The sequence below is a fragment of the Tamandua tetradactyla genome, chromosome 23 (genome assembly GCF_023851605.1).
Source record: "Tamandua tetradactyla isolate mTamTet1 chromosome 23, mTamTet1.pri, whole genome shotgun sequence".
Classification (NCBI taxonomy): domain Eukaryota; kingdom Metazoa; phylum Chordata; class Mammalia; order Pilosa; family Myrmecophagidae; genus Tamandua; species Tamandua tetradactyla.
Genome location: NC_135349.1, coordinates 54,267,704 through 54,335,541, shown reverse-complemented (window position 1 = coordinate 54,335,541; position 67,838 = coordinate 54,267,704). Strand labels below are relative to the sequence as shown.

The window sequence follows — 67,838 nt, the reverse complement described above, 5'->3', positions numbered from 1 at the left end:
ATACTGGAGCTGGACCCTACAGACATTTCTCCTTCGCTAGCCAACGCCATGTTAGGCTTTGCCAATAGAGGGCGACGGGAGGACACTGTAGGGCTAGAGCTGCAGACAGGGACTTGTGTTGCTTCCTCTTTGCTGCCTTCTACCAGGCCAGCAGGGGTAGCATTCGCCTCAGGAGACCCCCCCATCAGCAAGGCGGTTCCCGTGGCAGCCACCCCTCCCTGGAGACCTGAATTTCAGTCTTCAGTTTGATAGAAAAGTGGTTCCTGTAAATTTTTAAGTTCTCCCTTTCTTCCCTCTCCCTCAGCCCTAAGGGTACAAGTTGTTTCCTGCAGTTGCTACTTTTGTACCTTCTGGAAACCTTTTTATCCCTCTTAATGGTAGCCATCTTTTACAACCTAGTAGTTATTTATATTGAATTTCCCGTTTAAATTACTGATGAGATTTTGATCTCTTGACTAGAGTGACTGATATGATAGGGGAAATACTGTATACAGCCACAAACTGTAAATATCCTTGAAACAAACTAAATAAGATGCAAAACCTACATTACAAAATTACAAATACTGAAGTATTTAAAGAAGACTTAAGGAAATACATACTTCTGGTGAGAAAACTTACTATGGTATAAATGCCATTTCTCCCAATATTAAATTATAATTTAATAAAAATTTCTATTAAATTTCAAAGGTTTATGCTTTAGGATTAGATAAAAATTGTTCTGAAATTAATCAGGAAGAAATATGCTAGACTAGGGAAGAAAGTTTTAAATTTGGGAATCTGCACTATCAAAACTCATAAAACTAATAGAATGTAAAAATCAATGGACTATAAATGGAAATTCAGAAACAAATTCAAACAGGTAGAATCAACTCAAGAAAGTTTAGCACAAGAAACAGGAATTGAGAAAGGATGGAATGAAAGTTGTGAAACTGGCTAGCCATTTGGAGAAAATGTCAACTCTATATTACCTCTATTCCACCAAAATAAATTCCAGGTGAAATAATATTTACTTAAAAAAAAAAGAAAAAAAGGAAAGCCAGAGAGTTCCAAACAACAAAAACAGAAATTTAAAAACCCCAGTTGGTAGTGCAGAAAAAGCCTTTCTGCTTAGTCGGACTCCAAAGGAAGAAATTATGAGGAAAAAATGAGAGCTTTAACTAATAAATATTGAAAACCTCTGCATTCGAATAAAAAACAGATCCAAACACATTATAATACTCAAGGTAAACGACAATACAAGAAAGTAGTTGTAACATAACTCAAAGGGTAAATCAATGTATTTAACAAATACTTATAGAGCACTTACTCCGTGTCAGGCTGTGTCAACATGATCTTAACATACAAAAGTTAATACATTAAGAATACCCCAGTGGAAAAATCAGGTAATAACAACAGGTAATTCTCAAAGAAATAAACGCAGTTAGCCAATAAAAAAATGAAAATACATTCAGCTGTATAGAAATCAAAGGCATAACATTTATTTGTAATGACAGAAACCTCCTTTTGTACGGGGTGAGCAAGGTATAAAGCATTTAGCACCCTGCCTGGCATACAGGCGTGCTATAAATGGTATCTGCCGTGATTTAAAAGTGTACTAACCAGCTGAACTGGGCTAACTTTAACGTCTGTAAACGTCGATTGCTGGGAACAGAGGAAGGTAAATATTAGATTCTCAAATGGAGTTTAAAGTGTTACACTCTTTCTGGAAGATAGTTTTGAAATCGGTATCCAAAGTTGATTCAGCAATCCCCTTTATAGTTTGTCTCAAGGCAATTCCAAGCAATTGCACAAAGGTATATGTAGAAGTTTATCTGCAAACGATGAAAAACGGAAACAATCTAAATGATTAAAGCTCAGACACTGGTTAAAATCACGGAACCTCCATACCGTGGAATTCTAGGCACTTGCAAAACTTATTAATTATAAATTAAAGATATCCTGGATAGACTATTGAATTCACAAGACATTAACTGACTGATCCCAGATTTGTGGATTCACAGATACAGAACCGTAAGAACACTAAAATATGAATAGTGCTTCTTTTGGATGGTGCTGTTTGGAATGTTTTCATCTTTTTGGAATGTTTTCACCTCCATTCACTCAACAACTATTCACTGAGCACGTACCAGGAGCCAGGCACACTTCTAGGTGCTGGAGAGAGCCGTGAATCAAAGTGTGCCCGCATGGAGGTTACAGCGCAGCAGGGAGAGATCAACACTACCCAAATACACGATGACACGGAGCGAAGTGAGCAAGAAAAATAAGGCGGGCGAGAGGCATGGGGCAGGGAGCTGTTTAGAGAGAAATGGGGAAGGCCTCTTTGGGGCGTGACATTTGAGCGAGTGACTTAGTAGGTAACAAGAGAAATAGATACTTTTCTCGTTTCCCATACATTCCGATTTTCAACACTAAATATGTAATTAACGTCGCCAAGAAGAAAGCTCTTTCTGTTTCAAGAAACGAGCCGGGGCCCCAGATCTTCTCCGAGTCGAGGCGTGGACAAGAGTGGGAGCCGGTCCGGGACGGTAAGGCGACCACGAGCTTCCCGCCAGATCCCTCGCGGCCCCGAGACCCCCGCCGCCCCTCGGCTCGGCAGGCGAGGCTGCGGGTGGGGAGCAGAGCACCGGGCCCGGCAGAGTCAGCGGCCAGGCGTCCTGCTGGGCGACCCCGGCAGACGGCTCGAGGGGCCTGCGCTCCTCACCAGACGGCATTTCCGCGCGGTCGTCGTGGCGCAGCCGGAGGCTCGGGAGAGGGCGGGCCCCGATGCTGGAAGCGCGGCTCCCCGGGCCAAATCCCGCCGCTGGGGCGGACCCCTGGGCTCCCACCCACTCTTAGAAGCGGAAAGGGCGGCACAGCGCATGCATTCCGCTGAGCGGTGCTCCAGGCGCCGTCTCTGCTGGCCAGGCCGCGGCGACCGCTTCACGCCCCACACGGCCGAAGCCGAAGTGAGAACTGAAAAGCAAAGGGAGACCGAGGAGGACACAGCTTCCAGAGCCACACTGCTCCCGTCATCCCCGAGCAAGAGCGTGACGCGCTGCGCCGCTGCCTTTCGATTGGTCAGCTGTGGGAATTCTCTCCGTTCATTGGCCACTTGTCAGGGAGAAGGCAGGCTCAACTGACGAACGGCCTTCTGGGGACTGCAGTTCCAGAGCGCATGCGTCGAGGCGTTTCCCAGAGACCTCCGCGGGGACTTCCGGCGCTGGGAGTGACGTAGAACTGGGAGCCCCTGGGTGGCGGTGGGCGGTGAGTGTCCCGGGGGCGGGGACCGGCGACTCGGGCCGCGGCGCCCTGAGGCAGGACATCGGGTTTAATTTGGACGGAATTAGCGCCCCGAGGCAGAGACTGAGACCGCGGGCGGCGCGCACCACTAGCAGGTGCCAGGGGATCTCGGGTCACCTCCGCGCCCCTCGGCCCGCCGCCCACTGGGTCTCTCGGCAGAAACCCCTGCGAGACCGCCGCCCCCTCAGCTCCGCGCTGGCGAGGCTCCCAGGGTCAGAGCGCGGAGCACCGCGCGGGTCAGCGTCCTGCCAGCCGCGTTCTGCAGAACGATCCTGGTGAGTCTCCTTGTGCCTCTCCGAGTCACTGGAGGTTGAGAATGGCGTGCGCACCTCTCAGGGATGTTGCGAGGAGTAAATAGAGTGCTTAGTGGGTAGTGAAGAATTCCGGAAACAACCTGAATGTGTCACTAGAATGTTGATTAAGAAATTGGAGCATATCCATGTTGCTGATTCTCGTGGTGTCGCTAAAGAGACGTTACGCGAAACAAGCAAATAACCGAACAGTTTGTAAGATCTCGCTTACGTAAAAATACGCACAAAGCACAGTTTTTATAGGTACATTTCCTATAAATGCACAGGAAAAGGCCTGGAAGTTTATATGTCAAACGATAGCAGTTGGTCATAGGAGTGCAATTGCATTGTTGGAAGGACAGTGTTTTCTGTGTATTTCCATATTATTCAGATCTCCCTCTCTGTCTTATTACAATGATTTGCATTACTTATTTCGTTGAAACAACCACAGAACGCAAAGGAAATTCCTAATTATGTACCTTTAAGTATTACGAACAATAATCAGCAGAGCTAGCTATCAGTATGTGTCATATATTCAAATGTACCTGTGGATAAATGGTTTAGGATACCACCTGTGAGCCCTTTGCTGAGCCCCCGGGGCCAGAGGTATTTTGGAATTCAGAGGTTTTCAGATGTAGAAAACAATACACATGTACGTATGGCATACCAAAAACAAAAACATTATAAATACAGCCTGATGAAATTTCACAAGCTGAACAAACACGTTAATATTTCTTCTGCAAAACATGTAAACATTTCCATTAAGTTTGCCCCACTTAGTAAAATGAAGGTAGTGTTACATTATATATTAATTTATAATTTTGTTATAATGAAAGTCATAAATATGCTCTAATCAGGAAGTCAGTTGGTGCTACCTAGTGAGTTAAATTAGGTTTTGTAGTCAAACAAGTCAAATTTTAGATTTCAGAGCTGTGGATAAGGGTGTGTGACCACATTAGTAAGGCATGACAATAGAGCCTAACCAACTGAAGTACCTGGAGTCCCTGGAAGTACCTTCAGACTGGCATTTGTTCATATGTCCCACCCCCCACCCTCCATCCTGTCATTTTACTCTTTCCTCAGGAGTGTGTGCCTAGATGCTGGCCCGGCCACCACAAGGAAGTTCTCTGGGAGACTGAAGGGCAGGCCCTGGGGCTTAGGTTGAGGCTGACCAGCCCTGAGCCTTAGGGCAGGGGAATGGCAGCCCCCCTGGAGCCCCAGGACCAGGCCCCTGGCGAGAGAGAAGGGCTTCTGATTGTGAAGGTGGAAGATTCCTCCTGGGAGCAGGAATCTGCCCAGCAAGAGGACAGCTGGGATTCTGAGACCTGTCGCCAACGCTTTCGGCAGTTCTGCTACCGGAATGCAAGTGGGCCCCACGAGGCCTTCAGCCAGTTATGGGAGTTGTGCTGCCGCTGGCTGCGGCCCGAACTGCACTCCAAGGAGCAGATCCTAGAATTGCTGGTACTGGAGCAGTTCCTGAGTGTGTTGCCTGGGGGTGTCCAGGGCTGGGTTCAAGAACGGCGCCCAGGGAGTGGCGAGGAGGCCGTCGCCTTGGTGGAGGACCTGCAGAGGCAGCCAGTGAAAGCCTGGCAGGAGGTGAGGGGCCCTTCCCTCTCCCGGTGTGGGTGAGGGTGGAGGGCACATGGGCTGAAGAGAGGCAGCCATATCCATATGGACCTTCACAAGGTCCATAGGGGTTCAGCAGGGGGACACTTAGAACCAGCGGGAGAGTGTGTACAAGCTCAGTGTAGCACACAGGGACTTTTCTGAGGACACATCAAAAGTAAACCTGGTTTCCTTTTGATGGCTTTGGAGAGCAGCAGCAGCAGGACTAAGGAGGGCATATTACAGGGAGGCAGACTTCAGCCCCAACCTGGTTGTATTCATTCATGTTCTGTTCTATGCCAGATCTCAGGGGCACAGTGACATGTATGATCAGAGCACCAAAAGGGCATGGGAAGGTAGAACAGCCCCTGGGAACCTTGTTCTCTCGGGATGATGGGTCCCTGACCCTGGAAGCATCAGGGAAGGTGCTGAGTGAGTGGCTGGGGTGTGTGTGGGCTTCTTTGCCCTTGGCTGAAGGATTTTCCCTAACTCTCTCCCTTGTCAAGTGACTCTAGGATTCTGGCCTTGGGGGACTGATTCTTGTTTCATGATTGACCAGGGGTGGCCCTGGGCACACAGCACTGCCTGGGCACATATTGTGCTGTGGGCTTCACTGGGCCCTACACCCCAGTGTCCTGAGGGATGTGTCCTGTATCTCCTTCCCAGGGATTAAATTCTGTCTCTCCCATCTGGTCTCCATGCTGATGAGCATGTTGTGGTTCCTGCACAGGATGTGCCCTCAGAGGAGGTGGAACCCGAGGCTGCGGACCAGGGATCCCAGGCCAGGGGGTCTCCCCTGAAGGCAGGGCCTCGGAGTCGGCCACCTGTACCCCAGGAGCAGCCCAGCCTTGGTGGTGAGTAATGTCTCTTATTGAAGGCCTTAGCGGGGCTGGCCAGGAACCTGGCTTCCTCACAACCTTGCCCTGGGTAGTAGCCAGGGTATTGTGTCTCCGTGAAGCCCAGGCTCATGTATGTATGTGTGCTTGTGGGGTCAGTTCCGGGCCTGAGCTGGCCTGAGGTTCTGTTCTTTCCCTTCAGGGCAGCCCAACCCCCAGCTTCTTGCCCTTAAAGAGGGGAGCACCAGAGAGACGACAGACACCGGCTTTTCCTCTGGGGTCCACGTGAGTTACCAGCCCCTCTGCCCTCTCTGAGGCCCTTGGCATTGTTGAGTTCCTAAAATGGCCTTGCCTTCTCATCACGGAGTGTCCCACCCATCGTAGTCCTGCTTGTCCTGTCCATCCTGTCCCCGCCGAAAACCCCTTCCTGTGCCTGCCTGGGGAGTCCTGCATGTGGCAGCCCCGAGCCAGGTCTTCTCTCCTTCCAGGGACCTGTGACATTTGGAGACATTCCTTTCTATTTTTCCCGGGAAGAATGGGGGTCTCTGGACCCTGCTCAGAGGGGTCTCTTCTGGGACATTAAGCGGGAGAGCTCCCGGAACATTGTCCTCGGTAAGCAGTGCATGCAGCCAGCACCCTTGGGCCTTGTCTCCTCCAAGATGGGGCCTCAGCCTCTTTTGGGGTTCCCAGCAGCAGAGGGACCCAGCCTCGCTTCTGTCCCTGAGTGGGGACCCCGCCCCATCCTTAGCCTGCTGGAAAGTAGGCTTTCCTCTGTGTCCCTTGAAGCAGCCCCAAGTGGTTTCTGTTTCCCATGGCCAGTATGGTGGGGGCATGCCCTGTGCCTGCACTGCCCTGAGCACCTGTAAGTGCATTTCCTTGTTTAAAGCCAGTGCCGGGAAGTGTCATCCCCATTTTACAGACAGGGTACCTGGGATTTAGGGAGGACCCTGAAAGGACAGAGCTGGAACTTCAGGGCCATTGCTGCTGAGCTCAGGGGATGGTTCTGAGGGTTGACTCTGCCTGCCAGGACCAAGGGTACTGGCCATGAGAGCACCTACTGCTCGCACACGCCAGGTCCCTCTGCTGGCCAGAGCCCAAGCTCATGGGGTGCTTTCTGTTTCAGAATTTTCTTAGCCTGAATTCAGGGAGTGGGTTGTTGGAGCTGAGTGTGGGAACTGAAGCCAGGATTTGTCAGGCCCCTTGCCCGAGGTCGTATGATCAGTAGGTGTCTCTGTAGTTGTGAATGAGCCCAGATGGATTCCGTGATGCTTCGCTCCCTCTGCACTACTTCTCTGTGGGCATTTCACCCTCACCCCCATTTTGTAGACGAGGAAACTAAAGTCTGGGGCTGTCTGAGCCCAGAGCTGTCTGAAAGCCAGGGAGCATTCCCAAGTCCTTTTTCTTATTTGCCTATTTCTGGTTCCATAACCAAGTGGGACTGAAGAGGCCTCTCCGCTCCCTTGCAGGTTTGGGGCTCAAAAGCCAAAGTGAGAGATCCCAGCTGGAGGAGGCAGTGACAGCGTTCCCGGGCCAGGCTGGCAGCCATGTGACTGTGTCCTGGAGCCCTGAGGAGGCTGAGGCTTGGGAGAGTGAGAATCGGTCAGGGGTGCAGCTGGAGCAGGTGGGAGGGGCGCGTCGCGGGCGGCCACCCACACGCCGGAGGCAGTTCCGGGACCTGGCAGCAGAAAAGCCCCACAGCTGCGGGCAGTGTGGCAAGCGCTTCCGCTGGGGCTCCGACCTGGCCCGGCACCAGCGCACGCACACTGGCGAGAAGCCCCACAAGTGCCCTGAGTGCGAGAAGAGCTTCCGCAGCTCCTCGGACCTGGTGCGCCACCAGGGTGTGCACACAGGCGAGAAGCCCTTCTCCTGCTCTGAGTGTGGCAAGAGCTTCAGTCGCAGCGCCTACCTGGCCGACCACCAGCGCATCCACACGGGCGAGAAGCCCTTTGGCTGCAGTGACTGCGGCAAGAGCTTCTCGCTGCGCTCCTACCTGCTGGACCACCGGCGCGTGCACACGGGTGAGCGGCCCTTCGGCTGTGGCGAGTGCGACAAGAGCTTCAAGCAGCGCGCCCACCTCATCGCCCACCAGAGCCTGCATGCCAAGATGGCCCAGCCCGTGGGGTGAGCGGCCAACAGTGCGGCATAGAGGGTGGCCAGCAGCTGGCTTGGCAGGCTCTTCCCACAGTGCCTGGCAGCATCACATGGCTGATTCTCTTCCTGTCTGTGGCCATGTGCCTGGGGCTGCCCTGGGGAGCCCAGGACTCCACTCCTCAAACTTTTCTTGACTTGTTGGCACAGGACTTGCTGGCAACCCCTCCGACCTCATCCCCCTTCCCCACTGGTTTTCTGGAGGCCTAGCATGCTCCTCGCCTGTGGCTTTGGATGTGTGGGGAAATGCCAGGGGTGGCAGGAATGCCTGAGGGCTAAGACAGAGCCTGCGGGTCCCTATTCCAGGTCCCTTCAGCCCCACTTCGGCACTGTGGCTCTTTGTTCCCAGCCTTCTCAGGTGCCTCCATGGGCCAGGCCCTTTGCTCCTTCCAACCTGTGCCTTCCAGTGGGGTGGGGGGTGGCCTTGACCCCCAGGGGGCTTCAGGGCTTTGGGAGGGACAGTGATCCCACACCTGAGGGAGGATCTGGATCTAGGGGGCTGTTGTGGGGACCCCTGGCCTTTATCCCCCTCCCATTTCCAGGCCACTCCCACTCTGCCCTGTCGTGGAGACACTGAAGCTGCCTTCTCTTCCGTGGCAGACCTGCCCGGCTGAGCCTGAGCTCTCCCCACCCCAGCCGACCTGGCTAGGGTGACAGTGGCTCCGGGTACTTAGGCCAACCCTAGAGAGCAGGAACGGGGCCGGAGTGCGTTCTGCTCCTCACTCTTCCCAAGGGCTGGAAGTTACGCTGACACTAGCACTGGCTCAGCACTTGGCTGCTGGCGCCTTAAGCACTGCCACGTATGCAGTTTTGCACTGATGGACAAACCACCAAGCTCTCCCAAGGAGCTCCAGCAGCCAGCCTCAGAGGGGCTGCGGAGCATTTGAATAAATGTGGGAACTCCTCCCTTCAGGCTGCCCTGTTGTTTAGGTGGTGCTGGGGGAGGCCTGGGCTGGAACTCCTTCCCCTCCTGTCCTGGTGGCTCGTGATGCTTTCCAGTCGCCAGGTGGAGCCACATCCTAGGCTGCCAGGTCGGCTGGGCCCCAAAGGGTGGCCAGGGCATCTCATCTCCAGGCAGAAGATTGGGGAACTCAGTGGATTTGGGGCCTTTGGTCTTCAGTGGGCCCCTCCTGTTCTCCCCACTGGTCGGACAAAATGACCCTGGAAATGGCTGAAACTGGCCCCTGCCCTGAGAGGTCCGAGGCTGACTGATCAGAACAGGCCCTGCCCCACCCCTCCCCCCTCTTGGCCTTTGACTTGGATCTCTCCCCACCCAGGCTGGTGGGTACAGGTAGAAGCTGGTCACTATGCACCACTCTGCTTCCATCCTCACTCATCCCCGCTGATTTGCCTGGAGGTGGCCTCAGCGGGCTCCGGTAAGGGGAGGGGCTGGGCAGATGTGGGCTGTTCTTATCCCTTGGAGACATGCCTTGCGTACCAGCCTCTCTGTTGCGCACTTCCTCAGCCAGCCCTCACTTAGCACCCAGCATCCTGAGGTCATAGCGGTGGTCTCTGCTTTCAGCTGAGATTTCAGCTGGCCTGAGGTCCCAGAGGACAGTGGATCTGCAGGAATGCCCACCTTTGGGCACAGTGTTCCTTACTCCTCCCCTCCCAGGGCTTCACCCCCCACCCCCTCATGCTGGGCACTGCAAGTGGGTGTGTGGGGTGAGGGGGGCGGGGAGCAGGGCACTGGCAGCTGTTTCAGAAGGAAGCTGCTGAGGTGAAACAAGATCAGATGGGCACGTGGGCTGGAGCTAAAAATAGGATTGGGTGTGGGCTCTTGGCCCTGGCCATGGCACAGCGGGGCAGCCAGGAGCTGCCCACTGGAGCCAGGGAATGGGGTCAGGGCTGGGGCAGCAGGATACAGGATCTCGGGTTCCAGGGGAGGGGGCAGAGTCCAGCCTGGGTCATAAACACAGCTGATACGGCACAGCTCAGAGCGCAAGGGTTAGAGCCCACCGGGGGCCGGGACCAGCAGGTGAGCTCAGTGCCAGGAGGAAGCACTGGCCCTGCACCCATGGCCTTCCTGGTGGCTGGAGCCCTGAGGGTGGCCGCGCAGATGGCGGATGCCCGAGAGAGCCTGGGGAGAAAGGTAGTAGGAGGTATTGACTGACCCAGCCCATGCTGTCTCCTTGTTGAGCGCTGCCCTGCCCAGCTCTGGCCTTGCCTCTCCAGGGGAAGTACTGTGTGCTGGGTCCCAGGGTGGCCCTGACACTCAGCAGCCCGGGAGTGTCGGCCACGACAGTCACTGCTCTGGAGGGCGTGTTCTCAGCCCTGGGCTTTGAGAGCTGCTGGAGGAGGGAGGCCTCGGTCCCGGTGAGCCTCTGCCCACCCTCTGCCCGCCCCAGACTCAGGGCCCTGGGACCCAGACTCAGGCCTGCCCTTCGGTCTCGGCCCTAGGGCTTCCTTGAGGAGCTGGCGTGGTTCCGGGAGCAGGTGGACGCCCGCAGGGGCCCTGTAGGCTGTGCTGGGGTGGCCTTGGTGGCCCCCGAGGGGCAGCTGAGGCAGTCACAGCGGCTGGTCCAGGAGCTGAGCCGCTGCAGGGCCCTGTGGGGCCGCCCCAAGCTCTTTCTGCTGCTCTCGAGTGCTCCTGGGGGTAAGCAGAGGGACCCCCGGCTTCTGGGGCCAGGCAAAGGCCAGGTGGGGGTAGGCAGGCGACCTGGGTGTTTCCTGCACCTTCCTCCCAGCCAACATGCTGCCTTCTCCACCCAGCAGCCCTGGAGCCCGGAGCCCTCCTCACAGCCCTGGGTGAGCTCTGTGGCCGTTGTCCTCACTGGTCCTTGCTGCAGCTGCTGACAGAGGTGGGGGTCCGGAGAGGGCCCCGGGGAGGAGCCTGTGCCCTTTACCTCCCTGGCCCCGCTGTGCTATCAGCCTGTTACGTGGTCAGGCGCATTCGTCTGCCCCCGTCCCCATTAACTCTACAAACCATTATCTACACTCAGAGTCATCCACTCGTGCTCCTCAAAACACACCGAGGATCTCCCAAAGCCTCCAGCCTGCTTCCCGACACCACACCTTCACCCCGGCCCCCAGGCTGTCGCCTCCCCCCAACTCACCCAAAGGAGGCCCTGATGCTCCTGTTTCGTACTGCCCCTTTTCACAGCGCTCAGGCAGTGACTGTCCGCCCCTTTAGACCACAGCTCCCAGAGGCCGTGCTTTGATAGTGACTCAGGTTGGGACCCATCCCAAAGGCCTGGCTGGTGCACTGGGTTGCCTGGAGGTCAAGGGTGTGGCCTTTCTGGGGCTTGCGAAGCATCTGTGCCCCACCTGCTCCACAACACGCACGGTCCCGGTGCTGGCGGCCCCCTGCGCACTGAGGCTGGCCGCGCACGGGCTCGTCTGTGACCGTGACCCTCGACTGGAGCTCAGGTCTTGCCTCCCTGCCCTTCTGGCAAGTGACCACAAGGGGACCATTGTAGCTGTGAGCAGTGGCCTGGCTGCGCCCCCTCAAGCCAGGGCCTGGCCACCGGCCTGGGTTTGCCCCCACCCTCACCCACGCAGCCTCCTGACAGCCTGTGCCCCCACCCCACCCCAGGTTTTCGGCAGGGTGGCTGAGAAGCCTGCAGGGGGTACCTCCTGCCCAGTCCTTCGGAGCTCCTTGCGTGGGGAGCTGTGCCTGGGACAAGGCACACCCTGGGGACTCGAGGTGAGGGGGACACGAAGGGGCTCAGTCCTGGGAGAGGTTTGGGGAGATCCAGGGCTGGGGGACCAAGCCTCTCAGACCATTTTTGATGCCCCTTTACTCCTCTGTGTAGCCAGAACCCATCTTTAGGGCCCCATATGACCTGTCTGGGGCCAAGGCGGCCCTTCTGCTGGCTGTGATCCGGGACCGGCCTGGGGCCCAGCGTGACGTGGAGGCTCTAGAGTGCCTGTGCCAGGCCCTGGGCTTTGAGACCACCCTGAGGATAGACCCTGCAGCCCAGGTGTGGGGGAGCATGGGGCTTCAACGTACCCTGGAGGAAAGGCCGTCCAGAGGGATTTTCCAGGGCCTCTCATCCACCACATGCAAGAAGTTCACCCAGAAGTCTAGCCTCCATCCACCCTGCTGCAGGCTCACTTCCCTGCCTCTTGGCAGCCCAGATGGGACCTCACTTCCTGGGTTCCAGCTGTCTTCTGTGCAGGCATTTTCTTTACTTCCCAGCTCAAGACCCCAGCTGGATCCTCAGGCTTTACCTCCTAAGGTCTTGGTTTCCTTCCTGGACACCCATCACCCCACGGCCCTCTCCTTGCTCCTCTTGATGGACCCTACCCACTGGGACAAAGGAGAACTGGCTGCCTGAGGCGGCACTTGTCGGGCACCTCCAAGGAGGCAATGCCAGGCCTGGCGGCAGGGCAGTTAGAGAAGGGACTTCCTCACGGGCCTGTGGCTGGCAGGAGGTGGGAGGTAGGGTGGGCATGGGGGCTGGAGACGGCTGCCCAGCCCCGCGGAGGGCAGCCAAGGACTGGGGAGGCCCTGGGGCCAGCACTGGGGCCCTAGCTACAGTCTCTTCCCCGCTGCAGGCTTTCCGGGAGGAGCTGGCCCGGTTCCGGGAGCAGCTGGACAACCACAGGGGCCCCGTGAGCTGTGCGCTCGTGGCTCTGATGGCCCACGGTGGGCAGCGGGGGCAGCTGCTGGGGGCCGACGGGCAAGAGGTGCAGCCAGAGGCCCTGGTGCAGGAGCTGAGCCGCTGCCAGAGTCTGCGGGGCCACCCCAAGATCTTCCTGCTTCAGGCCTGCCGTGGGGGTGAGCGGGGCCTGGGTCTCCCCTCCAGCCTGTTCCCTCCTGCCCTGGCTTTTTTCCGTGACCTCCAGGAAGCCTGCGTGCCGGACCTCCCTGGCCCCCTCTTCCTTCCCTTCCTAGGCCCCAAGCACTTGAGCCCTTCCAAACGTTTCCAACTTGCCCTAGAGTCCTGGGGCAGGTTTGCACCTTGACCTCACTGTTTAAAGGGGCTCCGGATCCTGACAGGCCTCCTCCCTCCTTGCCCAGGGCACAGAGACCCCGGTGTGGGGCCCGCATCTCTCCCCTGGTTGCGGTCCTGGACGCGAGCACCTGCAGCCATCCCCTCGCACGCAGATGTCCTCCAGATCTTCACTGGAGCCCAGGGTGGGTTCTGCCGCCTCCTGGAGCTGGGCTCAGCTGGGGCTGGCTGGGGCGGGGGCTGCAGAGGAGGAACGCAGAGGGGCCTGTGGAGAGCATTTCCAACCCTCTGAGCTGGAATTCTGCTGCCACCTCTATCCCTCTTTACCAAGTTGTTGGGAAGGAAAAGCTTTCCTAAACTTCAAGGGCCTTTGGGAAGTGAGGGCTGCTTCTCCTCTTTGGGCCTCATAACAACCTTGGAATCAAGTTGGCAGGTAGGAGTGGGATGGGGGTGAAATAGATTTTCTGAGTTCACGCAGTCGGGAAGCAGCAGAACTGAGCTTCGAACTCCAATCTGTCTGTCTGCCTGCAGGCTTTCTGCTGCCTTGTGCTACCTGTGGACCAGAGTTGGGACTTACCCCTGCCCCTACAGGGGCTGGTGGAACCCCAAGGTGGGAGGCAAATAGGGTCGATGCACTCCTCTTGCAGGCAGCTCCTCCAGGGACCCCCTGCCAGGGGACTTGGACCAAGCAGATGTCCTAACAGTGTACTCAGCAGCCGAGGGTAAGGGACGGGTCATCTGGAAGCTGGTGGCCAAGCAGCGGCCAACTTCCTGGCTTACCACCTACAGTGGCTGTAGGGGCAGCCAGGTTTGAGGTCTTAGGATACAGGGATCACCAGCCTGGTTGCAGTTAAGCCATCTTCCTTCCACTGGCTTATTAGTTACCGTAATGACTGAAACTAATAAACAGCACGACTGAGTGCTGGCCTGCGGGGTGGGGGGGTGGGGGTGGGGCCTATACTGCATCTTCTGGGGATGTTCAGTTCCATAGGGCAGGAGGGCCTCACGGCCCAGCCCAGAAGGTGCACAGAAATGTCTAAGTACAGCCTTGGAAAATGCCGGGCACCAGCTTGCTCCATAGGGAAGAAGCCCATGCCCCTGCCCTGTTCCCTCTCCACCCCCACCCAGGGGTCCTGGCCTCTTGCCACCCTCACTTCCCTGGGGGTCTGCAAGGCACAGGGTGGAGGGCCCGAGTCTGAACCCACCCTGCACCCTGGCATAGGCTGTGTGGCCTACCGGGACGAGAAGGGCTCCGACTTCATCCAGGAGCTGGTGGAGGTCGTCAGAGCCCACCCCCAGGGTGACCTCCTGGAGCTGCTGACTGAGGTATGTGGGGCTGACGGTGGGAGACGCGGGAGCCCCGCGGGCGGAGGCCCGGGCACAAGCCGAGCGGTCCCCGCAGGTCAACAGGCGGGTGTGCGAGCTGGACGTGCTGGGCCCTGACAGCACCGAGCGCCGCAAGGCCTGCCTGGAGATCCGCAGTTCGCTGCGGCGCCGGCTCTGCCTGCAGGTCTGACGCCCTCGGCTCCGTGACGGCGGCCGGATCCCGCGGCCCTCGGCGTGTCCCCGTCTGCACACGGGGCGGGGCGGGGGCGCGGGCTTAGCCGCTGCAGTGAACTCGCCGCGCCACGCGTGCGAACAAGTGAGACGAGGGTACAGAGGAGCCTCCCAGCCTAGGCCCTGCGGGGCCGCGGCTCCTGGGGGTGTCCTGGGGGGAAGGGGTCCTGGGAAGGGGCGGCCCGGGGGCCACGACCCTCCGCTCGCGCGCCCCCCACCGCCACCAGGCGCGGGGTCATGGGGGTGCAGGATGCACAAGCGCTGCCTTCGAGGCGGTCCGAGCCCAGTTTGCGGCCCACAGACCCAGGAAGACGCCATCGCACGTTTCCCGGTGCAGGGAAGGGGGGGACACAGGGTCTGGGTGTGCTGCGAGGAGCCCCTGACCCAACGCGGGCGTGACAGACAGGGGCGTTTTCCCGGAGAGTGGGCGCCTCGGCCCCGCAGTGCCGGCGCGAGGGGAGGGGCGTCAATCCTCTGTGCGCATGCGCATTCAGGTACAGTGCGCAGGCGCGCCGAAAGGTCTTATGAGAAAAATTGGAACATTGGTGCTCGTAGGGCCGCGTGGCCTAATGGATAAGGCGTCTGATTCCGGATCAGAAGATTGAGGGTTCGAGTCCCTTCGTGGTCGCTGCTTCGCTTTTATTTTTTTCGCCCCCCTTTTCTCCATCCCTGTCAGAGCCCGGCCTGGGAATGGCCCAGGGCCGGTTACCGCTGGGGCGACTCCAATGCACCGCGGGGACCACGGCGGCCTGGCCTGCGCGGACCGCGGAGCCTGAAGCACCGACCCGGCTCCTCCCGCCTCTCTCTCGCTCGCGGGCCCCAGTATCCCGGGTCCCAGGGGCGCGGCCCGGGGAGGGTGTCGGGCCCGGAGCTCGTCTCCCCAGGGCGGCCACCCCGTCCTGCGCGCCCCGCTCCCGGACAGGCCCCGGTCGGGCGGCCCCGTGAGCAGAAGGGATAAAATCCTGCATGAAGTAGCTGGGACGTGCAGAGTCCTCCAGCCAGAAGGGGACTCGGGCCAGCGGGCTGGGCAGGTGGGACATTTTGAGCCCTCACTTCTCTGAATCGTCTCGCCTCGCTTTCTTTCTTCTCCTCCGGGACTCCCATAAAGCCCTGTTCACCTTTCTCCATCCTGTTTCTTTCTGCTCCTCCCACCACGATTTCATTGTCTTATTTTCAAGTTCTGTAATACTTTGTTCTGCCAGATCCATGGGAAAGGTTTGGTAATGGAGGGCGGCGCCGGTAGCACGTTGTGAATGCAGTTAACGCTATCGGATTCTATTAAAAGTGATTTAAATGAGAAATTGTATGGTGTATATATGTTCTCACAATAAAGAAAACAAAAAAAAATGCAAAAACAGAAAAAACTCCAACAGTGCTTTGCGGAGCAGAGGGAAACTAGGTGCCAGCTCTTTGGAGGGCAGTTTGGCGTGTTCTTTCACCCGTGCCCTTTGATCCATCAATTCCACTTTGAGGAACAGTTCCTGAAGATAAGCCCTCATGTGCTCAAGGACATTGGATACCCACCTGCGTATAGACGCAGAACTTGGAGCCCAATTAAATGGTCACGCACAGGGGGTGGCTCCATAAATTATAGCTCAGATGACGGGAACTGGGGCAGGTGAGGGGTTGGGAATATTGGGGGAGCAGGAAGTTGCCCCAAGGAGTCAAAGACCAGTGCATTTCATTTCTTACAAATTTAGACTGCTTGCAATGAGAACATACCCTTGGCTTAACTTCCCACCGGGAAACAATGGTTCCTAACCTGGTGAAACGGACCGTCTTCAGGGTATTCCGTAAACGGAATGATCAGGAAGCACAGAGAGCCCCTGGGGTTGAGAAGGAGGACTCAACACCTGGGGTCACTTTCTCCTTTACCTTGGGAATCTTTTGTGGTTTGCTGAGAAGGACCCCTAATAAGGAAAACATCTGCGCCGACCCACCATCCCGAGACTCAGTCTCAGGCTCTGCCCACCGAACTAGCCGGGTTTATGCCAAATTTTCTCTGAAGGATCACTTGGAAGCGACGTAAAGCCCTGAGGTTCTGCTAAAGAAGGTGGGGCCCCCAACTCAGGACAGAGGTCGGTGCTCTGCTCAAGGGTGCGGCCCTTGCAGCCGGGCCCTCCCTTCCCCTAAACGAGAAGTGTGTCCTCGGCCAACGAGGCAAGCAAAACACCGGCCGTCCAACATTTGGGAGGTCCGTCCGCACCTCGCGCAGTCCCTTCGTGGTCTCTAAGAGGGGACAGGAGGGAGCCGAGCCTAGCACCAACGCGGCGAGCACGTGCGGGCACTTTTGTGAGGATAATGACGCGGGCCCCACGTGCGCCCCGGTGGCCTAATGGATAAGGCATTGGCCTCCTAAGCCAGGGATTGTGGGTTCGAGTCCCACCCGGGGTACGGTGTGGTCAGTTTTAGACGATGCCAAATGAAAGTAGAAAAAAGAGGAAATTAAGGCGCTTTTAGAAAGTGATCATCGAGTTTGTTTTCAAGTTAAGGAGCACGTCTTCAGCTTTCAAACAGGGCTTCATCGGCTGTTTTTAAAAGCCATCCTCTCTCTTTTTATTTGAGAAACTAAGTTTATGTTTATTATTATTATTACTATTATCACAAGTATAATTATGATAAACAGATACACTTTTGATACATAAACATATATTTCTGTGTGTACAGCACATAAATAATACACATTCCAGGCCTGAACAAATTTTTTTTTCAAACTGTCGTGAAATACAGTTTGTCACAGACTTTAAAATCAAACCGGGCATTGTGACCGCGGCTCAGTGGCAGAATTCGCGCCTGCTGTGCCGTACACCCGGGTTCGATTCTCGGTGCCCGCCCATGCAACAAACAAGACTGCACTGTGTACAACTGTAACATAGAGTAACATAGAGCTCGAATTATAAAATATACATAAGCACACATAGAGAATATATCTAGCTTCTTTACATCTATAAATGATGTGAAACAGATGAAATATTTGCTTTTAAATACCATTTAAAGCATGTATTCTTGAAAGACATGTTGATTTGAAAATGGTAAGTAATATTTTCCAGATTCAAAATTGTTAGATGTCCTAATACTGCCTCTTGAAAAAACTGGCAAGTGGCAACCCAGTGCAATAGGAAGTCAGATTCAAGGGTAGTATAAAAGTGCTGATTTTCCATGGTCACTATGAATTTAATGCTATTTTAAAAATGCTACTTAGATTTTTTTCTACACTGGCTACAATCTAAGATATTAAAGTTTTAAAGCACATTGAAAGCTTTAATGAGGATACAAAGTTGTATTTCCCATTAAAAGAAAAGAAATAGTTCCGTGAGTCTCTTCTGTAGACCAGAAGGCCATGAACAGTCATTTTTTTGGGGGGGGCGGACTCTGAACATCTGATTTTAATTTTTTAAAATTAATTTAAAATTTAAAAAAATACCAAAAAACACCAAACAAATGCAAACGTTCTTAACTTTTGATCGTTCTGTTCTACATATATAATCAGTAATTCACAATATCATCACATAGTTGCATATTCATCATCATGATAATTTCTTGGGACATTTGCATCTATTCAGAAAAAGAAATAAAAAGAAAACAGAAAAAAATTCATACATACCATACCCCTTACCCCTCACTTTCATTGATCACTAGCATTTCAATTTAAATTTATTTTAACATTTTCCCCCTATTATTCATCTTTATTCCATATATTTTACTTGTCTGTTGATAAGGTAGATAAAAGGAGCATCAGACAAAAGGTTCTCACAATCACACAGTCACACTCTGAAAGCTATATCATTATACTATCATCTTCAAGAACATGGCTACTGGAACACAGCTCTACATTTTCAGGCAGTTCCCTCCAGCCTCTCCATTACATCTTGACTAATAAGGTGATATCTATTTAATGCGTAAGAATAACCTCCAGGATAATCTCTAGACTCTGTTTGGAATCTCTCAGCCATTGACACTTTATTTTGTCTCCCTTTTGGTCGAGAAGGTTTTCTCAGTCCCTTGATGCTGAATCTCATCTCATTCCAGGATTTCTGTCCCACGTTGCCAGGAAGGTCCACACCCCTGGAAGTCATGTCCCATGTAAACAGGGGGAGGGTGGTGAGATTGCTTGTTGTGTTGGCTGGAGAAAGAGGCCACATCTGAGCAACAAAAGAGATGAACAGTCATTTTGAAATGGGGTCATAGTTAAAACTCAGCACAATGTAAATTTTAAAATCTTAAATCTAAAAATTAAGAGAGGATTCCTCGGATTTGGGGACTTATGTCCTCTCTGAGCATCCTGAGGGTACTAATAATACAAGACTTCTGATCGTCTACACAAAAATCATTATCAAATGGATTTATTAAGGACTATGCAGAACAAATTCAATCATGGGCAAGTAGCTGCAATTGGCTTCGTTGGGAAATACAAATGGCTTGTTGGAAGGACTTCAATTGATTCAGAGTAAAACAAAGTGAGGCTTCTAACACATGTACCAAAAACTAGAGTCAATGAATAACAGTGATGTGAAGAATCTCTGTTTGCATTCCTTACTGTACAGCTTACTTGAAAAGTTTATGTACTTTTGTTTCTTAACCCTGTTTACAACTCCAGCATTTTCTTCTGGAAGAGAATACAGGCTTTCGTCAAAGATCTGTGAACAACATGAATGAAGGGAAATGGTGCTGGAGTCCCTTCTGCAGTAGCTTTCCATCAGAGATAATGTTTTACCTTGAAGCTAGTGCATCTATTTTTAAAACCCATTTAATAACTTACACTCATGATATATTTGCATATTGACTTAAAAGCTGGCTTCATCATCGCTGGTGTCATCATTAGTATAAAAAATAGGCTAAGCACCTACGGGGAGCATATATCTGTCTTTAGAATGATTTAGTGGTGCTGATCTGCCCTAAATCCAAGATTACGTATATGTATATTTAAATGTATATGCATATGCATATATATGTATATGTATATGCATATGCATATATATGTATATGTATATGTATATGTATATGTATATGTGTATGTGTATGTATATGTATACAGTTTGGAGCACATGGGCCAGGACTTGAACCCGGGATTCCTGGCCACTAAACTACCCGTGCACTCCTCAAGTTTACATGTTTTCTAAAGACACTATAATCCCTTGAGAAAGAAGGATAATTTTCTGAAAGAAAAAGTCACCTGCTCTACTTGATATAAAGGAGTACTTGTTCATTTCCTTAGGTATATTAACTGTTCTGTGGTTATATATATACTTAAGGTCCTTATCTTTTGAAAAACACACGGATTATTTAAAGATCAGATTATCTCATAAATGGTTTGTTTTGAGATAATGGGCTTGGGGCACAGGATGAGGAGTGGCTGGGGAACAGGCAAAACGAGTTTATGAATTGATAATGGCTTAAGCTGGGGGACATGATGGCTTGTTATATTATTTTCTCTGCTTCAGTGTATGTCTGAATGATAAAGTCTGCCACGCATTACTTGGTCCTCAAGGTAAAGCACTACAGGACAGGGTGTAGAGTCCACTCAGAAGCCCCCTTGCCATGAGGCTCTCTAGAGGAAGAGCTCGCTGGAGCTTTGTCATATGTATGTATTAAAACATCATGCTCTTGGCAACGTGGGACAGAGATCCTAGAGTGAGCTGAGACTCAGCATCAAGGGATTGAGAACAACCCTAGAATGAGCTGAGATTTAGCATCTAGGGATTGAGAAAACCTTCTCGACCAAAAGGGGGAAGAGTGAAATGAGACAAAGTGTCAATGGCTGAGAGATTACAAACAGAGTCGAGAGGTTATCCTGGAGGTTATTCTTATGCATTAAGTAGATATCACCTTGTTGCTCAAGATGTAATGGAGAGGCTGGAGGGAACTGCCTGAAAATGTAGAGCTGTGTTCCAGTAGCCATGTTCTTGAAGATGATTGTATAATGATACAGCTGTCACAATGTGACCGTGTGATTGTGAAAACCTTGTGTCTGATGCTCCTTTTACCTACCTTGTCAACAAATGAGTAGAACATATGGAATAAAAATAAATAATAGGGGGAGCAAATGCTAAAAAAAAAAAAAAAAAACCAAAAAAAACATTGTACACTTGTGCCATTGAAGCCCCTGTGTGGTTCCCTCCTCTCCTTTCCACTCTGCCTTGCTTCTTTCATTTCCTCCCAACGTGCTTTCATTGTGAAACGTTCTTTCATTTCCCCCACTGAAGCCAGGGACATCAGGGAAAGCTCCACGGCAGTGTGCCAGTTTTATGCTATGTACCCCAGAAAAACCATTTCCTTTAATCCTCATTCAGTAGTGCTGGGTGGGACCTTTCCGATTGTTTCCATGGAGATGTGACCCACCCAATGGTGGGTGGTGACTTCTGATTAGGTGGTTTCCATGGAGATGTGTCTCCACCCATTCAAGGTGGGGTTGCTTACTGGAGCCCTTTCAGAGGGAACCATTTTGGAAAAAGCCTCCGAGCCACCAGAACCAACAGAGCCCGTGCAGTCAGAGACCTTTGGAGATGAAGAAGGAAAACACCCCTGGGGGCGGGGGGAGCTTCATGAAACAAGAAGCTGGGAGAAAAAGCTAACAGTCGTCACCATGTGCCCTCCCAGGTGAGAGAGAAAACCCGAACTTCATCGGCCTTTCTTGAGTAAAGGTAACCTCTTCTTGTGCCTTAATTTGGATATTTGCATGGCCCTAGAACTGTAAACTTGCAACTTAATAAGTTGCCCTTTTAAAAGTCATTCTGTTTCTGGTGCATCGGATACCAGCAGCTTTCAAACCACAACAGGCAGCATCTCCCAGCGTCCTAGATGGCCTGCAGTCACCAGCCATCAAAGAACTTTGCAAGGGTGCTACTGGTTTCTCATTAATTATTTCTCAATCCCATACTGGAGGGAGTGTCCTCTGGGCCCCTCACTGTGCACACTATACAAGATACACTCCAGTATTTCTATCTTGTTCAGTCTTTGGATTCCTTCCTTTGCATTATGCCAGAGAACATTCTGGCATCTCAATCTCATTAAACATAGGGCACCCCTGAGTTCAATTTTCAGCCAACCAATCAAGAAACCTGTTAGAGCCATGTTCAATTGCACGAGATGGTAAATTTAGGCTCTCTGGGAAGTTACTAGATCCATACATTCAAAAGAAACAAAATCCTATCCTGTCCTCCTCAGTCTAACACCCTGGCAACTGTCCCCACACATATTCTCCAGGTTTCTGGTGGCTTCAAATGGCAAAATTGTATAATTCTTTTGGTCTGTGAGCTAATTCCTCCAGGACATAATCATTTTTGCTCTCTGCATCATGCCAAGATCTGACCCCAGTTATGAGTCAAGTGGTAACAAGGGGTGGTTGGGGTGGGCTTTTTTGTGTGAGGAATTGGCAACCTTTTGTCAGGCAGCTTCTCCAAGCAAGAATATTGCAGGTTACTTAAGCAAGAGAGGCTAATCTCAGATCACAGAAGACAAGCTGCTTCTGCTGACAGGCGAGGTGCGCTGGTTTGAAAAGATGTATGTCTCCTAGAAAAGTCATGTTTTAATCAAAATCCCATTTTGTAAAGGCAGAATAATCCCTATTCAATACTGTATGTTTGAAACTCATCAGATCATCTTCCTGGAGATGTGATTTAATCAAGAGTGGTTGTTAAACTGGATTAGGTGACGACATGTCTCCACCCATATGGGTGGGTCTTGATAAACTTCTGGAGTCCTGTAAAAGAGGAAACATTTTGGAGAATGAAGGAGATTCAGAGAGAGCAGAGCAGAACGACATAGCCACGAGAAGCAGAGTCCACCAGCCGGCGACCTTGGGAGATTGTGCTAGTTTGAAAGGAAGTATGCCCCCTAGAAAAGCCATGTTTTAATCAAAATATCATTTCGTAAAGGTAGAATAATCTCTATTCAATACTGTATGTTTGAAACTGTAATCAGATCATCTCCCTGGATGATGGGATTTAGTCAAGAGTGGCTGTTAAACTGGATTAGGGGACGACATGTCTCCACCCATTTGGGTGGATCTTGATTGGTTTATTGGAGTCCTATAAAACAGGAAATATTTTGGAGAATGAGAGATTCAGAGAGAGCAGAGAATGCTGCAGCACCACAAAGCAGAGAGTGCACGAGCCAGTGACCTTTGGAGATGAAGATGGAAAATGCCTCCCGGGGAGCTTCATGAAACAGGAAGCCAGGAGAAGAAGCTGGCAGATGACGCTGTGTTTGCCACGTGCCCTTCTAGATGAGAGAAAAACTCCGACTGTGTTCACCATGTGCCTTCTCACTTAAGAGAGAAACCCTGAACTTCATCGGCCTTCTTGAACCAAGGTATCTTTCCCTGGATGGATGCCTTTGATTGGACATTTCTATAGATTTGTTTTAATTGGGACATTTTCTCGGCCTTAGAACTGTCAACTAGCAACTTATTAAATTCCCTTTTAAAAGTCATTCTGTTTCTGGTATAGTGCATTCCGGCAGCTAGCAAACTAGAACAGAGATGAAGAAGGAAAATGCCTCCCGGGGAGCTTCATGAAACAGGAAGCCAGGAGAAGGAGCTAGCAGATGATGCCGTGCTCACCATGTGCCCTCCCAGATGAGAGAGGGACACTGACTGTTTGCCATATGCCCTTCCACTTGAGAGAGAAACCCTGAAATTCATCGGCCTTCTTGAACCAATGTATCTTTCCCTGGATGCCTTAGATTGGACATTTCTATAGACTTGTTTTAATTGGGACATTTTCTCGGCCTTAGAACGGTAAACTCACAACTTATTAAATTCTCCTTTTAAAAAGCCATTCTGTTTCTGGTATATATTGCATGCCGGCAGCTAGCAAACTAGAACAGGAGGCTTAGAGTGACTCAAGGGTCCTAGAGTCTCAACTGCATCCTGGGTCCATCCAGATGTCCCATTCTAAGTCTCTGGTCCCACTCCTTCTCCATCAATGATGTATCCTTCCCATGGAAGGTTTGGTGAGGCTGTGGAGTCAACTTACATGATAATCCTCTGCATAATTTAGTGTTTGGTTTTTAGCAACATCAGCTGTGGCGCTACAAGAAACGAGAGGTGATTTTGTGGTGGCCATAAAGCATCTCTGGTTCTCTGAATGGAAATGAAGCGGAACATTTAAAGGCTTGAGTGTGTTATTTTCTTTCTGTAAGCAACCACTGCCCACCGCAGTCCTTGAAGTTATCTTTAATGCCCTAAGAGTCCAGGACAGCAGCTTGCACCTCCGCTTCATCAGAAACGCCCAAGTGGCAAGTTGATTGATCGTGCTGCCACTGCCTGCCTTAAATTACCCGCACCCCATTTCTCATTGGCAAGAAGCTTGGCACTGTGTTCAAGCCCCGACTTATTTCCAAACGCAGCTCCAGGCAGCAGTCAGAAAACATCAGGTATCTCAGCCGAGAATATTAAATATAAAAATTATTAACTATGTGTTCAGAGTAAGTCAGATGTGCATGTCAGCATCAGGGTGGGGCATGGTATGTTGGAGTTCTCTGTGCAGGGTTTGCATTATTTTTTTAACTGTCTGTAAATGTGAACATGTTTCAAAATAAAAAGTAAAAACAAAAACAAAAACAAAAGAGTAAGTTAGACCTTCACCCTTAAGGCCAATTGATTATTTTTGTTGTTATTGTCAGTGTCTCATTGCCAAGCCCGGGATTTTTTTTTTTTTATTTTAATGCAATTTCATTGATATATATTATATATTTACATGCCAGGTAATCATACAAAGTGTACAATCAATGGTTCACAGTATCATCATATAGCTGTGCAGTCATCATCACAATTGATTTTTTTCTTTTTTTTTGTGTGAAAAATAGCATATTACAAAAAAGAAATAAATTTCAAAGCATACCACAACATTAGTTGTGGAACAGATCTCAGAGTTTGGTAGGGGTTACAGTTCCATAACTTTAGGTTTTCACTTACTACTAGCTGCTCCAAGACACTGGAGACTAAAAGAAATATCTATATAATGATTCAGCAGTCACACTCATTTATTAAACCCTTCCTTCTCTGTATAACTCCACCATCACCTTTGATCTTTCTACCACTCTTTACAGGTATTTGGGCTATGCCCATTTTAACGTTTTCATGTTGGAAAGAACTGTTGATAATATGGGGTGAGGGATGGAACTAGTTGATGTTCTGGAAAGGCTGGCTTCTCTGGGTTTCAGGACTTGTCTGGCCTAGGAACCATATGGAGGTTGTAGGTTTATGGAAAGTAATCCTAGTGCATGGAACCTTTGTAGAATCTCAGATAAAGCCCTAGGTGTTCTTTAGGATTGGCAGGATTGGTTTTAGTTGGGATTTGGCAAGTTATGATAGGTAGCAATCTCTAACTGAGGCATGCATAAGAGTGACCTCCAGAGTAGCCTATTTGAACTCTCTCAGCTACTGATACCGTATTAGTTACACTTCTTTCCCCCCCCCTTTTGTCAGGATGGCATTGTTGATCCCACCGTGCCAGTGCCAGAGATGGCCAATTGAATTTTTGTTTTGGCGGGGCGTGCATGGTCCAGGAATCGAACCCAGGTCTCCTGCATGAAAGGCAAGCTTTCTACCACTGCACACGTGTGCAACCCCCAATTGATATTTGACAAGGGTTAAATCCACTCAATGGGAAAAAATAGTCTCTTCAAAAAATGGTGTATCCCCATGTGCTGGTCTGAATCTGTGGTGGACCCCAGAAAAGATGCCCTTCGATCCTCTTTCAATATTGCTGGGTGGGAGCATTTTGATTGTTTCCATGAAGATGTGACCCACCCAATTGTAGGTGGTAACTTTTGATTAGATGATTTCCATGGAGGTGTGTCTCCACCCACTAAAGGTGAAGTTGCTTGCTGGAATCCTTTAAAAGAGGAAACATTTTGGAGAGAGTCCCCTTTTGGTAGAGCCACGTGAAAGCCAGTAGATGCCGCCATGTTCACCATGTGCCCTTCCAGCTGAGAGAGAAACAAACGTCGTTGGCCTTCTTGATCCAAGGTATCTTTCCCCGGATGCCTTAAATTGGACATTTCTATAGACTTGTTTTAATTGGGACATTTTCTCGGCCTTAGAACTGTAAACTAGCAACTTATTAAATTCCCCCTTTTAAAAGTCATTCTGTGCCTGGTATATTGCATTCTGGCAGCTAGCAAACTAGAACATCCCACAAAGGATAGGCTAAGCCTACTTAAAATTAGGCCTAAGAGTCACCCCCAGAGAACCTCTTATGCTGCTCAGATGTGGCCTATCTCTCTCTCAGCCAACACAGCAAGCAAACTCACAGCCCTCCCCATCTCTACAAAAAAAAAAAAAAAAAAAAAAAAGCTGTTGGGAAACTGGATATCCACAAGCAGAAAGTTGAAAATGGACCCCTAACTCTCAACATACACTGAAATTAACTCAAAATTGCTCAGTGACCTAAATATATGAGCTAAAATTGTAAAACTCTGAGACTAAAACAGCAGGAAATATCTTCAGTACCTTATATTAGGCAATAGAGCCAAAGTACAAGCAACAAAAGGAAAAACAGTTATGTTTCACATCACCAAAATTTAAAACTTTTTGTGCATCAAAGGACATTATCAAGAAAGTGAAAAGACAACCTAAGAATGGGAGAAAATATCTGGACTCCCTATATCTGATAAGGGATCTAATATTCAGAATATGTAAAGAGTCCTACAATTCAACAACAAAAAGACAAACAACCCAACTAAAACTGGGCAAAAGGTTTCAATACACATATCTCCAAAGAAGATATACAAATAACTTAACATCACTGGCCGTTAGGGAAGTGCAAATCAAAACCACGAGTTATCATTTCACACCTATAATTAAAAAAAGAGAAAATAGCAAGTGCTGGCAAGGATGCAGAGAAATAGGAATCTTTGTACATTGTCGGTAGGAATGTAATGGTGCAGCCACTATGGTGAACAGTTTAGTGGTTCCCCAGAAAGTTGAGGATAAAATTACCATATAACCCAGTAATCCCACTTCGAGGCATGTCTCCGGAAGAATGGAAAGCAGGAACTCATGCAGATACAGTACAACAATGAGTGTTCACAGCAGCACTATTGACAAAAGCCAAATGGTGACTTCTGGGTCAAGATGGCGGCTTAACAACGTGCACGTTTTAGTTCGTCCTCCAGAACAACTACTAAATAACCAGAAACAGTACAGAACAGCTCCTGGGGCCACATCAGTGACCAGACACACAGCGTACCCCAGTCTGGACCAGCTGGACTGGCTGCGAGCACCCCCCAGAACCATGAGTTCCCAAAGCTGTGGTGGCCAGCGCCCCTCCCCCACAGGCTGCTTCCCAGAGGGGAAGGGAAAGGACTTTACCAGCAGCAGGGACTGGGCACAATCAATCGCCAATTGTGGAACTAATTAACAAATTCTGACTACTAAAAATAGGCCCCCAGCTTAGGTGAACCTGATCAAAGCGGAGGTTGCTCATTTTTGCCCCAGCGCCAAGGGGGCAGGACTGACAGAAAAAGGGGGGAAAAAAGAGAAGGAAACAGGTTTTGTGGCTGTGTATCTACAAAGGCTTGACTGCTTCTGGACACAGTGGCAGGACTTTTCAGGCTGCAACTGCCCCAGGCATAGGCAGAAGTGAGCTCTTTTGGGGGCTTATCTGGAGCCTGTGCCTTCCCCAGGGGAGGGGTGAAGCCACACCCAGGTGGAATCCCTCCATCAAGGAATTCAGACACCAGGGCTTGGTAATTTGAAGCCATTAAAACCAGCCTACAACCTCTCCTCTGTCTCCATCACGCCCCCAGTAGGGAGAGTCTGCCAAAGTTAAAGGTACCGCATCATCTTACGCTGGTGGGACCTGCAGGCAGACAAGCACCACACACAGGGCAGGATAAGAAAAACAGAGTCCAGAGACTTCACAGGAAAGTCTTTCAACCTGCTGGGTCTCACCCTCAGGGAAAACCGATGCAGGTGACTCTTTCCTCCTGATAGGAGGCCAGTTTGGTCTGGGAAAATCTGGCTGGGGTCTATAATAACAAAGTAGACCCTCCTAAGTGTGTGTGTGGGGGGAAGGCACCACACAAGCAGGGCAAGAAACAAGAAAACAAGAACTGAAAACTTCTTCTCTGTTAAACAAAACTTATGCTAAAGGTCCAGATAAAGCTGAACGGAATGCCAAAGAACAGAGAGACAACAAATTCATCCAGCAAGAAAACCCTAGATAAAAGAAGTGAAAGCAATCTCCAGAATAAACTAATTAAGGTAATTAAATGCCTAGACGCCAGCAAAAAAACAAATCACACTAGGAAAATTGAAGATATGGCCCAGTCAAAGGAACAAACCATAATTCAAATGACATACAGGAGCTGAAACAATTAATTCAGAATGTACGAACAGACATGGAAAACCTCATCAAAAACCAAATCAATGAATTGAGGGAGGATATAAAGAAGGCAAGGAAAGAACAAAAAGAAGAAACTGAAAGTCTGAAAAAACAAATCACAGAACTTATGGGAATGAAAGACACAGTAGAAGAGATGAAAAAAAACAGTAGAAACCTACAATGGTAGATTTTGAGAGACAGAGCATAGGATTTCTAAACTGGAGGACAGAACATCTGAAATCTGACAAGAAACAGAAACTATAGGGAAAAAAAATGGAAAAATACGAGCAGGGACTCAGGGAATTGAAAGACAATATGAAGCGCAAGAATATACGTGTTGTGGGTGTCCCAGAAGGAGAAGAGAAGGGAAAAGGAGGAGAAAAACTAATGAAGGAAATTATCACTGAAAATTTCCCAACTCTTAGGAAAGACTTAAAATTGCAGATCCAAGAAGTACAGCGTACCCCAAAGAGAATAGAGCCAAATAGACATACTCCAAGACATTTAATAATCAGAATGTCAGAGGTCAAAGAGAAAGAGAGGATTTTGAAAGCAGCAAGAGAAAAGCAATCCATCACATACAAGGGAAGCCCAATAAGACTATGCGCAGATCTCTCAGCAGAAACCATGGAGGCGAGAAGACAGTGGGATAATATATTTAAAATATTAAAAGAGAAAAACTGCCAACCAAGAATTCTGTATCCAGCAAAACTGTCCTTCAAAAATGAGGGAGAAATTAAAACATTTTCAGACAAAAAATCACTGAGAGAATTTGTGACCAAGAGACCAGCTCTACAAGAAATACTAAAGGGAACACTAGAGACAGATACGAAGACAGAAGAGAGAGGTGTGGAGAAGAGTGTAGAAAGGAAGACTATGAGTAAAGGTAAAAAGAAGGAAAATTAGATATGACATATAAAACTCAGAAGGCAAAATAGTAGAAGAAAGTACTACCCATGCAGTAATAACACTGAATGTTAATGGATTAAACTCTCCAATCAAAAGACATAGTCTGGCAGAATGGATTAAAAAACAGAACCCATCTATATGCTGTCTCTACTCAAAGGACACGAGGCCAAGGACACAAATGGACATTTACACACCAATGTTTATAGCAGCATTATTAACAATTACCAAGAGATGGAAACAGCCAAATGTCCGTCAACAGAGAGTTGACTAAACAAACTGTGACATTTACATAAGATGGAATATTATGCAGCTGTAAGACAGAATAAAGTTATGAAGTATGTAACAACATGAATGGACCTTAAGGACATTATGCTGAGTGTGATTAGCCAGAAACAAAAGGGCAAATACTGTATGGTCTCACTGATATGAACTGACATTAGTGAATAAACTTGGAATATTTCCTTGGTAACAGAGATCATCAGGAGATAGAAATAGGGTAAGATATTGGGTAACTGGAGCTGAAGGGATACAAATGTACAACAGGACTGAATATAAAAACTCAGAAATGGATAGCACAATACTACCTAACTGTAATGTAATTATGTTAAAACACTGAATGAAGCTGCATGTGAGAATGATAGAGGGAGGAGGGCTGGGGACATAAATGAAATCAGAAAGAAAGATAGATGTTAAAGATCGAGATGGTATAATCTAGGAATGCCTAGAGTGTATAATAATAGTGAAATGTACAATGTACAAATTTTAAAAATGTTTTTGCATGAGGAAGAACAAAGGAATGTCATTATTGCAGGGTGCTGAAAATAGATGATAATTAATACTTTAAAATGTCACCTTATGTGTGAGACTAAAGCAAAAAATGTTTATTTGTTACAAAATTTAGATTTTGACTAAAGCATTTCCTAATATAACTCATGTAGATAGTTTGATTGAATGTCATAAGTACTTGGAATCTCAGGTAGGACATGAGATTTTGTTGGTTTGTCCAGAGTGATGCCCCGATGAATCCCAGAGTGATTTGATCAGTGACTGGAAAAGTATTTACAAGCCCCCTTCAGGGAATGGTGAAAGTGGGGAGAAATTCAACTTCCCCAAGTTGAATTCTTGATATTCTCGCAAGCAGTGTGAACAACCAAAGCTATAGACTGAGCCCCCAGTCTTGGGGTTTGTTCATATGAAACTTAACCCCACAAAGGATAGGTCAAGTCTACTTAAAATTTAGGCCTAAGAGTCACCCCCAAGAGAGCCTCTTTTGTTGCTCAGATGTGGCCTCTCTCTCCAGCCAACATGACGAGCAGTCTCACCACCCTCCCCCTCTCTGCGTGGGACATGACTCCCAGGGGTGTGGACCTTCCTGGCAACGTGGGACAGAGATCCTGGAATGAGCCGAGACTCAACATCAAGGGACTGAGAAAAACCCTAGAATGAGCTGAGAATTAACATCAAGGGATTGAGAGAAACTTCTCGACCAAAGGGGGAAGAATGAAATGAGACTAAGTGTCAATGGCTGAAAGATTCCAAACAGAGTTGAGAGGTTATCCTGGAGGTTATTCTTCTGCATTAAGTAGATATCACCTTGTTGTTCAAGATGTAGTGGAGAGGCTGGAGGGAACTGCCTGAAAATGTAGAGCTGTGTTCCAGTAGCCATGTTTCTTGATGATGATTGAACAATGCTATAGCTTTCACAATGAGACTCTGTGAATGTGAAAACCTTGTGTCTGATGCTCCTTTTAGCTACTATATCAACAGAAGAGTAGAACATATGGAATAAAAATAAATAATAGGGGGAACCAATGTTAAAATAAATTTAGTTTCAAATGCTAGTGGTAAATGAAAGCAAGGGGTAAGGGGTATGGTATATATAATCTTTTTTTTCTCTGTTATCATTTTATTTCTTTTTCTGTTGTCTTTTTATTTCTTTTTCTAAATCGATGCAAATGTTCTAAGAAATGATGAATATGCAACTATGTGATGATATTAAGAATTACTAATTGTATATGTAGAATGGAATGATATCTTAATGTTTTGTTTTTAATTTTTTTTAATTAATAAAAAAAGTTTAAAAAAAAAAGCCAAATGGTGGAAGCAATTCAAGTGTCCATCAACAGAGGGATGGAGAAACAAAATGCAGTATCTACAACTGATGGACTATCATTCAGCCTTCAAAAGAAACTTAGCCCTGAAGAGATCATGTTGAGTAAAATAAGCCAGGCACAAATAGATATTGTCTGATTTCACATATATGAAATAACTACAACAGGCAAATCCAGAGACAGAAAGTAGATTACAGGTTACTGGGTGGAGGGGGGCTTGGGGTGGGGGGAAGAGAGAGGAGTTGGGGAGTTATTTCTTAATAAGCACAGAGCGTCAGTTTGGGGGGATGGGAAGGTCTTATTAATGGATGGAGGTGGTGGTTGTACAGTGTTGTAAAAGTAATTAATACCACCCAATTGTGTACTTGAAAGTGGTGAAGATGGGAAACTTTAGGGTGTATCTATGTTACCATCACAAAAAAAGAGCTGTTAATTAGACAGCTGCAAAGTCAAAAAGCAGCTCTCAGCTGTACGGCTGGGGGTACAAAGGGAAGAGGTGGAGACAATTAAAAGTTAGAAGTTTGGAGAGGGCCCTATGGAGCTTAAAATCAGATCCCTGCCATGGGGGTGCTGCTCAGCTAGTGCGGTGTCTCTGAAGTCGGAGGAGGGGTCCACGGCAGGGCTGGAAGGCGGGAGGGGACATCGGTCAGCTATGCCGGTGTCTGGTGGGGCGTGACGAGGTTGGTTCTGTCACGTGTGGCAAAACTGAACTGCTGTTATAGAATCAACTGTTGCTGCTTAGATAAACAAAATGAAGCTGGGATGGTGGGTATAAGAGCAGGAAACAAACAGGAAGTGACAGCTCTCTCCTTCCTCCAGGAGTCTTCCAGTCTCCCTCTAGTGCCTCCTGTTGGCAAAACCTAACAGGGACGCAGCTGGCAAAGACGAGGGGAGTGTGGAAAGGTGGGTTTGGGGACAGGGGATGGTAGTGTAAGAGCTGGCGCACGTGTCCTCATTGCGTCCCTCATTTCCTCACAGGCTCCTCCTGAGAGTGCTCCCCTAATGAATTGCTTGCACAAAAAATCCCTCTCTTGGGCTTATTTCCAGGGTATTTGTCCTAAACACTGGAGGATTTCAGAGATCAGGTGGTTCTGACCCGTTCTAGAGCCGGGTTCTAAGGATGAGGTCTACCATAGGGCCGCCTGCTGGCCGCGGGGTGGGTGGAGGGGAGGTCACCCCGCGAGGCCGTGTAGTGGTGCACGAGGAAGACTTTCACCCTTGTTGAGCTGGGAAGAGAGGTGCAAGGAGATTGGGCATTTGCCATATCTCTGGTATTTGAGAGAATAGCAGAAAGATTGGTTACCACTGCGAAATTGGGTGGCTGTTGCTGAGTGTCTTTAAAGCACTGAAAAGAAAGAAATGGTAGTTTTGGGTTGATTAATCACCGGTTCAAAGCACAGTGGAAGCCAGAGGGCAGCCACGTGGCAGCCCTGCTGGGTGCTGGAGGGCCAGTGACACCCAACATGGGGCTGAGGCCCTTGCCATAGAAGCAGGACTGAGAGGAGATGGACACTTGACCTCGGCAAATCTCTTCTGCCAAGGCTTATAGGGAAGAAGTGGGACCCCGAGACTTGGGCTGAGGATACCTGGGGAGACACACTTGGGAAACATGAATCCCAGGTGCCCCTGGGTGCTGTGAACGTGCAGGAGTGGCTCAGCCCCCTCCTTCCCTGAGGGTAGCAGAACCTTACGTGGGGCTGGTATCTGACAGGACGATGCGTGCTCTTCTCAGCGCCTGCTCCTACTTTCCTTCCTGGCCACCTGACCAAAACCCAGGGTCACAGCTCAGCATGACTCAACTGGGGAAGTCCTGGGCCTGCTTAGGTGAGGACAGGAGTTGGAAAGCAAAGGAGCTGTAGGGCCCGGGGGTGGACGCTGAGTGTCCGGGGTCAACATGGTACAATAGAAAGCTGGGAAATTGGGAGGCTATCGGGGGGAAACCTTTTTCCATGGCATCGGACTTAACACCTGGCACGCATCCCTGGCAGCAATGGGGTGATCGGATCCTGGGAAGGCAGAGGCCAGGTGGCAGTGCTTACCCATCAAAACAAGGTGAGTAGAAATAGACGGGCAGTACAAATACAAGGGCAAGCGGAGTCCTGCTTGATGCCGGAACCAGTGCAGTTGGCTAATGGTCTCCATTTGTCAGGGCTGGGAAAACAGAGTGCCACAGACTAGTTGGCTTAAATGACAGAAATGTGTGATCTCATGATTCTGGGGGCGGGGGGGGGGGGGGGGGGGGGGGTCGGCGAGAAGTCCAAAGCCCCAGTGTCAACTTCAGAATCCTCTGAAGCAGGAGTCTGGTGATGGCCTGCCAGCAGCCCGGAGCTCAGTCCCTCTCTGTCTTTGCATCAGTCCTCTGTCTCCCCCCGACTGTCCTCTCCCTAGAACCTATCGAGTCATATTGGATCAGGGCCCACCCTAAACTGGTCTGGTCTCATCTTAATTAATAACATCTTCAGGACTTCTATTTATAAACGAGGTCACCAGGTTAGCGCTTGAACATGCCTTGGGAAAACGGGGAGGGGGGCAACTTTCAATCCACTACACTGATTTAAGGAAATATGTAAAACACAATCTCGGGAAAAGGAAGCCCTTCTTCCTTCCGCTTTGGGTTCTGCGTCCCTGCCGGCGCACGAGCCGAGGAAAATTCGGGACGTTCATCAGCCCCGGAGCCGCCCGCTTGGAACATGAACCCTGGCGCCCCGCGGAGGACGAAGGGCTCCTGGGGGTAACGCGAGCGCGGGCGGGAAGGGGCGGGGGGCTGGCCTTCCCCTCGGGAGGCGGCAGAGCCTTTTCCCCAGGATTCTGGACTAGGTTCCCACGTTGGCTGAGATTTCCGGCCTGGGGTCCGCTGAGAGAGACCTCGCGCTCACCCGAGCTCCTACTCGGCGTGCAGGGCCCCTCCTCCGAGGCCCGCAGCCCGGCGTGCCTCCCGCCTCTCTAGTCGCCGTGGCCGCGCCGGCTGGAGGAGCTCGGGGCAGGGCAGCCCGCGTGGAAGAGGAACCGTCCGGTGGGGGCGAGCGTCCCTTTCTAGTCGGACGCTGCCCTCCCTTCCCCCACCCAGCCCCACGCCCCTCCCGGCCCGACGGGGACTCGCGGCCCGGCCGGGTGATGGAGGCCACCAAGGACAAGGGCCAGCCGCCACTTGTCAGGCTGGCTCGTTGGTCTAGGGGTATGATTCTCGCTTTGGGTGCGAGAGGTCCCGGGTTCAAATCCCGGACGAGCCCTCTCTTTTCGACACCGAGGCTCCCTTTACAGCGAACCGAGGCTCCCGAGGGCAGCCGTATCCCCGAGATGCCATCCAGCCCGGCTCAGTGCGCGGGGAGTGGGGCCCCTGGGAGCGAGGGGAGGGTCCGCTGGGGGGCTGGGGGACAGACCCGGCCGCGTGCCCCGCGATCGCGGAGGGGGCCGGGGAGAAGGACCTAGGGGGGCGGCGGGGCGGGGCTTCGGTAGCGGCTCCCTCCCCGCGCGAGCCCCACTCCTCTTCCAGAGCCGCTGCAGGAAGGAGCCTTGGACCACCCGGGACGGGGGAGGCGCCTCGGGTGGGGGGAGGGGTTCACTCTCAACGTGGGGGCGGCGAAGGGTGTGGGGGCCCACAGACACGCGAGGCTGGAGGGTCGGCGGGGTCCCCAGGACCCACCCGCTCCCCCACCTCCTTAAGAGCCGGCCCGGGCGTTGGGGGCAGAGGCGGGGCCGGGACCCCGGGGCGCGAGGGCCTCGTGGGTGACGGAGCGCCGGGGCTTGTCCTCCTGAGCCCGGATCGTGCTGCCGGGTGCCCCTTTCTCGACCTCCCGGCCTTCTCGAGCCCCCGAGGGGAGCCGGTAGTGGGTGTCCTGTCCGCGCCCGAGACCTGGTGGGACCCCCGGGGCGCCCAGGCGCTTCCTCGTCCTGCGGCGACAACCCTCCCTCCCCTTAAGGCTCGTGCACACACCTGAACAGACAAACACAAGGCAGCGGGCAGCGGTTTTCCTCCGGAGCCTTCCGAGTCGGGCCCCTCCGGCCGCCCCTGGCCGGGCTCTGCCCCCGCATGTCCCGGGAGGGGGCCAGGCCCGCGCCCCGAAGCCCGCGTGGGCAGGAAGGGCCCCGAGAGGCCTTTTGCTACCTTGGGTCTTCAAATCCCAGAGGAGGCCAGACCTTGCCCTTTGTGGTTGTTTTCGGGCCGGAGGGGCGGCCGGGCAGGGCTGGGGGCGCGCGGCCTGCAGGGCTGGAGCCGGCCGGGCCCAGCGGGTGGTCCCCGCTCCGGGCGGACCTGCGCCCCGACGCCTCGGGGAAGTCCCCGCTCGCGTCTCCACTCCACGGCCCAGCCCAGGCCGGCGGGAGGGGGTCCCGGGGCGCCTCTCCAGCCTGCAGGTCTCAGGTTTGCAGGGGGCGAGGAGAGAGCAGCGGAGTGGGCCGACTGGGGTCCGCCGGGAGGAGTGGACACCCCAAAACCGACGCACTCAGGTAATGGTCCTGGGGAGCCAAGGCCTGCGGAAACGCCGAACCTTCCCTGTCCCTGCCTCTTCCTAGGGGCACGAAGAAAGTCTCTCCCCCCACATCGGGAAATGGCCAAGGGACCGGAGACCATTCCAGGTCCCAAAGGAGGCGTCTTGGGGGCACTTGGGGGTGCTCCTGAGGCGCTGGGAAAAAGTCCCAACCGAGGGGTGGCTCGTTGGTCTAGGAGTATGATTCTCGCTTAGGGTGCGAGAGGTCCCGGGTTCAAATCCCGGACGAGCCCTATGCTTTTAAGGCTGGCTTCCACTCTAGGGAAGTTGTGGCCGAGGAGATGGGAACCCCCTGAGCTCAATTGCTCCCAGCTTGCAGGACAACCTCCATGGGCCTCGTCCCACCACCCCCCCAACCAAGGGAAAATCCTCAGGGTTGACATCTTACTGCACTGGAGAGCTGGAGGCAGGCTGCGGGGACAGTTGAGTGCCTTTTGCTGGTGACTGGGTTCAAATCTCTGATGGACTGAAATTTCTAATTTCTAAAATTTCTTTGCTCAAGAGAGGTGGGATCCAGACTCAGAGGTCAGTGGGAGAAGAATACAGTGCACCCTTTATAAAGCTTTGGAGGGTGGCGACACCTGATCACAGGCTCCACGTGGCAGAGATGGCCACTCGGTGGTGTGGTGTCCATTAGGGATCATTGGTAAACTTTCTCTTTAACCTGACAAAATAACACCTCGCCCAGCGTGGGGCTCGAACCCACGACCCTGAGATTAAGAGTCTCATGCTCTACCGACTGAGCTAGCCGGGCACCTGCCACCTCCTTTTGCAGGTAACCTACCTGTAGATGACCCTAAAAGACCAGGTGGGCCAGGCTAGGACAGTGGGTGTAGACGTGGGATGCCCAGAGTCCCCCTTCCCTGGGGATTCTGGGCCTCAAGCCCATGCCCCGGCCTCCACGCTACCTCTCAGACCCCCTTCCCGTCCCCTGAGGGTCAGGAAATGTAGGTGTCCTCAGGGTGGGGACACCAGAGTGGGGCGGCGGCAGGGTGGGGACCTGCAGGACTGAGGAAGGTGGGACTGCACACTGACTTCCCTACGGACGGACGGACAGACTGTGACTCAGCTAGTGGATCTCACAACCCGAGGATGTGGTGCCCAAAATGGAGCCTTGGCCACTTGACCACGGGGCCCATTCCCCCATATGTGACCAAACGAACCTTGAACTAATTCTTAGGCGTACTGGAGTCTGCTTTTCCTTGATATCTCCATTTCTGCTTTTGAATCCCCTTAGATCAACATATCTGAATGTATTGTTTGGTTGTGTGTGTGTGTGTGTGTGTGTGTGTGTTTTGCTCCAAACCTTGACCTGCGTGCGTTGGGGGAGCCTCCCACCGGTGCTTTGGGGTCTGGTCCCCTGGGCGGCGGGAGGGCCGGCGTCCCTGGTGGGAACGGGGCAGGGCCTGTGTCCCGGGGCGCGCTCCCAGCGCCCAAGGAACTACAGAGTGACCACCCGGCCTGTCCCTGAGTGCGGGGGGTGGGGTGCGGTGGACGGCAGACCTGGGGTAGGACCAGGACCCCCCAAAATTCTGGGGATCAGGGCCTTAGAAAATCTGGTGAGCCCCCGAGATTTCCGACATGAGCGGAGCGTCCACCAACGGCCACGTGCCGGCCGGGCCTGCACCCTGCACCCAGCAACCCGAGGTGGGTCGGGAGGATTGGAGGACGCTGAGGGTTTTCAGGCACGTTGGGTGGGTGCACGGTGCTGTGGGTATTTTAAAATAAAAAGGGGATTATTTGTAGGCATATAGGCTTAAGCTTTTATGGGCGAGGCAGTACTACATATGCTTTACAAGATTTCAGGATAAAAGTGGGCAGAGATGGATTTTTTTTTTTTTAATGCATGGACCCCTGAAATGCACACCCGAAATGTTCTAATACGGGCACTGTCATGTGGTACGTATGATACCACAATAGAAATTTACAAAAACGAATGGGAAATTTGCAGCTATTATTTCTTCGAGTCGCTTTCCAGCCTGGCCTTCTTTGTCCTCTCCTTGGGAGCGCTGATGACATCATTATGGCATTTTTTTGATAGAGCCCCAGCTCTCAGAGGCTATTTCTTGCGAGGTTATTTTAAAGTTTGTTTTCCTTCTGTTTTTCAGATTGGGGTGTTTCTGTTGCTTTAGCTTCATTTTCACTGATTCTTTCCCCTTTCGTTTTTGCTATTGTTCATTCATTACGCTCTTTTTAAAAATGTCAGTCATAATATATCCTTCTTCTTTATACCTCCTATTTCTTTGTTAGGCTTTCTATTTTTCCCTGTTTGTTTCAAGTGCGTTTGTAATTGCCCCTTGAAGCTTTTATATGATGGCTGCTTTCACGTCCTTGTCAGATAATTCCATCGTCACCATCTTTCTCATTCAAGTGGAGATGTCCCTGGTTCTTCGAATGACGCGCGATTTTCCATGGCAACCTCGACATTCTGCTGAACGCTGTGAGACGAGGTTTCAGGAAAAAAGTGGAGGGAGATGGACTTTTTTTTTTTAATGAATGGACCCCTGAATTGTACACTTGAAAGTAATGTTGTACATTATGTGCATTGTTGTACATTTGATACCATAATAAAATTTTACAAAAATTTCATTTGTTTTTAATTTATTTACAAAAATAAAAATTTACAAAAATTTCTTATTTCGATCTTTTTTAGATCTTCTGTTGAGCTGGTCTCCTCTGGCACTGCCCTGCTGGGGAAGGGGTGCCACTGGGGAAGGGGTGCCACTGGGGAGGGGGCGCCACTGGGGAGGGGCCCCACTGGGGAGGGGGCGCCTCCTGGTTGCTGTCAGGTTGGGAAGGGGTTCAGGTTTCCCACTGGGCTTCTGCTGATGGAGTGGGGACAGGGTCATCACTGCTGGGTGGGGGTGGGAGTTCAGCCCCCTCCCCCAATAAGCCTCTGCTGACACCTCCTGGCTGGGGGGGGAGGGGTGACACTTACTGCTCTGCTTCTGGTCTTTCAGTAGGGGCAACTTTCCTCGAGTTTGGGACTTTTGAGGGAAGGAGAGAGCAGGAACAGAGCCAAGGGAGAACTCTCCCCTTCTCACGCCCCAGCTCCGGGCAGGGAATTCCCCTGGGCGGAATTCTAGACCACCAGCCCTGCCCGCACAGCCCCAAGCCATGGGGTGGCAGCCGCCCCAGCGCCGGTGGTTCTTGGGGAAAGACAGCGCCAGGTCACTTCACTAGTGGACATCAGTGCCCTTAGACCATGGGCTCTAGTCGGTGGCCCCCGCAGGGAGGCAGATCCACCCAGGGGTGTGAGCTGGAAGCCTGAATAAGCGACCCCCCAGTCATTTCCACATGCTCGGGGCAGTGGGGAAAGGAACCGGCCGTAGCCCCTTCTCCTTGGGGGCATCGGGTCCTGCCCCGCCAGGCCGACACCCTGGCCCCGAGCCCGGGACGCGGGTGTGGGTCCCAGGAAGGCGCCAGCTGCCCAGGGCCATCCCTCCCGCAGCCGGGCTTGGGGTGTTCCCAGGACTCGGCCACAGCGGGCAGAGCTGCGGTGGCAGATTCACACAGGCAACGGCTCCGCCCTGGGAAGCCAAGCGGCCCGCCAGCCCTAACCTCTGGGACCTCGCGCGGGCTACCTGCCTCCAGTGGATCCGCAGTCACGCTTCCAGCGGCCGAAGCTTTCCATCAGCCAGGCTCAAAATCCAGCACGGATCTGGGTTTTTCCTGGCAAGGCGAGCTTGCACCCCAGGCCCCTTCCACGTGCTACTTGGGCCCTCGGCAAGACCACCCAACAGGCCCGAACCCAGGGCTGTGGCTAAATGGTCCCGGGTCCCAAACCCACCCAGTGGAGGCTTGAATCCACCATCCCCCACCGACGGGTAGCTGAGAAGTGAGGGAGAGGAGGGCGCACGGGTTCCTGATGGCCGAGTCCCAGGCAGGACCATCCCGGACGCCGGAGCAACTGCAGTGCCCTGGGGGTCATCCCCCCGCAGCCCCTCTCACCGCCGGGGACTCATCCCCAGGGACCCTGTCCAACACTGCCTCTTGAAGCCCGACGGTCTTTGCCTGTTTGTGGCGGCCCTGAATTTAGGGCTCAGAACATAGGAGCATTGAGCAAGTTACATGGTTTTGCCCAGCTAGCTCAGTTGGTAGAGCATGAGACTTTTAATCTCAGGGTCATGGGTTCAAGCCCCACCTTGGGCGTTGTTTTACCAGCATTGTTTGGGGAGAGAAGGAAACTGCCAAGAACACACCTTTGAGCTAATTAAATCTAAAACATTAGAGCTGTAGATGCCACCTCTGGGGCCAGGTCCCCAGCAACGTGGCCGCTTGTGGGGTCTGTCACCCTCAATGTTGACTGGAGTAATTTCAACCACAGGGGTGTGGCAGTTGTGTTATGTTTCTAGATTCAGTAAAGGCAGGAAATACTGCACCGCTGCATTTCACCAGGGTTGTGTATTGGGGGCTTAGAGGGGGGTGGGGAGGGGGAGATTTAAATTCCAGACCTTGATGGGGGCCTGGGAGCCAGGGGAGGGGAGACCCCGGAGGAGGCCATGCAGCACCCCCTGGTCTGAAAGAGAGCCGCCTCTCTCAAGCATACTCCACTCTCCCCAGTGAAGGGAAATGGACCTGAGGGGGTTAGTGCCCCCCAGTTGGCGAAGGGGGAGGAGAAGGGTATATTGCCCTGTCAGCTGACTTTCTTGTGTTTTCTTTGAATGGTTTAGACCGGCTGTAAAAAGGGCAGGCTCAGTGCTTGGTTAGACGAGGGTTTTCTTTCTTTCCAGAAGTTATGAAACCGAGGCTTCTCTCTCACACACAATCGGAGTGGTTGTCCCTGCCCCTTCCCTGGACCCTTGGGATCCCCAGATCCCAGAAGTTCCCAGATTAAGATCAGTCTCAGTAACTTTTGTCTCATTTCCTTGCTAGTTAGGCCTCGTGGCATTTTGGAAAAAACAGCAAAAACAGTCTTACCAACTTAGAACCTTGTTGGAAAAAATAAAATTTTTATTTCATTCCAAAAAAAACAAACAAAAAACCAATTACTTACTACTGGGCACGGTGCAACTTAGCCTGTGGATTAGACTGGACACGGTCAGCCTCTTTTCCTATTCCACGTTGATTTTTCAGTTTGTTTTTTATCACAGCGACCCGTGAACCCTGCTTCACTCCTGGGCCCTCCTCTTTCCAGCATATGCTGAAGGCCTGGGCAGAAAGGCTTGTGGCTGCCACCCCAGGACCTGCCCGGGACCCACTGGCTGGGCCGGGGGAGGAGCTGGAGGGGAAGGTCCCACCTGGGGGTCGAGACCAGATGTAAACCCTCCCTCCTGTTCCCTCCCCAAGTCCCATGGGGAGGGCCCTTGCCCTAAGTGCCACCTCATCCCCAGGTGAGGCCTCCCCATGGGATTTGGGGCTCTGCAGAAAAAAACGTACCCCTGCCAGACACGCACCCCCTCCCCAGCCCCCTAGAGCTTTTGAACGTGGTTTGTTAGGTATGTTCCCCATCGGCTGCAGAGGCAGGGGATGCCGGTGCAGCACATGCAGTCAGAGCCTCACACCAAACGCAGCCCCCTCCTTTCCAAGTCTTTGGGGTTTAGGAGTTTCCCTTGTTAGCAGAACTGGGATTGGGCCAGGGGTGCGGGTGTGAGTCCATGGTGCAGACGTGTCCCTGCAGGACAGGCGCGGCTGCCCCAGCAGAAGAGGGCGGGGCTGCCTCTCCTGGGGGGCGCTGGCCTCAGGGCCCCTGTTCCCACTCCGAGTTCAGTCTCAGCTCCGTCTCCAGGGACTCCTTTGCCATCTAGGGCTGGGGGTGGGGGCTGGGGGTGGCAGAGGGGAGCCCCTGGGGCCCCACAAGGCCATACCCGGGTGAGGAGCGACCTTGAAAAGGAGCGAGGAGGTGGAGGGGGAGAGGGAGGAGAAAGGGAGGAGGATGTGGGACTCCAGCCCCCTAATGGGTGGGGCTCTGGAGCCCCAGACAGCATCTGGGAGGTGGGGGTGGGGGTGCCCTGGGCTTGAAGTTTGAAAGGCACCCAAGAGTGGGAAAGATTTGGTCCTCATTGTACAGAAGGGACCCTTACTTCTTGGGTGCCGCGATTCCGTAGTGACAAGAGTAGCAGGGAAGGCCACAGGGCTCCTGCTACTCTCTAGCGAACAGCGGAAGCGGCACACCCCCACCTTGGGGTCTCCCTCCTAACCACTTTCCGTGACCCTTGCTTCTGCATTTAAAGCTGCATTTAAGGCTTGGACCCCCACCAGCATCCCACGGGAGAAAGGGATGCAAGTGTGTAAAATGCGGGGCTCGTCCGGGATTTGAACCCGGGACCTCTCGCACCCTAAGCGAGAATCATACCCCTAGACCAACGAGCCACGAGAACTGCCCTTCCAGGCTCGGCCCTGCGGCCTGGAGACGTCCTGGGGAGGGGACAAGTGGAGCCAGCGGTGAGGGGAGGGACTCGGGATTCCAGGCTTCGGGGAAGGGCTGGGGCCCTGGGGACATCCCGGCTCCTCTCCCTAGAGGCGCCACGCAGGTAGGCGCTTGGGGCCTTCCCATTCGCTCCTGCCCGGGTGCGAGCCCGCGGATGCGCTGGGGGTCCCCGGAAAGGAGACCCCAGGCGGGTAGGACTGATGGACCCCCAAAGGGCGGGCAGCGGCTGAGGGGAGGGTCTTTGGGCTCAGGCCACTGGGACACGCCTTGGAAAAGGCCGTACGTAGGCCCACCTAGGAGGAGGCACCCAGTGAGTGCTCAGCGGGGAGGGGGGGACAGGCACGCCCTTTCCCCCACGCACTACACCCCCCGTCCGCCCCCGCCCCCCAAACCCCAGGAAACCAACTCCCGCCGCGGGGGCTGGAAGCCACAGCTCCGGTTCCGGGTGGTCGCTCTGCCCCTGACCCGGCGGGCCCCGCGGGTGGCCCCGGGGCGGGGGCGGGGGACGGGGAAGGACAGGTCACTCCCAGGGCCAGCTCCTGGGGTGCAGCCACGCTGCCCTCCCCCACCAGGGGCCGCGACCAGCTGTCGGGGTTCGAATCCGGTCACGCTCGGCGCTCTGTCTGTCCGCCCGCGTGTTCCAGCCGGGCCCGACCCCGAGGTCCGCGGACCTGTGCTGAGCCGCGCCGCGCCCCCGGCCCCCGGCCCCCGCGCCTGGGAAGGCCCGGCCTGGGCGAGCGAGGCGGGGCGCCCCCTCCCCTGCGCCGCCACCCGCAGCTCAGCTTCCCAGCAGGGCTCCTTCGGGGCTCCAGCCGCAGACGTCCCGAAACCCAAAGCAAGAGTCCCCTGCGGGAGGCACCCAGCGGGCCCTGCGTCCCCTTCTCCTAAGGACCCCGGGCCCGCGGCTGGCGCCCCGGAGATGCGCTTAGGGCCGCGGGGTGGCGCCGGCCCCCGTCGCGGGGGCGGGTTGACACCCCACGCCCACGCACCAGCTTTGGGGAGCGCAGCCCCAGGCCTAAGGCGACTCGGCCCTCGGGTCCCTGGGACGGCCAGCGGGAACCTCCGGCGTGTAGGCCTCCAGGTCTCCGCTTGAAAACGCGGGTCAAAAGGCCGGGCTCATCTCGGATTTGAACCCGGGACCTCTCTCACCCAGTACGGGAGTCAGACCCCTAGTCCCAGCAGCCGCCCTGCGCGGGCTCCGCCCTGGGCTGCCCCCTGCCGCGCCTCGCAGACGCTCGTTGCGCCCTCCCGGCTGGCGCGGGTGCGAGCGCGCCCGCAGTCTCCCGCCGGCAGCTTCGCGGGTTCCAGCCGCGCTCAGGCCTCCAGGGCGTGTGGTCAGTTCGGCGGCGTGAATGACACACTCACGACAAACCGGCCTCATGGACAACTCGTGCCCTGCCCCAGGCCTGGGCTCACCTCGTGGAGGGAGAAGAATCAAAGCGGTGATCGGGGCCGTGCCCCTGCAGATCTCCCCACTGGGGTGGGGGTGGGGGGGGACAGGATTTCTTTTAAAGATAGGTATTTTGGAAGATCGATAAATCACCCAACAAGAAGAAAGAGGTGAGAAGTAGAAGAGCAGGAAGAAATAATAATAATAACAATGAGCAGGCCAGGAGTTCCAACATCCATCTTAAAGGAGCAAAGGAATGATTTTCATTGTTAGTTTTTTTGGGTTGTGTTTTTTTTTTGTTTGCTTGTTTCTTTCTTTTTTTTTTTTAAATAGCAAGAGAGGAGTCTTCATATTAAGAGAGGTCATTCAATGCCAGGCAGAACTAATGAAAATAAATTCACAGGCTGGCATCTTGGGGAAAATTTTTGGAATCAGGAGGATAAAAAAACAAAACAAAACAAACAAAAAACAGAAAACAAACAAAAAACCATCACAAAGCTTCCAGAGAGAAAACAACTGAGCACTAACCAAGCATCTGGAGTCAGCATGGCATGTAACCATCAACAGCCGGACTCAGAAATGGACAACCCGTGAAAGTGCAAGCGAAAATCCTTTGCAACCCAGAATCCTATATGCAGCCAAACCAGCAACCAGCTAGAGAGAAAGGTGGCGGGAAAGTTTCAGACCCACAAAGATCAAAGGACTTTCACTCCCATGGCTCTGGCCCCACCTGGTGAGACGCGCTGACACAGCCCGGGTTGCGGGAGGCTCGCGGCTGCGGTGGGCTGGGGTGAGCCCGGCGGGGCCGACCACGAGCACGACAGGGTCCCAGGGACAGGCTCCCGGCTCAGGGAGGCTCGCGGCTCGGCGTAGCTCCGCCGGCCTCCTGCGCACAGGGGCGCCGGGGCCCTGGCCAGGTGGGGAGAGAGCCGGGACCCCCACTGCCCAGCGCTCCTCGTGTCCGGGCTTTGGGGCTCTCCCGCGGGGAGAAGAACCCCTTAGGGGATGGGATCAGGAGTGCACAAAGCATTTACCCGCAAGCCCAGGCTCCCCAGTTCTCCGAGGCCCCGCCCCACGGCTGCTCCGCGCGCGGACGGCGGTCCTGGGGGTGGGGGCTGAGGCTGCCACGCTCCCAGGTCCCTGCAGACAACTGTCATCCAGCTGCGGGCGGGTCCCTCCCCACGCAAGGATGTAGGGCTCAGCCCCACGTGGGCGGTCCCTCTTTCCTGAGGGACCCACCTGAGATCCTGGGGGTTGGACTGAGCGCCCACAACCAGCGAGGTGCGGCCGGAGCCGGAGGCCCGCGGAGAGCAAGGAGAGCCTCCCTGGAAATCTGGCTTCCCCGCGGGACCCGCTCAGCCCAGACCCTTACCGGGAGACCCCGGGCCTCAGAGCCCTGCCCATGGGGCAGCGCCCCCTTGCTGTGGCCGTGTCTACCAGAAGCCCCCATCCTGCCCCCAGGAAGGTGGGGACAGGGGCACCAAAAGGTCAGGAGCAGCTGGGAGGAACCTGTGATGTGGGTTGCAATTACTGAAGGCACTACCAGCCCTCCAGTAATTGTGTGGGTTGGGGGCACCACCATATTGACAGAAGCTCACACTTGGCCCCCTTGTCACAGGGGGAAGGTGAGCTGTGCTCACTCCTGTTTGGCTGGCTCAGGTTTTTCCAGATGACATGGAACAGGATTTGGAGTTGTTCCTGTCCTAAAACAGGAAAGCACGCCCAACGTGGGGCTCGAACCCACGACCCTGAGATTAAGAGTCTCATGCTCTACCAACTGAGCTAGCCGGGCGGACACATAGGGACCGTCTGAGCTTCTCTTACCACAGGGAGGGCGACTGGAGAGGGACGCCGAGCCCCCTGGCCCGGGGGCGTTCCACCCTGTCCAGTCCCCAGGCCGGGGCGGTGGGCACATATATTGCAGCGGCCCCGTCCCGCAGAGCTCCAGGGGCTGAGAGCTCCGGTGCGCAGGAGCCTGGCTCATTCCTCCCGGGGGAATAGCAGAGGGCCTCGCTCCCCGAGCCCGCAGCCCTGGAGTCCCGCAGTGTGCGCGGGGTTGGAGACCCCTCCAGCTCACCCCAGGCGCCCTCCCAGTAAAGGGACCGCCTCCCTGCGGCTGGTGCCTTGGCCGCTGACCCGCGCAGTGGCACAGGGCGGGCGTTTGCAGGGGCCCCAGACCGTTGCCCTCTTGAAATATTTCATATTTTTTGGCACAAGAGACTCCCATATGTTCATTGCAATAAGCCCTTGCAGGTTATGTTCCTAGTTCTAGTAGCCCCCAAGACTAAGTTGTCCCCCGCCCCCCTAGGCCCTCCCTTCACCCCTGCGGGTCCTCCGTCCCACAGCGAGAAGGGGCAGGGCAGAGGAGGGGCGGCATCTCCACCAGGACCCCAGCTACCCCACCCCCAGCATCTACCATCTGGGCCTCAGGGGTGCTGGGTTCATTTCCCATGGCTGGAATTGTCCTGTCCACTCCAGGGAAGGCCAATGGCTGGGTTCGGGACCAGCTGGGAGCCCCCTGAAATCCCAGATGCCACTCCCTGCCCCCACAAGTGAGAAGAACTATCAGAGGAAAGTGCCCGGGGGCTGCAGAGGGGCCAGTGGGGGAGGCTGGGCTTGGCCACAGGGCCTGGGCAGGGCAGCCTGTGTCCTGCAGGTGGGGGCTCCTGCCGTCAGCTGTGGCTGCAGCAGTTACTCCCTGGGACCTGGGTGCACGAACCCGTCCAGGGGCCACCACAGGCTCCTCCACCTCCGCGAGGCCATAGCCCCCCCGCTGCCCTGCTGCGCCCAGCCCTGGGCCTGAAGCTGTCCCCTGGTGCTCTCCCAGGTCTGCGGCAGGAATGGAGGAGGGAATATCTGGTCACAACGTCAGGGCTGGGTTCAGATGAAACCAGGGGCAAGAAGCCTGAGCAGCAAGTATGAGCTGGTTGCTTTAGGGCAGGGGCTGGGCTGCAGAAAGAGCAGCTCTCTCACCGTGCACTCAACACACACATGCACAGCCGAGGTGGGGTCAGGATTTGGAAGGGGGCCTCTCCCATCTCCTGCCCAGGCTCCTCCAGAAAAGGTTGCAACAGGAGGCAGGAAACCCCAGCCCTGGGGGGGACCTGAGCTACTGGCCAAGTCAGGCCTGAGTCAGAGCCACTTGAGGGGCCCAGGGCTCCCAAGGAGGGGCCGGGAGGGGCCCACTTACACAGGTCTCCCGACCCAGCTCACCCTTTTTGCCTCAAGGACTCCATCAAGCCCTTGCCTGCCCTAGAGGCCCTGTCTTGGGCCGGGGAAGCTGGAAACAGGTTCCGTGGAATTAAAAAAGGAGCAAGCTAAGGGAAAGGGCATAAAGCCACAGCCAGGGGTGCAGGACCCAGGGTCCTGGGAAGGGAGGGTCTGATTTCTGGGCACGCAAGTGTCAGGTACAGTTTTGCACTGGTCTCTCTGTTTTAGGGCCGGTTCTAGTTTGCCTGCTGCTGGAATGCGATATACCAGAGACAGAATAGCTTTTAAGAAGGGGAACTTACTAAGTTGCAAGTTTATGGCTCTAAGGTCGTGAAAGGCCCACATTAAGGGACCAACAAGAGATTACCTTCAACTCAAAAAGGGCTGGTGAAGTTCGGGGTTTCTCTCTCAGCTGGGAGAGCACATTGTGACATCTGCTAGCTTTCTCTCCACCTTCTTGTTTCATGAAGCTCCCTGGGGGTGTTTTCCTTCTTCATCTCCAAAGGTCTCTGGCTGCGTGGGCTCTATGCTTTGTCCAAAATAGTCCCCTCTTAAAGGGCTCCGCTAGCAGCCCCACCTGGAATGGGTGGAGATGCATCTCCATGGAAACAATAAAAAATATTCCACTCAGCAATACTGAATGAGGATTAAAGGACATGGCTTTTCTGGGGTGCACCACAGATTCAAAGGTGCACAGGGCTTGGGAGGCGATGGCTGCAGCTCTCAGCCCTGTGACAGGGAGACCTCATCACCCCAGTAAAATGCCACAGGGAACCTACAGGACATCCAAGTACAAACAAAAGAGGACAAACTTCAGAGCCACAAGTAAAACTGCAACAGGAAATAGTTCAGAAGCCACAAAAACAAATGCCACAAAAAAATACTTAAAACCCCAGAATACATATGCCTCAGGGAAACCTCAGAACCACAAATGGAGATGCCACAGAAAGCACCTCAGAACCAAATTCAAATGCCAGAGGAAATGCTTCTGAACCCGCAAATACAAATGCCATAGTAAACACCTCAGATCCCTCAAAACAAGTGCTACAAGAAACATCTCTGAATCCTAAAATAAAAGTACCACGGACATACCTGAGAACCCCAAATACACATGCCACAAGAAACATCTCAGAACCCCCAAATACAGATGCTGCAGCTAAACCCTCAGAACCTCCAGTCCAATCCCCCATACCCAGCAGGAATCCTACCCCAGCCCCTGCTTGGCAGCCGCAGCTGTCCCCTCAGGCCGTCCCCTCCCGTTTGCCCTCTCAGCTGCCCAGCACCCCTTCAACGCCACCGGCCCCTCCAGCCTGGGGCCTCTGCCCTGAGGGTTCTCCCTCGGCCTCTTCCTTTCTGAGGCCCCGCGCCTCCCTGGCAGCTGCACAGATGCGTCCCCTTGAACTCGGACGGCGACCACGTCCGTTGGATCTGGTCCCCTGCCGCCTGGGGGGCTAACCCGAGATCTGGTCCGGGGTGTGGCTGAGAGTCGGGAGCAGTGACTGCGCGTGGAGGGAAGCGGGTGGGTGCGGGTCAGCCCGGGGGCGGGGCTGGTAAGAGGATGAAGCCCCCCAGAACCACCGGCCCCCTCATGAACACAGGAGCCTTCCTTCATGTAAAACTCAGTGTCCAAGCAATAAGGGGAGAGCTCAGTGTCAATCGGTGGCCTCCAAGCAAGGAAACCCATCATGGGGAGAGGAGGAGAGCCAGAAAGACATCCGACATCAAATTGCTCCTGTGGTGGGGACCCTCAAGTTGGGCAAAACCCTCGCCTAACGTGGGGCTCGAACCCACGACCCCGAGATTAAGAGTCTCATGCTCTACCGACTGAGCTAGCCGGGCAGGGAGAACACCCTTCAGGTCTGCCCTTGGTGCTGCTCACCCAGCAAGGTGACCTGGGCTGTGTTTGGCCCCCAGGGAGCCCAAGGCTGCCAGGCGCCGGGTCCCCTGCCTGGGAGCCTCTGCAGAAAGCAGGGGGAGCGGCCGCCTGGCTGGGATAGCAGGGCCACATCCCCGCCGAGCTCCCACTTCCAAACTCCCGACCTTTCCCCGTCGCCCTGAGGGCGCCCGTGGGGTGTCCCCAGAGGCCCAGGGACCCCGCTGTGGGCCCGGTCGGGGGAACCGGGGCTGCAGCCCAGGCCGAGCGGGGCCACCCTTTCCTTCCCAGCCTTCTGGAGGCTTCGCTCATCCACGACGGGGGACACGCGAGGCCCTGGGGAACCAGAGCCACGCGCCACCTGGAGCTGCAGGGAGGGGGGATGGGGCGGTGACTCTGGCATCGAGCCAGGCGGGCGGGCTTGGGGGACCCTCCAGGTGGGCCCCCCGACTCCGGTGCTCCTTCCTGGAGCTGGTGGCACTCGCCAGGAAAGCAGCAGTCTCCGGGTCCTGGGTTTGTGTCCCACGTGGAACCCCCCCAGTGTGGGCTCCGTGCGGCCGGGTCCCTGCACCTTGAGGTCCGGGCAGCGCCTCGCGGCAGGCACCCTGGACCTCTGAGATCCTGCGGCCCCCAGCCTCCCCCTTCCTCCCCCTCCTCTGGCTTTGGCAGTGGCATTTGTGACCCAGCCCTCCGTGTGGCCACGGGCTCTGGGTGCCATCGCGGGAGGCCACACAGTGCCCAGGCTCGTTGGTCTAGGGGTATGATTCTCGCTTTGGGTGCGAGAGGTCCCGGGTTCAAATCCCGGACGAGCCCTACATTTTGGCCATTCATTATCTTCCCTCTCAGAGCACGAGGTTGGAGGCAGTCCAAGCGGGATGGAAGCTGGAGTATCCCAAGGGCAGCAGCCAGCAACAGAGGGGCCAGTGGCCTTCCCAACCTGGGGCTGCAGGGCCTGCGCCCAGCCCTGCCTCGCCAGCAGACCCGCAGTTTGGCCTGTGATGGAGCAAGTTCGGGAGGGGCCTCCCTGGGCTGTGGTCCTGGTGTTCTGACAATATCCTTGGGGGGACTGATCCCCCCACCATAAGGCTGGGTTGAATCTCAGTCCCCGGCTGGAGACGAGGGGACACCCCTCCCTGGTCACATTGCTTATCCTCCAGGAAGGGAAAGCTGGCTGCGCTCAGGCAGAGGAAGGGGAACCAAAGCTGAGGCCCACCAGTAGCAGAGTCTCCCTTGGCCTAAGGATGTTTTTCTTGCTTCAGGACCTTTTCTTAGATCAGGGCCTGTTGGTGATGTCATTGCTGAACAACAACGAGACTCCCCGGTTCTGGGATCTGGGGGTCCTCAGATGGGAGGTGGGGGGGGGCAGGCTCTGGGTGCAGCTGCCTCCGGAACAATCCCTGCCTCCCCAGATCTGCTCACACCTGGGGGCCACTGCCCAAGAGGCTCCCTCTGATCCTCAGCTATTTCTGTCCCCAAAGCATGTGATTCTTGTGCGAAGGCAATGGGTTCGAGTCCCAGCTAGGTGACTGCTCCTGGCCTAGTCCTGTGGTTCCCCAAGTGCATATGGGGGGGGGGTCCTTGGAGTTTTTAGATTTCCCAGGGGTATGTTAAATTTTTGAGAGAAACACAGCAACACTGAGCATCTGTTCTAGTTTGCTAGCTGCCAGAATGCAAATACCAGAAATGGAATGCCTTTTAAAAAGGGGAATTTAATGAGTTGCTAGTTTACAGTTCTAAGGCCGAGAAAATATCCTAGTTAAAACATGTCTATAGAAATGTCCAGTCAAACACATCCAGGGAAAGATACCTTGGTTCAAGAAGGCCTATGAAGTTCAGGGTCTCTCTCATTTGGAAGGGCACATGGCAAACACGGCATCATCTACTATCTTTCTCTCCTGGCTTCCTGTTTCATGACGCTCCCCGGGAGGTGATTTCCTTCATCTCCAAAGGTCGCTGGCTGGTGGACTCTCTGCTTCGTGGTGCTGCAGCTTTCTCTGCTCTCTCCGAATCTCCTTCATTCTTCAAAATTGTTTCCTCTTTTATAGGACTCCAGCAATTTATCAAGACCCACCCAAATGGGTGGAGACATGTCATCATCTAATCCAGTTTAACCACCACTCTTGATGAAATCACACCTCCAGGGAGATGATCTGATGACAGTTTCAAACAGATAGTATTGAGTAAGGATTATTCTGCCTTTCTGAAGGACCAGCACAGCATCATGAGATCCCACAGTGCAAGGACTTATAGATCCAGGCAGTTTAGCTTCAATGTTAGAATGCACCCTGTCACTTTCGATGACACCATATGTGCTGGTTTGAATCTATTATGTACCCTAGAAAAGCCATGTTTTAATCCTGATCCATCTTGTGGAGGCCGCTGTTTTTTTTTTTTTTTTAAATCTCTATTCAGTACCGTAGGTTTGGAGCTTGGTTAGATTATTTCAACAGAGCAGTGACACACCCAATTGTGGGTATTAACTTTTGATTAGATGGAGATGTGACTCCACCCATTCCAGGTGGGTCTTGATGAGTTCACTGGAATCCTTTAAAAGAGGAGACATTTTGGAGAGAGTCAGAGGTGACAGAAATGATAGAGCTGACAGGAACGAAGAGAAGGCCACAGAAAGTCCACAGCAGAGCTGACACAGATGCCAGCACGTGGAGAACAGGGGCACTGACGTTTGGAGAGACTTGGAGCCCAGCAGATGCTGTCATGTGAGGTAAACAAGCCAAAACCTGGAGAGAGCCCAGGGCAGCCAAGAGATGAAAGCTGGCCCTGGAGAAGTAGAGTGAGGAACCCCTACAGTAATAGAGGCTGAAAGCAATAGAGGCCAGGAGCAAGGGACCAGCAGATGCCAGCGCATGCCTTCCCAGCTGACAGAGGTGTTCCTGACCCACTGGCCTTCCTTGAATTAAGGTATGTTTCCCTGGATTCCTTAGTGTAGACATTTCCACAGGCTTAGAACTATAAACTTGTCCATTCCAGTTCTGGTATATGGCATTCCCGCAGTATGCACACTAATACACCATCTAAAGATGCCAGAGACCCTGCCTCACTCAGGGTCTGAGAGGACAGCTCCATGGGAGAGGAGGAAGCAGGGAATAGGGTAGGGAGAACATCTTCTTAAGCATATCCTTTTTTCTTAGGAGGAGGGTTTGAGAGTGTGTTATGACCACAGATGTTAAGGGCCAACTGGGGGGAAAATCCTCAGGCAGAAGATAAAAAGTGACACAGGAGGGGTGATGCCCCTGAGCCTCTGGTAGAAGCAAGCAGCCACTTTCTGTGGTGAAACACACATTTATTCTGGATTTCATGAAATTCCTCATTCGAAGAAATTTATGAGGAAAATGGGTACCTCACAGTGAAAATTAACAATATCAAGGTATTGGTAATCAATAAACAGGTAACTAAAATTGCAAGGACATCAGATGCTAAGATTATCAGACACAGGTCATAATACATATTCTTACTATGTCTGCAAAACCTAAATACAAGAATGAAGACATCTTTGAGAACAGGAACTATGTGAAATTCTCTAGAAGACTGATAAAGAATCAAATACTTCTGGAAATTAGCATACACAATGACTGAAAATTAAAATGTAAAAGACTCATGGGACAGTAGATTTAAAAAAGCTGATGAGTGAAATAATAAACCAAAAGGTAGGTAAAAGTAAATACTATAGAAAGAAATTACACAAAAATAAAAATTTCTAAGTAAGATTGCAAATTAAGCAACACACTTCTACAGAAATCTAGGTTTAAGGAATAATTACATTGTAATTTAGAAAATATTTTGAAGTGAATGGTAACAATGCTATAAATCAAACTACAGTTAAAGGAGTAGTTTGAGGGAAGTGTATAGTTTTACATGTGTATAATAGAATATAAATGTTAAAAATTAATGGCAAGAAGTTAGAAAAAGAACAGCAAAGTAAACCTATGAATATGGTAACAATGGAAAAATAATGGTAAGAGATAAAATTAATGAAGTTGAAAACAAGCATACAGTAGAAATTAAGACAAATCCTCAAGACAGATCTTTGGAAAGACTATTGATATGGAAATAATGAAAGAAGAAACAAAAAATCCTTATCAGTGGTAAGAAAGACTTTTACAGTTGCTTTATAAATTAAAAAGATAAAATCCACAGTCACCACTGTAATCAACGTGGTACTGGAAGTTTTAGCCAGAGCAATTAGGCAGAAAAAGAGTTAAAAGGCATCCAAATAGGAAAGGAAGAAGTAAACTCTCCCCTAGTTTGCAGAAGACATGAGTCTATAAGTAAAGAATCCAAAATAATCCACAATAAAATTACAAGAGCTAATACATGAATTCAGAAAAATCAGTGGTGTTTTTATACACTAGTAATTAATAACCTGAAGAGGAAATGAAGAGAAAAATTCCATTTACAATAGCAACTAAGAGTAAAATATATCTAGGAATAAATTTAACCAGATATGTAAAGGACCTGTACGTGGAAACCTGAAAACTTTGATAAAAAAATCAAAGAATACCTGAAGAAATAGAAGGACATCCCATGTTCATGGATTGGAAGGTATACAGATGTGGTAGTTAGGTTCAGTTGCCAACTTGGCCAGGTGAAGGTGCCTAGTTCTATTGCTGTGGACATGAGCCAATGGCATGTGAACCTCATTTGTTGCTGATTACATCTGCACTCAGCTAGGAGGCGTGCCTGCTGCAATGAACAATGTTTGACTTAATTGGCTGGTGCTTAAACGAGAGACTCAACATAGCACAGCCCAAGCAGCTCAGCATACTTCATCTCAGCACTCGCAGCTTAGCCCAGGTCTTTGGAGATGCAGAAAGAAGTCACCCCGGGGAAAGTTGTTGGAACCCAGAGGCCTGGAGAGAAGACCAACAGAGACCATCCTGTGCCTTCCACATAAGAAAGAACCTCAGCAGAAAGTTAGCTGCCTTTCCTCTGAAGAACTAATGAAATAAATCCCCTTTTATTAAAAGCCAATGTGTCTCTGGTGTGTTACATTCCAGCAGCTACAAACTAGAACACAGAGCCTATGTAATTCCAATCAAACTTCCAATAGACTTCTTCACAGAAATGGAAAAGATAAGCAGAATATGGAAAGGTAAGCAGGACGAAACAGCCATCTTAAAAAGAAGAAGCAAGTTAGAAAACTCACACTCCTTATTTTAAAACTTTTAAAGCTGCTGTAATCAAAACAGCAGAAACACAGACACATAAACCAATGGAATAAAATTGAGAGTTCAAAAACAAACCCTCCCACTTTTACCAGTTGATCTTGGACAAGGGCGCCAAGTCCACTCGACTGAGCTAGAACAATCTCTTCCACAAATGGTGCCGAGAGAACTGGATAGCCATATGCAGAAGAATGAAGGTGGATCCTTACCACACATTACACACAAAGATGAACTCAAAATGGATCAAAGACTTGAATACAAGAACTAAAATTCCTAGAAGAAAACATAGGGAAACTGTCTTATTGGCTAAAACTGCTGGAATGCAAAATACCAGAAATGGATTGGATTTTATAAAGAGGATTTATTCAGTCACAAGTTTACAGTTCTAAAGCCATAAAAATGTCCAAACTAAGGCACACGGAGAAAGATATCTTGACTCCCAAGAAAGGCTGATGTATGTCACATTGGAAGGCACGTGGTTGGCCTCTGCTAGTCCTTGTTCCTGGTTCCATTGCTTCCAGCTTCTGGCTCCAGTGGCTTCCTCTCTAAGCGTCTGCTGTGGACCTTCACTTAGCTTCTCCAGGACAAAACTCTGGGCTCTGACTTGCTTAGTTTCTCACGGGAAGGTACATGGCAATGTGTACTGGATTCTGCATCTCCAAACGTCCTGTCTAGGCATCTGCTTTCTCTGTCGGCACTCCAAGCATCTCCAAATGCCTTCGTCTATATTACTTCTGAAGCAACTGTGCATTTCCAAAATGTCTTTGCTTTTGAAAGTCTCTAGTAAACTAATCAAGACCTACCTTAAATGCACGGAGTCACTTCATCTGATCAAAAGGTAGAATAAAAAGTTTAAAAACAAAAACATAGGACTGTACAACACAAACAGTGAACCCTATTGTAAACGAAGGACTATAGTGATTTTTTAAAAAAGGTGAAATCTCTTGTCACTTCATTGACATGTGTGACAGCAACACACACGTATACATATATATGCATGTATGTATATAAGTACACATACATAGGCATATATGTAAACTTTCTTTACATATGACTATGTAAGAATTTTACTTGGAGCATGTGTACATATATAACATACATAAGTATACTCATATATATACACAAGTGGGAAATATACATATGGTTATGTAACATTTAAAGAAACTTCAAACACCTGATGTGCATCTTTCTTTGTCAGTACATAAAGACCTAAATTAGGCCTTTTACAAACAACTTTTAAATTTAGAAATTTTCTAAAATAAAAAATAGATGAGATAGTGGGCCGGTTTGAATCTGTGGTGTGCCCCAGAAAAGCCACGTCCTTTAATCCTCATTCAATATTGCTGGATGGGAATGGTTTGATTTTCTATGGAGATGTGACCCACCCAGTTGGGGGTGGTAACTTTTGATCAGGTGGCTTCCATGGAGATGTGTCTCCACCCATTCAAGGAGGGATTGTTTACTGAAGCCCTTTAAGAGGGAACTATTTTGAAAAAAGTTTTAGAGCTCATGCACTTAGAGGCCTTTGGAGATGAAGAAGGAAAATGCCTTCTGGGGAACTTCATGAAACAAGAAGCCTAGAGAGAACGCTAGCTGATGTTGCCATGCGCCTTTCCAGTTGAAAGAGAAACCCTGAACTTCAACGGCCTTTCTTGAGGGCAGGTTACCTCTTGTTGGTGCCTTAATTTGGACATTTTCATAGCCTTGCTTTAATTTGGACATTTTCACAACCTTAGAACTGTAAACTTAAAACTTAATAAATTCCCCCTTTTTAAAAGCCGTTCCATTTCTGGTTTATCACATTCTGGCAGCTTACAAACCAGAACAGGTAGTATGATGAGCTTCTTATGTATTCAGCACTCCAAACTCATGTCATTTATTAAGGACTGTAGGATATTCCATTGAATAAAGGCACTATACATTTAAAATCATTCAATTAGTGAGAGGTATTTGTATTGATTTCAGTTTTTATTTAATTTTGGTTCTCATGCTGCAATGAGCACTTGTATATCTAAAATTTTGCTTCTCTCTTGAGTATTTCTGAGGATACATTGTGAGATGGGAATTTTGAGGCTAAAGGGCATGAGCATTTTCAGTGTATCGCTTAAATGCTTCCAGGGACATGGAAGTAATTTCATTTCCGCTATCAATGCTTAAGAATTACTCAAGCAAATACTGTATATTATCATTTCAGAAAGAAAATTGCTAATTTTTCTTTTAGTTTTACATTAACTGATATTTATTTGCTTAAAACCTAAACATTGTCAGTTTGAAAAGAAATGCACTGTGATGTATATAGGTTGATCTTGCCATTTAAATTCTAGAGTTCTTTTTTTATCCTTGATAAATTTGTCCAAAAAAGAAAAAAAAAACCCACCACAGAATAAGATACATAAAAACATGAACCATTAGAGAATGGGATTTGAACTTGAGTGTTTTTAGTTTTGGTGCTTTTTCTTTTTTCTTTTTTTTTAAAACTTCTTAAAGACTGTGGCAGGATAAAAAGATCACTGGCTCTGAGTCTCTTTGAGATAACAAGTGATGAAATAATAAAAGAAAACCCATACACTTAAACAAGGTCACGTAACCCAATTCCCCACCCCTTCCCCAGGTAAAAAATATGAATACTTTTAGTAACAATTTAGAATTTATTTTTATCTCCTACCTGCCTCATCAGTGGAAGTTTAAAGTAAAAATAATATTTTAAGACAACTATGCTCATGTATATAGACATATAAATTTATATTAGATGACAATTGATTTTCTAAAAAGTTCAGGTAGAGGAAGAAGCAATTATCTCTAACTAAAACCCTTATACTCTTTTTGATTACTGTTCACTTTGCTATCATTTAGCAAAAGGCAACATTTTATAGTGTTCACCTCAAATCTTATTGCTGTCTGTGGTATATCTTCCATTAAAAATCAAAAGATGAAACAGTCAATCCAGTGATTCATGTGACATGGCTTTCACTGGGGTTGGAGGCGACCGCTGGCAAAAAAAAAAAAAAAGAGAAGACCAACAGACAGAAGGTAACTTAAACACACAATGGTTTCCTTAAGGAAAAAAAAGAAAAGAGAAAATGCACAAAGGGAAAAAGCATTCAAAGCCCGTAAGTTCAGCCACAGCCAAAACCATGTTCTATCTTAAGTAGGTTTACTTTTTTTTCCCCTTTTCTTCGTTTTTTGTTCTTTTTTTAAAATAAAATTTCTCTCCAAACCATCATCACTTTCAATCCTCCGCAGCCTGGGCTTCATCTTCAGACCCTTCACCCCCAGGTTTGTCGGGTGGGGGGCTCCAGCGAGCCGGGGCCAACCTGGGCCCCGCGCCGCCAGCCCCGCGCTCCCGCAGCCCTCCGCGCCGCCAGCCCCGCCCCAGGCGGCTCCGCTCGGGTCCCCGCCATCCTGACTCCCGCTTTGGGGGTGGGCGAGCACGGCGGCCGGGTCTCCGCGGGCACAGGTCCTGCAGCCGGGGGCAGCGGGAGTCCGGGCGGGGGCTGGCTCGCACCCGCCTGGCTGGGCCCGGGGCCCGCTCTGGGACGCGCGGGGTTGCGCGGTTAGAAAGCGGAGAAGCCAGGACCGCAACCGAGGTGGGGAGGGCCCTAATGCCCCCTGGGGATGCAGGAAAGGACGGAGGAGGGAGACGGAGCGGAGGTGGGGGGAGGGGAGGGGAGGGGGGAGAGGGAGGGGAGGGGAGGGGGAGAGGGAGGGGAGGGGAGGGGGAGAGGGAGGGGAGGGGAGGGGGGAGAGGGAGGGGAGGGGAACGTCAGCCGGCTCCCTCTTTCTGCGCCTGCTTCGGTGACTCGGCTCTGGAGGTCTGGGGGCGCCGGAAGGTTCCATCCCTGGCTCGCGCCCCCCCCACCCCCTCACCCCCCGCCGCGGAATCCGTCGCCTCGCTTAGTCCGCCTGCTCCGCGCCGTCGGGGCTGCTGGTCCCCTGCCCCGGCCCCGGCGGGCGAAGAGGCTGGAGGCGGGGGAAGGGCGCTGGGAGGTGCTCAGAAGCTGTACCGCCTGGCTCCTGGTTCTGGGGATGGGATTCGCCCTTTGGATGCGCAGGACCCGATCCCGAATCCCGGACAAGCACCTCCCTTAGGTAAAACCGCTGGCGCTTTGGCGGAAGGCGGGGAAGTTCCCGACGGGACCAGGACTGACTCGATTTCCCGCCACCCGCCCGGTGGGTCTATAGACCTGGAATTCCGGCGCCCGGAGCGCCCAGCTAGCTCAGTCGGCAGAGCTTGAGATTCCTAATCTCAGAGTGTCGTGGGTTCGAGCCCCACGTTGGGCGGGCCGTGCTCGTTTGGATCTTGAGTCCATGGCTTTTGGAGACTCACTTCCGACTGGGTCCTGGCTCTAAAAGGGGAGAAAGCAGGGTCCCGACTATCCACACGGCTAGTTTTTATGCAGCACCCACTGGGTCCCACAATGTGGGGGATGCTGCCTTTTCGGCCCAAAGACCCTCCCAGCAGGGGTTGCCCTTTGGGGGTCCGTCTATCCAGCTGGCCTGGGGGCTCCTCGCCTGGGCCCCCAAGCGCACCCCCGGGCTCGCGCCGCGACCACGAGCGAATGCGAAGGTCCCAAGTGCCTGCCTGTGTGGCGCCCCAAGGGGCAGCTGCCAGCCCGGCCCAGCGTCCGAGGCCGAGGGGTGCCGCGAGGACCCAGGATTGGGTGCGCGCAGAGGCAGCCCCCGACTTCGTCCGGCGCGGAGAGGAGATTGGGCGCTGGGCTCCCTCCGTCCCTAGGGCCCCAGCCCTTCCGGAGGGCCTGGAATCCCGAGTCTCCCCCTGCACGGCTGGCTCCGCCTGTTCCCCACCCACCCCAGGACGCCCCCAGGCCACAAGGCTGAGGCTGGAACCACGACTCCTGTGGCTCGTTGGTCTAGGGGTATGATTCTCGCTTAGGGTGCGAGAGGTCCCGGGTTCAAATCCCGGACGAGCCCTCCTTTTCAGAAATCCAGAGAACAAGAGTTTTCGCAGATATCTGGACCCGAAGTCCAGCGGCTGCTCGTTGCGAGTGGGAATGGGGTCGGGGGCCTCGCTAGGCGCCCAGTAATTAAACCCGTGCCCTTTTTCCAGGAGTGGGGGGGAAGGCACTTAGCTGGCGCGGGAGGGTTCCCGGTGCTCTGTTTCCCCTGGGGGAGCACCCCGGCTGCCCTGCGCTCCCCCAGGTCGGGGCCCGCCCTGCAGCCCGGCTGCGGACTGGGCTTGGCGCGCGTTACCGAGCCCTGGGCTCCCGCCGTCGGGGTGTCCTCTGCTGGGTCTGAACCTCAGGCTGGGCGGGGACGACTCGGCCCGGGACCCGGTTCCTGCGACCCCCCGAGAACCCCCGGATTTGAAGACCAGTGGGGCACTTGCTGTTGGCCTAGAGGAAGGAATCGGGCTCCGAGTGGGAGGGGCCCCGCGCCCAGCGCTGTGGGGAAGGACGAGGTCCGGGAGAGAACCCCGTTTTCCAGGAACAAAAGCGGGGAGGGAGCTAGAGGAACCAACCCTTCTACTGAAACCGAAAATGCTGGGTATTAAAAACAAACGCAGACTTAAAAGCCTAGAAGAGCTTTCAGGCGAAGAAAGAAATTTCAGGCCAAATCTGGACGGCCGCGGGGCTCAGAGGGGTGCCGGGCGCCCCACCGCGGCGGGGACCGCGAGCTCGCGCGTTTGCTCACCCGGGTCTTCACCGCAGGCGGCGTCCGTGGCGGATTTGTTACCCGGGAAGAGTACGCAGAGAAATACACCCACCCGGGTCACCCCCCCCCCCCCCAGCTGCTTCGACGGGGCGGGGAGGGGCGGTTGTAGGTGAGTCCTAAGAAGTTGGGACCTCAAGGCATCCCTACCCTTCCAGCTTTTGAGGAACAGAATCGCTTCTCCCACGCCCACCTCTCCTCCACCGTCTGCAAAGCTCGAGCAGCGGATTCAAGGAGGTACACCCCTCACTGCAGAGTCTGGGCGTCAGCCTGGCAAAACAGGCGGGAACTCTGAGGGGTTATAAGGAAGCGCTTTAGGGTGTGTGAAAGTCGAATGCAGCCGAGCCGCAGTCCCAGACGCCCCAGCAGCTGCACACACACCGCAAAGGGGAGCGCCCGGCGCACCAGTGCTGAGCTCTGGGCGAAAACATTTAACCCGAGGCCGACTCCAGCCCGTGGGCATTCTGCAGGACAGCTGGTCTGCTGGCGTGGTGACTGCCACGTGATTGACAGTCTTTAAGGAAGGGGCTGTTTCTGAATGGACGTGACCACTGAATGCAACGGGCGGGGCCTGATTGGATCAGATATTGACAAAATTTAAGTCTTTACCGGGGACCTTTGAATATGGGGGCATATGTTAATCTCGTTGTATGAAAGATAAATGATAAATTGGGGATGGGGGTCTCTGAGATCCCAGAGGCTCCATGGGAGTTGGGGGTGGGTGAAGGAGAGAGAATCTTAAGTGGCTTCGGATTCCGCTGAATTTTTACCATTGGGTAAATTATAAGCCGCAGCTGCTTTTTTTTTCCTTCCCCAGCAATAAAGAGGGGTGGGCTGCGAGGGAAAGCCCTTGGTACCCCGGGCCTCGGCTTGGGCAGCCTCACGCGGAGGGGTTTTGTCTGACGCTCTGCACACTCCTCGCCTGGGAGAGCGAGGTTGAGTGTAGACTCTTCCGGGCCACTTCCTTCTCTTGTACAATGGCTAAGACCCGAATTCTGCCCCGGCAGGGCCAGCGGACACACGCCCTAGGGGAGGGCCCTCCAGGGGGCGGGGTCCACTGCCTTGTCCCCAAAGACCTGAATAGAGACTAAGACTTGTAGAAAATCTGCAAACCAATTTCTGGCTAACGGTGATGAATTATTCCTTCTTGTACTATTCTCCTGGATTCCTTCTGCCGTCGCCCCAGTGGCCTAATGGATAAGGCACTGGCCTCCTAAGCCAGGGATTGTGGGTTCGAGTCCCACCTGGGGTAGAGAAAGTCCTCGTTTTGGAGCAATCCAGGGAAGGGTGAGAGGAGAAAACAACCCTGTAAGGGCAAGAAAATAAAAGGGTTTAAAATACGGGCGAAGGTTTTACACACTAACCGACAGAAGGGGAATGTTTATGGGCGGTAGGTTTCCAGGTTAGGAATTTGCAAATTCCCAATGAATGTCCAAGACTCATTGCTTCGCTAGGAACGAAGCACCGCAATGTTTCGCTCTCACCCAAAACGACATAAGACAAAAGGAAGAATAGCAATCTACTCATACACCTTGATGGTACATTTTATAAAAAAAGCAATCTGGGAATAAACATCTCTTTAACCTACCAGTTCCATTCGCGTGAATCCATCTGGGAGAAATAGTACGGACGTGTGTACAAGGATGTTTTACTGATTGCAACGAAGTTTGATATGGTGTAAAACAAAACACCTCAAGGGGTGACCATCGCTAGGGGAAGAATACATTTGAATATATTTGGTTTCATTAAATTTTTTTCAACCTCGGAAAAGAACGTTCTGTTACCACCGGTTGTGTTTGAAGGTTCCAGCAGGAGGGAGATGTGACACGAGCCGACACATTGATGGGATGATCCGATTTTTAGAAAATAACCGGCCACTCCCAAGGCCTGATCTTGTATAAGATCACCCAAGAAAGGAAACAGGTGGGAAAGGACCGTTTCCAGCCTGTTGGCCTTGGGACACGGACAGGGGCGCGGAGCAAAAGGACTCTAGAAAAATGGAAATGTTCCCGGGACCAAGTGTGAAAGTGAACCTAGAAAACAGAGGTGGTGCCTTTGATCTGCAAATATGTAGGAACTAAACAGGCACGTGCGGAGGACTGGAAGCGACCTGGATAGGTGACAACCCGGACCTGGTGTCGTTGAGGACCGGGGTGAGTTTCTGCTTGGATTTCCTTCAATGTAGCTGTGCCAGGGGCGTCCAGCGCGGGAAGGGCTCGGCTGCGGGCTCCTGAGGTCAGCCCGGGATTTGGGGTCTGCCCCCCCTTCTCCCATTTGCGGCCTGGCGAGCACCGGGCGCGGGTGCCAGCGGGCGCTGGACGGCTCTGTAGCGTCGGGCGTGCGCGTCTTAGAGGGCGCGGGGTCGTGACCAAATCTCAGACTAGCCACCTCCAGGGCTTTTTACTTTTATTATTATTACTTTCTGTAAATAAAAACGGGGGAGGGGGGTGGAATATCCGGAATCGGAAAGGAGAATGTTCCCGAAAAACACGCTTGGCTGGCTGGTGCGCAGATGGGCTGAAGCGCTGGGTTGAACCGGGGAGTGGAGCAGCTCAGGAAGGAAGTTGGAACCCTCCCCCTTGCTTCTTTTAAAAAGAAATACGTTTGGTTTACTGTTGTAGCTCCAGTGTGTGGCATACAGCAGGAGCGCAACAGATGTTGAGAGAATGAATGATTCCATTAGGCAATGTGGCCTGGGGTACGTTGGGGCGCCACTTGGGACCCAGAACTTAGGGGAGGACGCACTTCCCGCGCACGTGGGCGCAGCCCTGCGGGTGGGTGTCGCTTGCAGAGCCCCTGCCTCGGGCTTCCAGGTTCGCAGAGCAACCGCTCCACCCGTTGACCCGGAGGCCGGGCTCAGGTCCCGGGAGCGCTGCTCGGGCGTCTTCTCGGGGCACCGGGTTACTGCTGGTGTTGTCGCGCTCTTGGCTTACTTGTCCAGCTCCTGCTAGGTGCTGGGAAAACTTTACAAGTGCAGGTTGCCAAGGTGTCATGCGCAAGTGCCCGGCTAGCTCAGTCGGTAGAGCATGAGACTCTTAATCTCAGGGTCGTGGGTTCGAGCCCCACGCTGGGCGATATTTCTTTTCCTCTGGTTTCGCGCGAGCACAGATTTTAAATGTGAATGGAAAAATGTGTGAATTCATAAGACCCGTAGCTCCTACCCTTCTGGATCACTGGGGAAGAGGAGCAACCAGGCAAGAGACCCCTGCTAGGGGCAAAGAGCAGTAAATGTGTGATGTTAAAAAGAAGTTTAGAAAGTTAACAGGTGGAAGTGTTGAGATCTCAGCAGGCAACTGTTTCAAGTAAAGCTCCCAAACTTGGAGGCAGGCGCTCCTTCCCTACCACCATGGCAGACTGTTAGGGAGACGCATCTCTGTGGGGAAAAGAAGCATTTTCTACTAGTAGCAAGGGAAGGTAGCTCAATCAAGCTCCAGTGGAGGTTTTAATGAACAGTTTTTGGACTGCTGAATACAAATCTGAGCATAGATAAACCTAGAGAAAACAGGAAAGTAACCCTGAGGTCTCTCCTGGCAGGGAGGGGTCAGGGCAGACTGTAAGGGAAAGGTACATTTGTAAAGTCTGTTCTGTTCAACTGATGTTGCTATTGTGTGACTAGTAATAACCTGTTGAAATGTGCACTCTACCTGGGAGGACTGGCTAGCCTCCAGGAAGGAGGTGTACCTTCATAGAGATATCTAGGTCCCAGGAAGCTCCTCTCGGTCCCTAGCCAATTACCAGAGGACTGAACTGGGTCCAGTCATGTAAACTGATTGGAGTTTGGCCACTGTTGTGTGAAGATGTCATAAAAACCACATGCAAGCAGTTAGAAAGAAAGAGAGAAAAATGTTATGAGAAAGAGAGAGGAGAATCTTATGAAAAAGAGAGAGCATCTTATCAGAATCTTATCTGGGACAAGAAAGCTCTGCTATGGATTTTTACTAAGGAGACTCTGAATGCTATTTCTAAGATTGCTGTGAATTTTCACTAATGAGACTTGGAATGCTGCTGCAGAGATTTCCCAGAAATTCTCTTCAGGTGTTGGTGCCATCTTATCTGGTGATGGAACTATGCCTTATTTTTGAAAGCTCTTTTAATTACTTTCCTAATAAAGTCTGCTTTCATATCACTGAAGTCTGTGTTGTCCGTGAATCCGAACCTATAAATTAAGTGGCCACAAATACCATGTTGCCTTTTGTGTGACAAAATTGTCACTGTGGGCAGGATTCGCATTTCAGTATGGCTTCATAGTGGTAAATGTCAATAAGACAAGCTTTAAAAAAATCTGTGCGAAGAATATGGACTGTGCTCTTCTGAATTTGTAATGCTGTATTAAGACCATTCTTGATAGATTTGAGGTTGCTGGTTTCTTGTCCTTTTTGTATGCAGAATGTTTCATATTTGAAGGTTTTATCTCCTTAGTTTTTGTGTTCTACTACTATAAGACATTTGGGAATTTGTAAGTCAGTAACCCTTCTTCAAGATTCACTTGAGATCAGCGAAGGTCAAAATTTCTGTAAAAATCTAAAGGTACCGTCTCCTTTATCTTTTTTGCCTGTGTGTTCACTGTTACGGACATTAGTGAGATGACTGTTCAGGAGTTGGGAGAGGCATTTAGCAATATCCAACATGAAGAGCTCTATGCCTCCATCCAAATAACATTAAGAGATTAATAGTGGGCCATGAGCTTTGGACATTGATTAAGAGATTATGTCATTTTTGAAAATGTCCCCTAAGCCCAAAGTAAAGAACCAAGAAATCCCAGGATGGGATGATTTATCTTATTCCTTCCTTGCAAACAAATGGGCAAAATGCATGGGACCCTGTGAAGATAGGGGGAATAGAATTAAACAGGGAGAGCTGATTCAACTAACTCTGTGCCTAGAAAACATTCTGCTAGAAAAAGGGAAAGAAATGGATGGAGTGTGTCAAAGAGGATGGGCTTTGTTAATGGCATATAGAAAAATGTGTGAGCAGAGAGATCAAACAATATCTGAAAAAAATTATGAAAGGGAATTGGCAGAATTACAGGGAAATATCTATGCTGCAAAATCAAAACCTTTATTTTGGAAAATCAAGTGTGTAATTATTGGTTGGTAGCTGAAGAAGATGCAGTCCGTGTGGCCCAATATAAATATAAAAAGAGATGAGGTAGAATAGACAAAAAAGGAAAGTACATATGGTACTAGCCACTGCCACTGCTGATTGGGACCCTGATAAGTGCGATGGTGCTGTAGACAGGGCAAGAACCAGAAAAACAAGAGTTGAAGAATTCTGATCAGTAAGCAGAGCCTATGCTAGAGGTCTAGAATAAGTTGAACTGAATGTCAAAGAACAGATAGAGAGTAAAGCCAACCAACAAGAAAAACTTAGTTAGTAAAAACGACCTCCAGAATAAACTAATCAAGTAAATCAGATGCCTAGACACCAGCAAAAAGTTATGAGTCATACCAGGAAAGATGAAGGTATGGCCCAGTCAAAGAAACAAACTAACACTTTAAACATGATGCAGGAATTGAAACAACTAATTAAAGATGTTGAAACAACTAAGCAAAGATGTTAAAACAAGCATGATAAATCAGTTGAAAAATCAAATCAACAAGTCAAGGGAAGATATGGCAAATGAGATGAAGGATTTAAAGAAGACATTGGGTGACCATAAAGAAGAACTCGAAAGTTTGAGAAAACAAATGGCAGAACTCATGGCAAAGGCACACTAGAGAGACAAAATCACAGGAGGGCTTACAACAACAGATTTGAAGAGGTAGAAGAAAGGATTAGTGAACTAGAGGACAGGACATCTGAAATCCCACATACAAAAGAACAGATGGGAAAAGAATGGAAAAATATGAGCAGGGCCTCAGGGAATTGAATGACATATGAAGTGCATGAATATATGTGTTATGGGTGTCCCAGAAGGAGAAGAGAAGGGTAAGATGGCAGAATGAATAATGGAGGAAATAATCACTGAAAATTTCTCATCTTTTACAAAAGACATAAAATTATAGATCCAAGAAGACTAGATTGGAATAGACCTACTCCAAGACACTTACTAATAAGATTGTCAAATGCCAAAGACAAAGAGAAAATTCTGAAAGCAGCAAGAGAAAAGTGACCCATCACATACAAAGGAGGCTCGATAAGACTATGTACAGATTTCTCAGCAGAAACCATGAAAGCAAGAAGGCAGTGATATGATATATTTAAGTTACTGAAAGAGAAAAACTGCCAACCAAGAATTCAATATCTAGCAAAACTGTCCTTCAAAAATGAGGGAGAATTTAAAATATTTTCAGGCAAACAGACACAGAGAGAATTTGTGAACAAGAGACCTATTCTATAAGAAATACTACACGGAGCACTACAGGCAGATAGGAAAAGACAGAAGGGAGAGGTGTGGAAAAGAGTGTAGAAATGAAGGCTATCAGTGAGGGTAAGAAGGGAAAAAATAAGATATATAGCATATCAGAATAAAGTCATGACATGTGCAACAATGTCGATGAAACTTGAGGACATTATGTTGAGTGAAATTAGCCAGAAACAAAGGGGCAAAATACTGTATGGTCTCACTAATATAGAAAACATTAAGGAGAGAACTTGGAGAGTTAAATTTGAGAACAAAGATTATCAGGAGACAGAAAGACGGCAGAGATTTGGCATTTCATGCTGAAGTATTACAGAATGTTCAACAAGACTGATTGTAAAAATCCAAAAGTAGATAGTACAGTACTATCTGATGGTAGCACAATATTGTAAGTACACTGAACTAGGCTGCGTGTGATTGAGGAAGGAAAGCTAGGAGCATGTATGACACCAGAAGGAAAGGTAGAAGATAAAGGCTGGGACTATACAAGTTAGCAAAGCCTACAGTGGACAATGATGGCGATTAAATGTACAAATAGAAGAACATTTTTACAAGAAGGAGAACAAATGAATGTCAACAGTGCGAAGTGTTGAAAATGGGATGGCATACAGAAAAAATACAATCAATGCAAACTAGGGTCTATAGTTAACAGTAACATTGAAATATGCTTCCATTAATTGTAACAAAGGCAATATACCAAAGTTAAATGTCAATAAGAGGGGGATATAAGGGAGGGATATGGAATTCTTGGTGGTGGTGTTTCTCCTTTTTATTTTATTTTTTCCTCTTCTTTCTTACATGAGAAATGGAAATGTCCATTATTAATCAATATAGATATGGATGAAGCTGATCTGGTGGTGAATGCATCACTATGTAATTGTATCAAGAACCATTGTTTGTTTACTTAGGATGGATTGCATGGTGTGTGAATAAAAGTGCTTAAAAAATAAACATAAAGATAGGCAGTGCAGGGGTCGCTCGGTGGTAGAATTCTCGCCCACCATGCGGGAAACCCAGGTTCGATTCCTGGAGCTTGCACATACTAAAAATAGAAAAAAAATTAGCACAAAGATACAAGCGCTGAAGAAAATGCGGAGAGAGAAAGGTACCTATCCGCTGTTGGTAGGAAAGTAGAATGGTGCAGCCTCTCTGAAGGGTTCCACAGGAGCGTAGGTGTAAGGTTGCCATATGATCCTGAAGTTTCATTGTTAGGTTTATACTTGGAAGAACTGAAAGCAGGGACACAAATGGACATTTGCACACTGGCATTTGCGGTGAGAGTATCACGATTCATAATGGATGGAGATGGCCTAAGTGTACATTGGCTGATCTTGGAAAGGCGAACTGTAGTGTATTCATTTGGCTGCAAGAAGGAAGGAATTGTGAGGCATGCAAATAGGTGAATGAACCCTGAGGACAGTTTATTGGGTGAAATAACGCAGAAACAAAAAGAAACATATAATGCCTTACTAATATGGACCAACTATAATGTGCAAACTCAATTCTAACAATTGAGTTTGAGAGCATAGTTTATCAGGGGAAGACCTATTGTAAAGGTTCCTAGACTGTAACCTCTTAGAGCAGGCACATCTATTCTTGAGGTGCAACTGTTATTTCTAAATTCTGAGATGCTGAGCTCTTTGTGTATAACCTCTCATTCCCTGGAACTTCAGATATCATGGTGACACCTGAGACTCAGAGCTAGGGTTCTGCAGCTACGAAGGTCAGCATTACCACATACATCAATTGTTTAAAAGGCTGAAATAGAGATCAGATTTCAATTAGAGATATGAATGAAGCTGATCTGGTTAGGACTAATCAGACTAAAGGGTAAAGGATGATAATGACTGTATTTTAAAACTGCCTCTTCTGTGTGAGTCCAAAGGAAGAGATGTTATTTTGTGCAATATTAATATTTTTGGTAGGACACTATCTAATTCAACTTGTATGGCCAGTTTATTTGAACACCATAGTTGCATGGAACCTTGAATAGGGAGTGAGATCTTGTTGGTTTGATACAGGTTAGTGGGATGCCCTGATACACCCCAGAGTAATCTGGGCGGAGAATAAAAAACTATATCCCTTGAGGGACTGGGGAAAGGGGTGGAAATATTAAACTTCCCCACCTGGGGAAGACTTGATATCCTCATAATAACTGGGGATTACCAATGTAATAGTCTAAGCCCTTGGTCTTGGGGCTCACCCTTATGAAACTTATTCCTGCAGAGGAGAAGCCAAGACAACTTATAATTGTGCCTAGGAGCCACTCCCAGAGAAATTATTTTGTTGCTCAGATGTAGCCTTTCTCTCTCTAAGCCAACTCTACAGGT

General features: G+C 51.2%; 3 protein-coding genes, 1 long non-coding RNA gene and 14 other non-coding genes across 18 annotated transcripts; 14 read left to right on the top strand and 4 right to left on the bottom strand.

The window, feature by feature from the left end:
• Positions 1–3,196: 3,196 nt before the first annotated feature.
• ZNF213 (zinc finger protein 213) lies at positions 3,197–9,075 on the top strand. Its single transcript, XM_077142026.1, has 6 exons — positions 3,197–3,554; positions 4,653–5,165; positions 5,905–6,028; positions 6,213–6,295; positions 6,499–6,622; positions 7,477–9,075. Exons 2-6 carry the CDS (start codon positions 4,767–4,769, stop codon positions 8,133–8,135), a joined length of 1,389 nt encoding a protein of 462 aa, XP_076998141.1. The 5' UTR covers positions 3,197–3,554; positions 4,653–4,766; the 3' UTR covers positions 8,136–9,075.
• Positions 9,076–9,188: 113 nt separating this feature from the next.
• Positions 9,189–11,300, top strand: LOC143667627 (uncharacterized). The gene is made up of 3 exons (XM_077142038.1): positions 9,189–10,250; positions 10,334–10,474; positions 10,559–11,300. Exons 1-3 carry the CDS (start codon positions 9,894–9,896, stop codon positions 10,952–10,954), a joined length of 894 nt encoding a protein of 297 aa, XP_076998153.1. The 5' UTR covers positions 9,189–9,893; the 3' UTR covers positions 10,955–11,300.
• LOC143666778 (uncharacterized) lies at positions 11,230–12,438 on the top strand. Its single transcript, XM_077140320.1, has 3 exons — positions 11,230–11,242; positions 11,299–11,804; positions 11,914–12,438. Exons 1-3 carry the CDS (start codon positions 11,230–11,232, stop codon positions 12,436–12,438), a joined length of 1,044 nt encoding a protein of 347 aa, XP_076996435.1.
• Positions 12,439–12,808: 370 nt separating this feature from the next.
• On the top strand, positions 12,809–14,428 carry LOC143667636 (uncharacterized). The gene is made up of 4 exons (XR_013168131.1): positions 12,809–12,881; positions 13,125–13,241; positions 13,704–13,778; positions 14,279–14,428. It is a non-coding gene; the product is annotated as an uncharacterized LOC143667636 (long non-coding RNA).
• Positions 14,429–15,168: 740 nt separating this feature from the next.
• TRNAR-CCG (transfer RNA arginine (anticodon CCG)) lies at positions 15,169–15,241 on the top strand. Its single transcript has one exon. It is a non-coding gene; the product is annotated as a tRNA-Arg (tRNA).
• A 1,693-nt stretch (positions 15,242–16,934) lies between these two features.
• Positions 16,935–17,007, top strand: TRNAR-CCU (transfer RNA arginine (anticodon CCU)). The gene has a single exon. It is a non-coding gene; the product is annotated as a tRNA-Arg (tRNA).
• Positions 17,008–34,122: 17,115 nt separating this feature from the next.
• TRNAP-UGG (transfer RNA proline (anticodon UGG)) lies at positions 34,123–34,194 on the top strand. Its single transcript has one exon. It is a non-coding gene; the product is annotated as a tRNA-Pro (tRNA).
• Positions 34,195–35,612: 1,418 nt separating this feature from the next.
• Positions 35,613–35,684, top strand: TRNAP-AGG (transfer RNA proline (anticodon AGG)). Its single transcript has one exon. It is a non-coding gene; the product is annotated as a tRNA-Pro (tRNA).
• Positions 35,685–36,132: 448 nt separating this feature from the next.
• On the bottom strand, positions 36,133–36,205 carry TRNAK-CUU (transfer RNA lysine (anticodon CUU)). Its single transcript has one exon. It is a non-coding gene; the product is annotated as a tRNA-Lys (tRNA).
• A 3,325-nt stretch (positions 36,206–39,530) lies between these two features.
• Positions 39,531–39,603, top strand: TRNAK-UUU (transfer RNA lysine (anticodon UUU)). The gene has a single exon. It is a non-coding gene; the product is annotated as a tRNA-Lys (tRNA).
• A 2,088-nt stretch (positions 39,604–41,691) lies between these two features.
• TRNAP-AGG (transfer RNA proline (anticodon AGG)) lies at positions 41,692–41,763 on the bottom strand. The gene has a single exon. It is a non-coding gene; the product is annotated as a tRNA-Pro (tRNA).
• A 3,167-nt stretch (positions 41,764–44,930) lies between these two features.
• On the bottom strand, positions 44,931–45,003 carry TRNAK-CUU (transfer RNA lysine (anticodon CUU)). The gene has a single exon. It is a non-coding gene; the product is annotated as a tRNA-Lys (tRNA).
• Positions 45,004–48,187: 3,184 nt separating this feature from the next.
• TRNAK-CUU (transfer RNA lysine (anticodon CUU)) lies at positions 48,188–48,260 on the bottom strand. The gene has a single exon. It is a non-coding gene; the product is annotated as a tRNA-Lys (tRNA).
• Positions 48,261–49,035: 775 nt separating this feature from the next.
• Positions 49,036–49,107, top strand: TRNAP-UGG (transfer RNA proline (anticodon UGG)). Its single transcript has one exon. It is a non-coding gene; the product is annotated as a tRNA-Pro (tRNA).
• An 8,576-nt stretch (positions 49,108–57,683) lies between these two features.
• TRNAR-CCU (transfer RNA arginine (anticodon CCU)) lies at positions 57,684–57,758 on the top strand. Its single transcript has one exon. It is a non-coding gene; the product is annotated as a tRNA-Arg (tRNA).
• Positions 57,759–58,337: 579 nt separating this feature from the next.
• Positions 58,338–58,409, top strand: TRNAP-AGG (transfer RNA proline (anticodon AGG)). The gene has a single exon. It is a non-coding gene; the product is annotated as a tRNA-Pro (tRNA).
• Positions 58,410–60,326: 1,917 nt separating this feature from the next.
• On the top strand, positions 60,327–60,399 carry TRNAR-CCU (transfer RNA arginine (anticodon CCU)). Its single transcript has one exon. It is a non-coding gene; the product is annotated as a tRNA-Arg (tRNA).
• Positions 60,400–62,148: 1,749 nt separating this feature from the next.
• TRNAK-CUU (transfer RNA lysine (anticodon CUU)) lies at positions 62,149–62,221 on the top strand. Its single transcript has one exon. It is a non-coding gene; the product is annotated as a tRNA-Lys (tRNA).
• Positions 62,222–67,838: the final 5,617 nt, after the last annotated feature.

Excerpts from the sequence above, each read along its gene's own strand:
- ZNF213 (XM_077142026.1), top strand. The coding sequence starts at position 4,767 with ATGGCAGCCCCCCTGGAGCCCCAGGACCAGGCCCCTGGCGAGAGAGAA. Across the intron at positions 5,166-5,904 it reads CAGTGAAAGCCTGGCAGGAG|GATGTGCCCTCAGAGGAGGT; the intron begins GTGAGGGGCCCT and ends GTTCCTGCACAG. Across the intron at positions 6,296-6,498 it reads GCTTTTCCTCTGGGGTCCAC|GGACCTGTGACATTTGGAGA; the intron begins GTGAGTTACCAG and ends CTCTCCTTCCAG.
- LOC143667627 (XM_077142038.1), top strand. The coding sequence starts at position 9,894 with ATGGGCACGTGGGCTGGAGCTAAAAATAGGATTGGGTGTGGGCTCTTG. Across the intron at positions 10,251-10,333 it reads GAGAGAGCCTGGGGAGAAAG|GGGAAGTACTGTGTGCTGGG; the intron begins GTAGTAGGAGGT and ends TTGCCTCTCCAG. Across the intron at positions 10,475-10,558 it reads GGAGGGAGGCCTCGGTCCCG|GGCTTCCTTGAGGAGCTGGC; the intron begins GTGAGCCTCTGC and ends TCTCGGCCCTAG.
- LOC143666778 (XM_077140320.1), top strand. Across the intron at positions 11,805-11,913 it reads GCACACCCTGGGGACTCGAG|CCAGAACCCATCTTTAGGGC; the intron begins GTGAGGGGGACA and ends TCCTCTGTGTAG.